Raw genomic sequence first — 72089 nt, forward strand, 5'->3', positions numbered from 1 at the left:
GCAGCTCTTACATCTCTAGAAAACTTAGTTTTACATCTAGAATACTGATTCTAGAAGAAACCACTGGAGTTGGATTTGAGCTGGACATAGTAGATTAGTTTCTACAGTTATACTGTAAATGTGACTGTAAAGCTTGCTGAAATGAGTAAGACATGCATAATGTCTACCCTTCCAGTGGAGTAGCTGCAGGTCTGTGAGCAGCTGTAGTCGTCTCCAGAGTTTGAGAGTAAATGATCTGTTTATCTGTAGAAGTTGGAGAATTTTAGTTCAGATGCATATTGTTGAAAAAATTAAATAAACATTCATCTCAAAGAGTCTGGTTAGCAAAAAGAGCCCATATGTATCCCCTCAGATGCTGGAGACAGCAGACTATACCATGATGCATTTCTATCAGAGCCCTGCACTGAAGTGAGAGACTGCTGGTGTGTGAGTGAGTGATCATGAACCTTTTGTAGGAGCTGCTGCTGTAGTTCGGCTTGATGTCGTCTCAGAGTTTGAGCTGCTGACTGGAATCAGTGTTGAACCTATGGAGCTGCAGAGAGATGAACATTCCAGATGGATCTTAAGACTGTAGAACATTTCCATACTTGGTCATTATACTTGACTATGCAATATTGAGATTTTCAAAGTTTTGTATTCCATCATCAGGTGAAGAAAAGAATAAAGAGTGGTGTACATTTCTATCAAGGCTAATTCTATCTATAAGCTTACATTTTAGTTGTCCAAAGCAGTGCTGAAGTTCAACTAAAGTTGTATTTAATATAATTGTTTGTGCTGAAGTGGAACTATGCCAAGTATACACTTTAAATATCCACACTTGTATTTAAGTTTTGAAATGCAGAATTCACTCAGCATACACTTCAAATGTATTTTGGTGACATTACAATTTAGTTACACTGTAAGAGAGTTGAACATACATTAATATTATACTAACAAACTTTGTGTTAAGAGAGCACCATTCTGAAAATCACTTTAGAATTAAGAACCTAGCCAGTGTACTTTCTTAAAGATGAATATATATATATATATATATATATAAAACATCCCCAATTGCATTTGTAAAAAGTACTATTTTACAAATTTGTACATTTTTAAAGTTAGTGCTTGATGAAACGTGAAATAACTACATTTACATTGTATTTTCAGTTAGTACATAGACATGTTAGTCTATTTTTAGTATACTTATTAAATAAATATATTTTTAAATACAATTTAGTATATTTATTTTTTTCAATAGGTTACAAGTAAAAGCTCAGGCAGAGGGGTCCTTGTGGCACCATTAAAGCAGTTATAGGGTCCTTTTTGTGGCCGAGAGACAGAAGGGAGAATGATATACTGAAACCCATAAACCTATAGTTTGTCCTGAATGGATGACATTATGATTCCTCGTGCCATGTCTCTGTACCAGAGAGTCTTCTGAAATTTAGTTAAGAAAGTTTCTCACCTGAACTCTTGACAGTGTATGTGACTGAGGTCTTGACTTGATCTCTCTGAGTAACTTCACATCTCACCACTCTCTGTTGTGATCATCATTGCGGAGCAGTGTTGTTATTCAAGAGATGACACACAGTGGGGTCCTGATGAGGGGGATAATGCATAGACTTCTGGATTCTAATCATCGTGTCTAATTTAACCCAAGTCTCAAAATTCACTAACACCGCCAGAACAGCTGAATATCAGCGGCTCACAACCGAGCCGAATCACCCACATAGAGACGCCAGCAATGAAGGTAACACGGCTGACATAAGAGATAGTCACAGAGATCACCTTGCATCTATCCTCTTAGGTCTGTGTAGACTGAAACATGCACACATAAAAGGCCACATGGCAACAGTATTTCTATTGCATGCATCACGATCTATTCATCTCATCGATGATTAAGTTTAAATGGAAGAATTTTGCTCTGGTTTAGAAATTACTGTTAATATAAATTCGACAAACAACATAATCAGCTAGAAAACATAAGACGCACTCGAGTAGAGACCATAGCAGATATACGACATGATGCGTCATGTCTATTGCGATAATAGCGGTCGCATCAGTGAGTCTCACCAGGTCGTCGCATTGTAAATGGCAGATAACATAAGTATGCGCGGATAATCTTCTGTTGAGATATTGTGTGATTGTTCAGAGTAGGTCAGTCGCAGAACCCCATGACTACAAGAGTCCATCATCATAGTGTTCTCTCGATGTTGTCTCATCATAATTATCGTCTCGTCGCATTTGTCGCGATCAGCTTAGGCCTTCAACTGTCTAGCTGGATGACTAGTTATACGCGCTTTGTCCATGTAGACTATGATATGAATGGGCAGTCATGAAAACGAGTTGACCTTATTTATGCATGGGGACACCATGCAGATCGGGAGGACGAATTTTTCGAGCCATGCGCAGAACTGATGATACAACATGAGTTCTCATTTCTCTCTCCAACTGGTAAGACCATCTGAATATACAAGAATATGCTGAGTGATTATTGTTGATGTTGATATATTAAAGTTAACACTGAAGCTTCATAGATACATTAACGATACCCTGTGCAGCACTCTCCAGGTCAAACGGTGTCTACAGGGTGCAGTTATATGCAAGACTGTACATTACATCGCAATCACACAAAAGCAAATGTACTTAGGGAAATGTCAGATCAGAACAAGGATGTCAGGAAGAGTCTATACATGCAATACGCATAGTCTCAAACCAACCTTACAATCCCGCAGACTCGCTAAGCCAGACACGCAGTCTCTAGTAAAACTACTTAGCATTCATATATTTAATATAAGTAATGTGTTTACATGTTGGAAGTGAATGACGAGAAATAGCGGCGTCCAGTCCAGGCTAGGAAACAAGATAGACGAGCAATATTCAGGGCTATTATTCAATCTCTCCCTCTCAGGTCTTTCCAGTACATGCCTGCGAGCTAGCTTCTTGCAGAGTTGAGATGAGAAAGACTAGAGGCAAAAGACAAAAAAAAAAAATTTGGTCAATCGTCATTTGCTAAATGAAAGAATGTAAGAGTAAAAGAGTTCACTCTCGAAAAGAAGATTCATAAGTCCCATCCAGTCTATATCTTAGGTCGGGAACCACCATGGTATCAGCAGTAACAGCGTTTCGCAGATCCTTCAACAGTGAGATCACTAACAAAAAACAGCGCTCTGTCAAAACTATCTCCGAAATCATGTAATGTCTATCACCTATATGGGAATGTCAAGGTCTATACTACCACTCACGAAGTCAGCAACCGCCTGAGTTTTTAATGGCATAGAGTACTGACCTCGGGCAATAGCAGAACGTAATACAATCTCTATGCCGATTGACAAGAAACGTCATTTTAGGAAAAATATCACAATATTCTCTAATTATAAAAATTAGATCTTAAAACATGATTTTAGATATGGGTAGAAGCAGTACAGAACTTTTGTTTTGCTCGCTTCTGAAATCAGCTGACAATTTGATTCGTTAACACAACAAACAACAAAAACAAAAAATGCTGATGTCGCATGGCAACTGACATGACCTTAATGGCGATAGGTGTAACGTCACCCAAACAGGGCCATGGTCGAGATCGATGAGTAAAACATTATTCAAATCATGTCAGTTGAAAACTGAACTTGTATTGATAGTGGAATTCTCCTCCTCCCACTCCTCTAACCGCTCCTGACTCATATTAATGCAGTGATGTGATCAGCAGTGCTTAAATCGTATGTGTGCAGTCTCTTCTGAATTCATTGCATGTTCGAAGGCGAATGTGTGCGTTCTGCATCGTTCTGAGAGTTGAGCGGATAGGTAGCTGCACTCTGACAGTGCACGGCAGAGCACCACTTATACATGGGTATTAGTTCAGTACTACATTAGGAGCTTGTGCCACGATGAGTACTCGGGATAGACTGCGCTGCCCTATCGACCCTTCAGACGGGTCCTGATGAGGATACGAGGAGAGTGAGAGACTAGACGCCATTTAGAGGGCCCCCAGTTACTATATATTCAAATATAAATAGTTATTGAAGACTTAGCTGAATTTTTGAGCAGTCACATCATCGTTAGCATGGACTTAGGCTGAGCCCATTCAAGCCATCAATTATAGCTGATACTATCTGGAGTTCGATGCATAATCTACAGCTAGTCTTTCAGAAGTTGCACGGGTCATCACGCACTATTAGTTCAACTGACCTGGTCAAATACGACTGTTGAACAATTGTAAGGGTCTAGAAACAAAAAATGTTATAATAACAATATTAGGATTTTCCTAGAAAGAGCGTCACGTAGACTTTTCATAGCCAGGTTCGCTCTAAGTTTTCATTAAAATGCAAGTGCAGAGATTCAGATCTCTGGCTTCAGTATGCTTGAACAACATGGAGATCAAGTTAAATAGTGCAAACAAAATCAACATCTGTTGCTATAGAAGAGGGCTTCTACGCACATGAAGAGAGCAAACTGCCCGTTTGTCAAATGTTCATGATATCGTTCGTAAGTTAGGCTTTCATATTGCAAAATCAGGTTAGCAGTGCTCGGATTATCATAAAGTCAAGGGGTTGGTAACCCTGATGCCATGCGCCATGGTTAATGGTCCAGGGGGTGTCGTTAAAAACTTGCTTTGTGTCCTGCATCATTTGGTGAAGCACTGGATTGGGCAACTCCCTGTCAAGCGTGGAATGGTGGAGGATTGAGTGGATACGGTGAACAAGGACTCATATAGATTGTTCATGAAGAAATGGGTCTTGGTAATTTTGTGCAGAAAAATAGCAACAAAATCAAATCAAACGAAAAACAAAACATTTAGAATACCCGACCCCGTAGGGTAGAAAAAGACGGACCACGGAAACACCACAAACACGAAAATCTAAACGTGACACAAGACTGCTAGAAAGGCATCAAGGAGAAATAAATAGGGAGAGGGCAAAATGAGGAGGGTGAACAATGGGAAACACGGTGGGGCTAAATTAACGACAATAATCAGTTTAACAATAGGGGGTATAGACAATTGACATGAGAGCACAGGCACACAGGAAACCAAGACTAAAAGGTCTCATGTGGCTCTAGCACTAACAACAAAAACAGCACAACACACATGGCCATAAAACACAATCAACAAGGGGCCAATGTGCTTGAGGGTTCAGAAACAAAGACATGAACACACACGCAGCGCTAAATAATGAAACTAGGGACTCATATCGACCGTGTGTGTCACACACAAGACATATACAAACATTAAATGGGCAGCGCAGACTTAAATGAAAAAGCACAAGGCTGCGGTGCTTCATCCAAAGGCACAAGACCCAGTAAAGCATGACATGAAGCACGCGCTGTAAAACACGGATCTCACGGGGACCAGATAGTAGCACCAGACTGGCCTCGGGCAACCCAAACCTTTCGAGACTAGAACGCGTGACCCACAGCAAACACAGAATCACTGGAGGCGTGATGCCGTCCTTTCCAATGACTCGACCAACCAAGAAAACTGAATGCTACTGACCCAAAACCAAGAAACACACATGAGTGCCAGGAGTCTTAGAACACCTATGGGCCATGCTGCCTAAACATGGGCGAAACAAAGCACAACAGAACAATCATATGAAGAACCTAAGACGAGACAGGAGTGTCAGAAAAGGCATCATAATATTTGTTATCATAATTTAATAATAATTTTAGCAACGTTTGTTTGCCTGTCTTTTTTTTTTTTTAATAGGGGGCTGAGTAGTTTGATCACTGTTTATGTACTTTGGGTAAGGAAAATTTGAAAGCTCATTACTGTCACTGTTTTACGCGGCAGAAGGGGCTTGTTGTGTGTTACATAGACTTACCGAGACACTTATCCCTACTTGATACAACAGACTGGCAGCAAGCAATTGGAGAAGTTAATATTATTAAGTTACTAGCATTTTTTATACTCATATAATTGTTCTTAGGCAATGAGATAGCTAGCTGTCGAGGATCGCCAGTCTATGTTTCCCTGTCTTTGGTTTGTGTGCAACTCTTATAATTGAATATCGTTCTCTGTGTCCACCATTGTTTCGCTGTGTTTTCCCAATTGTCCATCTATGTTTAGTTTCTATAGTAGAAGTGATTAGCTCTCCTCCTGCTCTCTTGATTAAGCCAAATGCATGATCCTGTCCAGTATAATAACATCATTCTCACACCACCATTCACTTGCTGAGTTAGTCTGTTTAGCGGCCATGTTGTACTCTTTTCATCGTCTGCCTCGTCTTGTGCCTTGCATTGGTTTTTGTTTCATTTGATGTTTACCCTGTTTTTTTATTCATTACATTTTGTATTTTTGGACATACCCGCTGTCTAGGATATTGTTCGGCTCAAAAAAAATCGATAGACTGCCTCACATGGCGGTTCATCGGCTATGCCCTTGGATTATTCTTGTGTCTTTCTCTGGCATATTATACCTGTTTGCCCTTGTTACTAGGCCTATGGCTGTCTGTATGACGCAGCAGTTTCTTTGTGTCCCAAGTAAAAGGCGTGGGGGCAGCTATGGATCCTGGGCACGTACTCACGTCTCGTCAGGCTGGGCGCGTGATTCTTAGGGCTAGTATGTTAAGCATATATTCAAATCATGGATATTCACTCATGAGCAGGCCAAAGTTGTCTGTACCAAAAGCTGGATAAAATACTTGTGGGCCTACTCAAAGGTTTTTTTTCGTCGTTACGCAACAACGTACGCTTACCACTTCCCATTTTTAGTAGAGTGCTCTGTCCATTTTTTTGCAGCATGGCAAAAACAAGCTTTGTTGGACCGTTCGTCTTTATTGTTAGGCTTATAAGGGGCTCTATATTAAATAGTCTCTTTGAGGTTTATGAAATATATCTGGGGACGTCAGAAGCCTGAGAAAGGAGTCCTAGAATATTCCACATTCGCTGGACACATGATACACTTGATGGTAGTTGTGATTCATATAGTATAGGGATGGCTAATTGTGAATAGAGCATGCACATCGAAGCCCCTAAGTTACGAATTATTTGGAATTCTCATAACAATTCACTAAGTTGTAACATATCAAATTCTGATTGTTTATGAAATGTGCATTTGTCGTGAATTCGCGAGAGGAGAGTTTTTGTGGAAGGTCTGTTTTTGATTAACTGCGCGCTACAATACTACAGTGGTGGATTTTAGACTGGGTCGCAAGAATATTTACACCATGTTTGCATAATGATGCAGGCCCAATTGTGCAGGGCATATGATCTATAATAATAATAATAATAATAATAACTAATATACTAATAATATTATATATCAAAAGAATAGAGTACAGAACTATTATAAACATGTGTCAAACCACAGAATTCACTTGGACACAACAAACATATATATTGATAAGCCAACATAACCAACTTATTAGCGTATGCATCATAGACCCATAGCTTCCTGTGAGCATGTGTGTGTGCTGTGCGAACGTGTCATTGTATTCTAGTTGTGTGGGACAGGAATGCATAAAGAATAAACCAGGCTCGGAGATAAAGAATGTAAGGATTTTAATAAACAAGTTAAATAGGCATTGATCAACAATTAACTACAGCTAAACACAACAACAAGGCAACTAACAAACATGACTATTGAGTCTTAGACTTAGTCAATTGACTGATAAACAAAGATAAGTCAATTATGGTCAATAGTTTGGTCTATTATCTGTATTGAGCAGAATGCTAAATTTGTGTGTGTCATTGTGTCAGCCTAGCACTTACGCTATACCACAAAAGTGGGCTGGCTAACGTTGGTCCCTAGGACTGTGCTCATCTGTGCGCTAGCAGAAGTTTATCCTCTAGAAGCCCTAGTATCAATCACCACCTGCAAGGCAATGCATAATCAAGGTCTTTCTATGATGCAAGTCGCACAGCACAAGTGAGGTAGGTTTTTTCTCTGGGTTAAAGAGTCTAATAGCATCTGTCAGGACACATCAATGCACTCCAGGACGCGACATGGGGCATTGCCGACCCGCTGCCCTATACTGATTCCACAATATTCTATCAGGAGCATAGGGCGTCCATCCTAATTGGTCAAAGCTCGTGATAATCAACGGTACAATCATAATGCGTTTTCATGTTTGCAACCGTTTTGTGGCGCTAAAATGCATCTATCATATGTATTTAATTACGTCCATTGTTGTCTAGTTGGTGCTATAGCTCATTTCATTGTTTACCGCGAGTCTTGCATTTTTGCTTCTAATGCCGTTCTAGCTTGGGGGGGGGGGGGGGGGTAGGCACTATTTCATATTATTCAGTGGGTTATCATTATGTAAATTAAGCTTTGAGGCCAAGTTTCATGCTTAACTAGCACTTCTTCTGTTTATTGATGACAACGTCTCGGGGAAGAGTTTAGTGCATGGCTGGTGCGATATGGACAATGATTAACTGTGCAATTTGGCGTCTTGGTAAGAGGAATCTTACGCTTACTGGCGTTTATATTGATTGATTGTATGATGATTCATAGTCAAGTACGTGATGCTTCTGGCACTGAATGAGAGGCACAAACAAAATCAAGCGGGAAAACACAAAGGACCACATTGAATCACAACACACAGGCCACTACACATGCAGGGAGGGCTGTAAAACATGCTGGCTATGCTAGACATGGACCATCTGAGGGTGACTATTAATAGACAATAATGGACTTTTTGAAACTGTTAATTGGTTGTCAAAAGTTTTCACTTTCAGGCCGCGGGCCGAAAACACGTTGTTGTCATGACACCTAATGAATGAGTAATTCACACCGCATCCGTCGGGCTAAACTGAGGGTCATATATACAGGCGGTTGTGTTTGAGATTGAAAGGTGTGGCCAGGTTGGCCTGTTCTTTGTCTTTCTTTTGTTTTGTAATAGTGGTGTGTGTTTGTGTGTTGTGTGTGTGTGTGTGTGTGTGTGTGTGTGTGTTTTTTTTTTTTTGTTTTTTAAAGAACGCTGCGACTCGGGTCTTAATAGCAACACATTTTCCACCATGCCAGCATAGCGCATTTTCCAGTTCCAAAACTGCAACGAGTGAAGTTTATCACTACTATATGATAAATAGTACAGAAAAAGGCGATGTATAATGCAACATCTAAGGCGTCATAGTTCATTAGCAGGACCTAATGAATCAATCAAATCCTAGCTAGTCCAACAGTTCTATGGAAAACATGTATTAAAAAAAAAAATAAAACATCACACTAGAACGCGAAGGTCAAGCTAGAAGCCTAAATGAGTACATAAATACAACTTTTGAGTAGTATAAGGGGAAGGAAGAAAACACAAACAAACAAAAAAAATGATTTAGTTTAAGTCACAACCGAAGCACGGCTGATTCTTTAGACACAATGAAGAAAGTCATATGTGTATATGAGCCTCGATAGAGACATGATGCTCTCGGCGGATTCCCAGGGTGTGTAGCTTTTATTTAAAGGAGGGTGGTAAAACTAGGGACATGGCTGTACTGTCAGCGAAACAGATCAGTTCCGAAGATATTGGTGTAGATCGTGCCGAAGCTAGTCAGCACTTTTTTTGAAACAGCTGATCTCTGAGGAGCGTGATTGGCACAATGCAGAACAAGCAACTGCCGATGGGGATGCGTGATCATAACAGCTTAAATGAAGCTCATGGCCGGAAGTGGTCTCACATGCCAAGTGTTTCGGGCAGGTGGCATGGTCCGCTGAAATGCAGCTGTTTGATTCGACCCAGTCGTGTACGGACGCAGGTCACAATCGCGACGAATCCTGTATAAAAGTGAAGTCAACGGCATCTTGGACGTCTCGTGTGGGTTTTTGGTGAGAGGATTTTTTTTAAAAGTGCTGGAGATAATTATCTGGTTAAAAAAAAAAAAAAAAAAAATAGTAGGCTGACAGTCCTTCAACAAAGCAGAGGCAAAAAAACAAAATTATATTTGATAAAAAAAAAATCTCTTAAAAAAGTGAGACTAATTGTGGTCGAGTATTTCTTTTAAATTATCTATTTAATTTTTATGACGCTAATAATAACCTTTATGCGAGGCAGTGAGAAGCTTACATGCGTTACAATCTTGCACAATATAGAAAATACAATAATAATTAAAAAAAAAAAAAAAAAAAAAAACATTTTAATGGCTTGTTGTCCAGGTTTTTTCAGATCAACACCTGCAAGTGACCACTAGGTGTCACCGTTGAGACGGGTGTCGGATTTATTCAAAGCCTCGACACAATATGGCACATTTGCTTCAACTGTTTCATTGCTTCATTTGCCTCGATCTGCCCACCACTAGTCAAAAACAAATCTCTAATAAATCGTGAATCGGTTAGTCTCACACCCAGTCCAGCTGGTGGTGTTAAAAAACATATGTTTGCTTCGCTACCAACCACAATTAAACCTCAGAGGAAGAAGATTAATGTCATGATACTGGTTTAATACAAACTGTTAGAAACTGAAATGTACTTTTTTACTAAATAGAAAGATACAAAATTGAATCAGTTCAGTAAATACCTGTAAACATTCTCATCCTCATAGTCGTGTTAATTTTTCTAGTAAGCAGGAATATCTGGAGGAGCATCATCTTCACAGCAGATCTCAGTTCAGATTGTGTTTGTTAAAGGGTTAGTTCACCCAAAAATGAAAATTAGCCCATGAATTACTCACCTTCAAGGCATCCTAGGTTTACATGACTTTCTTCTATCAGATGAATCCAAATTTTTAAGTTATATTTAAAAAAAAAAAAAAAAAATTTTTTGTTTTTTTTCTTCCAAGCTCCTGGTGCTGGTTGTTTGTGTGTATGTTTGTTGGAAGATGCTTTATTGTGATTGTTTATTTTTTTTTATATGTAGTTTTTTTTATTAAAATGATTCGTTTCAGTTTAGGTGGAGTTGGCCTACCCTTCACCCCTGGAGCCATGTGAGGCACTTTTTTTTTTGGTTGGTTAAATTTTTTTTGATTTTTTTTGGAGGAAGACAGAGAGGGAAGGAAGATCACCAGGCCGGAGCAGACTGAGCAGAAGACCACCACAATGGAGCAGATGGGACAACAGCCCACCAGGGCAGAGCAGGCAGAGCAGAAGACCACCAGGAGCAGAGGCAGCGGCAGAAGCAGAAGCCCACCAGGCTGCAGAAGGGCCAGCAGCGCAAGTAGCCGAAACCACTGCCGACGGAGGTTTTGACGACCAAAGCATATTGGCAGACCACCACGGTGAACTGGAGTGATCAGGAACCCATGGCATGAACTGGGGCCTAGGGGTAAACAGAGACGCAGAGAGACAGACAGAGCATATACAGTTTCCCAAGGACCGAGGTAGAGAACACAGAAAGTTCGTCAATAGTCCCCTGGTGACCACTGAATGGCCAGACAGTTCACAAACAGGCTTCCTGATGGGGACCAGCAAGGCAGATGGTTCAGGCACATTTGGAAAATGGAACATGCAGACAGTTCATAAAAAGTTATCTATGGCAGTGACAGGGTTAACGGGACAGACACAGAATGCAGTTATAGTCTCTGGGCTCATGACAGGTGGGTTTAAGGGTTCAGTGGCGTTTTTTGGGGGGCTGTAACAGACAGGGCAGTAAACTCTGTGTTAGTTTCCTTGAAAGTGACTGGACAGACAGACAGTTCAATATTGGGTGTATTAACTGAAACTAGACTTTTCAGTGACCGGAACTGGGCAGACAGAAGGTTCAAAATCAGACATTACTTGACACTAGTGGATAGACATAATTTAGAATTAGACACACTAGGGGAAACAGAACAAGCAGACAGCTCCTGAATGGTCTCGATGGAAGTGACAGGGTTAATAGGAAAGACATGGGGTGCATTTATAGTTTCTGGGCTCGTGACAGGTAGGGTTAAGGGTTCAAAGGCAGATTTTTGGGCTGTGACAGACAATTCACCATCAACCCCTGTGGCTGGTTCAGAACAGGATGAAAGGTTCATGAGTGGCCTCACCAGCGGCCTTGATAAGAACAGGCAAGGAGTTCCACAGGCTGACCTCCTTGGCGGGAACAAGTTTCAGGCAAGAAGAGTTCCTGAAGCGGCCCCTGTCACTGTGACAGGATAGTCAGAAGGAGTTCACAGGCCCTTATCCCTTGGGGTTGGTAGACAAGACTGAGAGAGTTCAGGGATTTGCCTCCTCAGCGGGTTCAGAGCCAGACAAAAAGTTCAGAAGCTGACTTCCCGTGGCCGTGTGTCAGGACTGGGGCGAGAGTTCACAGACAGCCTCCATAGCCATGACAGGACAGAGCGATCATGATGATCAACTGTGACTTGATTCTTGATCAGCACAATGAGCTTGCGAGCGATTCATGATCAACTGTAAGTTGACTTGGCTCATGGCGATCAGCACAATGACTTGACTTAGCCAGAACGATCATGAAGATCAACTGTGACTTTACTTAATTCATGATCAACTGTGGCCGCCATCTTGCAATCGTGCTTTTTTTTTGTTTTTTTTTTTTGCTTGTTTATTTAGTTTGGTTGTTATTATGATTGGTTGGTGTTGTTGTTCTTTCTCCGCGACACCCACAGTGAATGAATAGCCAACACACAACAAAAGCCATAAACTAGCAGGCAAGTGATGAACACAGAACCTGCGCCTCTGAGCTTAGACCTCAGCGGACTGATTAATCACCATCGCAAAAAAAAACTATCAACAAACAGTCCGGTAAAATCAGAGTAACAGGCAGTAGCTAGATACACTTGAATATAGTTCTCCAGCAAAAGCGCAACGCGGGCCTTGTTTAAGAGCTAATAATTTATGTGTCCATACCTGGCCAATGTTCCTCTGAAAAAGGTGCTGGATCCTTGTTTGGCTGAGCATTCTGTAGCAGACCGGCGAGATGTGAGGCATCTTGGGATCCAATGATGCAAGCTTTATTTAAGGACATGGTCAAAAACAGGTGAGAAGGATCAGACGATGGCAAACAGGCATATTGAGGGGCAAGATGTAGAGTAGTCCAGTGATTGGGCATGGTTGATCTCGAACAATATCAAAACAAGTAATCAAAGAGGTAAATCGAAGCACAAGGCTATGTGTCAGAGGCTGAGGGGAGTAGAGCATTATCCGAACAGGAAGGCGAGAGGGGTAATCAAAGACAGGCTATAATCTTCTGGGCAGGCAGAGAACACAAAGAAATGAGATGATACACAGGCTAGGGATCAAGACATAGATGACTTCAGGCAATAAACAAGGTTAACCCTATGAAAACAGCGGAATAAGTTCCGTAAAGTGCTATCACTGACTGCAAAACGGAATAACTGCGAAACAATACCACAGGCAGTGAATGGTGGTGTGGGGAACTGATTATATACACTACTATTTATGTGGTAGCTGTGCCGCATTGAACCAGGTGGAACTTGTGACGAGTGCAATGGGCATAGGGAAATGCAGTCCGGTAGATGTGTAATAGTCTTGAAGTTCATTGACAGGATTAAGTGACACATAGGCTACTTTTGTAATAGCATATTTATAAAGAATCTTTAAAGTGAACTAACACATAACCTAGAAACTTAAGATTCTTTAGGTTGATAATTTATAACTTTAAACATGATTTATGTAGTATATTAATTTGTTTTTATGGTCATGGTATATGATGTGTTTATAGGAGTTTTTTTTTTCATGTGATGTCATGGTGGACGCCCAATTCCACTAAAATTTTATAAATGATACTGTTTTTGTGTCACGGATGTAGTTTTAAGTGTATTTTTTAAGCGAGAATGTACTGGTTTAGACTTCAAATATGCGATTTGTTAATAAATATATTGTCTATATGAAAATTTGCTTGGCGTTTCGAGGAGATGTGAGCTCCAGAGCGTCAGCGGCTGTTCAGTGCTCATGAACCCGGTGAGAGCAGCCTCACCTCAGCCAGAAGTTCTGGAATTTGCTGCTGGCTCTGATGTATCTATCAGAGATGGGAAGTAACTAAGTACAAATACTTCGTTACTGTTGTGAAACGCTCTATAGCAATTATCAATCGGGGGCCTGGAGAAGTTTTGACATGCCCTGACTTTTGTGCTTTTTTTATTTGCTTATAAACATATACATGGCTAAAGTCTGAAAACACTGTATTCAGTACAAACTGGGCTACAATAATATATAAAGAGCATGTATGTACCATAATTGTGTTTTGAGGGGGAGGGGAAGGGAAAACACTTATTATGCGTGGTTAGTGAAAAATACAATTTGAAATCACTGGAAATAAGGTCATTAAAACACCTAGAGAACATTGTTCACAAGTCTGTCAACCTGGAGCTGGTAGCCTAGGAATTTTTGCTGTCAAACTGCATGTATGAAAATCATCTTGTTTACGGTGCTCACAGAAAACAATAGATTGATTTAAATTTTCTAGACACTGTTTTGTTTCAAAATGGGAATATGGCGAGTAGGGTCAAACTATCATGAATAGTAGTGTGATTAACACCCTGAGAAGACCAAACTTAGCACGCATAATGAGCCTTTCAACCAGGTGTGTCACTGAGAGGGATGAGTTAACAAGAAAGAATTCGTGAGGACAAAAAAATAATGTCTCTATTTTTATGTTGTAGTTTATTTAGGAGAGATATTAATTAACCCACAAAATAACTTGAGATACACTTCAAAGTAGGTTAAAAAGTTTATTAGGAACGATTCAAAGCGACTTTCAAAGCTGAATTTTTAGCATCATTACCCAGTCACTACGATCCTTCAGAATCATCCTAATATTCTGATTTTTACTCACAAAAAAAACAAAAAAAAAAAAAAAAAAACATTTCTCGTTATTGTTATTGTTATTATTATTATTATTACATTGAATGTCGAAAAAGAGCTTAAGACTATTGTTTTTTTTCCAGGATTTTTTTTTTTTTTTTTTATTAAATTGAAGAGCAACAAGAAAGAACCGCCGTCATTGGAAATTTTTTCTTATTAATCGTTTATTTTTTCATCAGTGTGTGCTTAAAAGGTATTTCTTATTATGACTCCCAGCTTTGGAATGGTAGTGTATATTGTTTACATTGGGTAAGACTGGAGTGATGATGCTGAAATTTTAGATGTAGATAACAGAAATAAATTAAATTTTAAAATATTCAAATAGAAAACAGTATTTTAAATAGGCTCTCTAAAAAATATTTCACAATATTACTGCTTGCAGAACTGGTATTGATGGTATTTTTGTAATGTTGAAATATATAAATAAACATCACCATAACTACATTTTCCAAGTGGATTATGTTTATAGCTCTCAAATAAAACTAATAAAATAAATTATTAAACATATGGGATGGTCACTGGATACTAGTAGTAAGTTAGAACATTTAGATGATGTGAAGAAACTCATAAGTTATAAAAAGTAGTATATATATATATATACTATATATAGATATCATATTATATATGAAAAAAAAGGAAGGACTTAATTATTGTTAATGATCTCTGATGGGTCGAGCGCTTCATTATTGTTTCTGAGGAAATCCAAAAACTCAAATCTGAGGTAATTAGAGGCATCTTCATGGGGTGAATTATGTTCTGATCCTCTCAGTCGAGCAAAACATAAAAAAAAAAAAAAAAAAAAAAAAAAAAACAACCCTTGTAGACCTAGGTTCGCCTTTGTTTTCTGTATGGGTGTTTACAAGCTGCGAGCTTCAAGTGAAACATTATAATCTAAATAGTGCGTTCAGCGTGTGGGTGTGGTCACATTAGATATAATGAAGGGAGACGTGAAAGACGGGACATTGCGTTGTTTTCATATGGATTACTTTATCACAGAATATTTGTTTTCGGTAGCACTTGCTTACTTTAAAAGTATCTTTTTATAGATCTATCTCTCATGTCTCTGTGTTGAGTATTTGCTGAGTTAGTTAATTTTAATGACGCATTTCTAAATGAAGATCACCGCAGACCAAGGCTGCAGACAAGGCAACTTGTTTTTTTTTTTTATTTTTTTTATGAAATGCACAAAGTTTTGTTATTATGTGTGTATGCAAATAAAAGTAGTTACTTTTTCGATTAATGTATTGCTCTTATCTGTACGATCAAAACTGAAAGTGTAATTTAAGTTCTGCCGCGTTCCAGGCAACCCGTAACCCGTGTTTTTCCAACCTTCTACCCGTGAAAGTGCACTGGAACAGCAGTCAAACCCGTGACTTCCCACCCGTGAACTTGTACTAGATCGATGTCCTCCCAGTTCTGAGCTCTGACGTCACATAGCCCGTGAAACAACAATGGCAGCCCCTACGGATAATATTGCCTCACGGATGCAGTGTTTGTAAAGTAGTACTTTCGTTGAAAAATAGATTTTAGGACCAATGTACTAATTTATGGAAAGTTTTCAGGGATGTGTAAAATTCATTTATAAAAAAGCATCAAAATGACTGTAATATTTTATAACAGGTATCTACTTAAGGCTATTTCATCAGGGCTCACTTCTATGTCCTTTTACTTTATGTTACTATTTTTGAATTATTTATTGAATATTTACTGAAAATTAATGTAAACATTTTTTTTTTCATTTCAGAGCTGATGGAAGAAAGCGAGGAGAGTGAAGAACTGAGTGAAGTGGAGGAGAAACATCACGAGAACCCTGGAGAAAAACCTTTGAGTCGCTCAAAGACTAAAAAGACATTTTTAAAGAAAAGAAGAGTCAAGAAATCTTTGACCTGCTCTCAGTGTGGAAAGAGTTTCACAACCAAACAAAGTCTTGATGTTCACATGAGGATCCACACTGGAGAGAAACCGTTCACATGTGATCTGTGCGGGACAAGCTTCACACAAAAAATACATCTTACAAAACACATCAAGATCCACACCGGAGAGAAGCCGTTCATGTGTGATCAGTGTGAGAAGAGATTCACAAACAAGAATAGTCTTGAGCTTCACGTGAGAGTTCATGCTCGCCAGAAACCGCTGACGTGTGATGAGTGTGGAAAGAGATTCAAGTGCCAGAAGAATCTTGAGGTTCACATGAGAATCCACGCTGGAGAAAAGCCGTTCACCTGCTCTCAGTGTGGAAAGAGTTTCACAAACAAACGTAATTTTGATGGTCACATGAGAGTTCACACCGGAGAGAAACCGTTCACATGTAATCAGTGCGGGAAGAGCTTCACACAGGAACCACATCTTACTGGTCACATGAGGATCCACACCGGAGAGAAGCCTCACGCATGCGATCAGTGCGGGAAGAGCTTCACACATTCAGCACAACTCAAGAGACACATGAGAGTTCACACCGGAGAGAAGCCGTTCACATGTGATCAGTGCGGGAAGAGCTTCCCATATAAACAATGTCTGGATCTTCACATGAGCATCCACACCGGAGAGAAACCATTCATGTGTGATCAGTGTGAAAAGAGCTTCTCAAACAAACAATGTCTTGAACTTCACATGAGAGTTCACACAACCGAGAGAAGCCGTTCACATGTAATCAGTGCGGGAAGAGCTTCACACAGAGACCCACATCTTAAGGGACACATGAGGATCCACACGGGAGAAAGACCGTATGCATGTGATCAGTGTGGAAAGGGTTTCACACAATCACCACACCTTAAAGAACACATGAAAATCCACACCGGAGCGAAACCATACGTGTGTGATCAGTGTGAAAAGATATTCACATACAAATCTGGTCTTACTGTTCACATGAGGATCCACACCGGAGAGAAGCCGTATGCATGTGATCACTGCGGCAGAAGATTTCTTGCGGCATCACACCTGAAGAGTCACCTGACAGTTCATACGAAGGAGAAGCCGCATTCATGTTCTGATTGTGGAAAGAGTTTTTCACTGCTGCAAAGTTTGAAAGGACATCAGAAAATACACACCGGTGAAAAATCTTACATGTGCTTTGAGTGTGGGAAGACTTTTATTTCAGCAAACTCTTTAAAACTGCACCAGAGGACTCACACTGGAGAGAAACCTTACAAGTGTTCACACTGTGACAAGAGATTCAGTCAGACTGCAAGTCTGAGAATGCATGAGAGGATCCACAGCAGAGAGAAACCACACACGTGTGATCAGTGCGAGAAGAGTTTCGCTTTTAAACATCACCTGAAGATACACATGAAGATCCATGCAGCGGAGAAACCAGATCAGCGCAGTCTGAGATCACGGTAAGTTCATCTTTATGTGCTGAGAAACAGATTCTCTTCTGTGTAATTTAGGATATTTTCACACCCAACATGAATGTTCGGCACAAAAATCCTGTCACATTTACACAGGTGAGTAAAAAGCGATCCATGGAGAAACGTTGGGGTTTTCATTTCACGTTTATCTCTCATTTGAAATCTCACTTGATTTAATGTTTCTTTCAGACCTGATGACGTGAACAAGAAAGATAAAACAAACAGGATCAAAAAAAATCTGTCACTTTCCCTTAGTGTAAAAAAAGATTGAGATGTAAATGAAGGCTGAAGATTCATGAGTTCACACTGGGAAGAAGCGGCTCAGGCTTTCATCTGAAATCACATCTGAACTCTCATTCTGAAGAAAGACCATTAAACTCTGATCACCTGGTGAGTCACACAAAGGAGAAGATTCATTCTTAATATTACAGCAGAAAAGATACGGCGGTATGTGTTTAAGTGCAGGAAGTCTTTTACTAAAGATGATGAACTGAAAGAGCACCAAAAAAAATCACACTGGAAAAAAAACTTTTAAGGAGATCTGAAGAAGAGGTCATGACACGTTTAAGAGAAACATGAATCGTATATTATTTGTTAACTCATTCTTTACTGTTTTTCATTCAAAGATCTAGTTTCTCTTTCACTTCTACTCTTCCATGCAAACACAAGATATATTTTCATGTAGCTTTGAAACTGGACACTTTGCTTCTCTTCTTCTTGTAAAACCCGAAATGATCTCGCCTTGAAACCAAACCTCAGGCGCTCTCACCAAACAGATGCCATGCAACAAAACAATAAACTATCTAATCTGATGTTTGATGAGACTGATGTTACCTTTACTTTATGAGCAGGACAGATCAAACTGAAGGCGCCTGGATGAATGGAGCAGTAGGAACTTCATCGTGATCTTTTGATTTCTGTCTATCACTGATTTAGCGAGCTGTATGAGAAAGTAAACCACACTTTTAATCAGAAGCAAGCAGTAGTCAGCAGATTTAAGGGTATTAGTTAACCTACATCCTCTGAATAAAAACAGACTGTCGAGTTTGTGATCGTGAGATCTTATGGAATTATATTCCAAAAAAATGAATGTAAATTTATAAAACTGAACGTAACTTTTTCAGAAACTATCAAAAATATGCCATTACAAAAGAAGAAAACACAATGAAAATGAAACTCAGTTGCACAAATTTAACAGCCTCTTCAAATATGCTTCATTCTTTGTTAATGTTTTTCAAAGATTCGTTTTCGCTAATCGTGGATTCTGAATGCATTGCCACAGATTTCGCTTACGCTTCGCAGTTTTTCGTTTGGTATTTTGACACAAATCTCTCGTGGGGGCAGGTTGTGGGTTTGATTCCCAGGGAACACGTTAGGTAAAAAAATAATGTGTTCTTGTGGCTCAGTGGTAGAGCATTGTGTTTACAGCGCAAAGGTTGTGGGTTCGATTCCCAGGGAACACATGTTAGGTAAAAAATGTTAGCCTGAATGCACTGTAAGTCGCTTTGGATAAAAGCGTCTGCTAAATGCATAAATGTAATGTAATGTAAATGTAAAAATTCATGTTCCAATGTGTCGAAAGCTTTGTAATAATCTAAAAAGAAAATGAAACCATCACTGTCTATTAAATCTGAAAAATCTAACACATCTAGAACTAATCGTATATTATTAGTAATGTGCCTTTTCTGCATAAATCCTGATTGTGTTTTCACCTCGAGAGCTTTCCAATATGTGCCCACTGAGTGACGTCTGTACTTCCAGGTCAGAGAGCACCTGTCCATCAAAAGCTCACTATCCAATCAGAGTAGATCATTGTTAAGCCCGCCCCCACGAGAGGTTTGTGTCAAAATACCAAACGAAAAACTGCGAAGCGTAAGCGAAATCTGTGGCAATGTATTCAGAATCCACGATTAGCAAAAACAAATCTTTGAAAAACATTAACAAAGAATGAAGCATATTTGAAGAGCCTGTTAAATTTGTGCGACTGAGTTAATTTTTTTTCATTTTCATTGTGTTTTCTTCTTTTGTAATGGCATATTTTTGATAGTTTCTGAAAAAGTTACGTTCAGTTTTATAAATTTACGTTAATTTTTTTTTAAAGCAAATATAATTCCATAAGATCTGCGCTGGCCACGCGAGACTCAAATGCGGCATCGGGTCTGTTATGTCCTATTAGTTTCCCTCCATCTCTCTCTTTCAAGGTCTCTTTCAAGGTTTTTTTTTTTCTCCATTCTCTCACTGATGGAGTTTTGGTTCCTTGCCGCTGTCGCCTCTGGCTTGCTTAGTTGGGGACACTTCATTTACAGCGATATCGTTGACTTGATTGCAAATTATTGCACAGATACCATTTACAATGAACTGAGATGATGACATCACTGAATTCAATGATGAACTGCCTTTAACTGTCATTTTGTATTATTGACACACTGTTTTCCTAATTAATGTTGTTCAGTTGCTTTGACGCAATCTTTTTTGTTTAAAGCGCTATATAAATAAAGATGACTTGACTTGACTTTCTCTCTCTCTTTCTCTGGTTCCCTGTCATTTTCTTAGGCTCAACTCCTCTGGACTGCTATTGGTTCAAGAGGCTGTCAGTCATTATTAACCTGAATGACGTCATCGCCGAGAACTCTCTTGCTCTTGTTTTTAGTTAATCTGCCCTTTTGTGCTTTGTGAGATCCATCCTTGTTATAGTTGATATTGTCATCTCATTTATTCTTCTGATAATTTTCTTTTATGGTTTATTATGGTTTGCTGATGTTAATCTTTGCTTTGCCCCGGGAGCTTTGGGAAAGGTAGAATGTCATGTGACATATACGCTCCAACACCTAGTGATTTTTATTGTATTAGATACATCAGTTTAGAAGTGAGCACTGTTTGTATCTTTTGTTTGGTTAAGTTCAGTATAGGTAAGTTAGGGTGTATAAACACCGAAGATTTGCTTTCATTGTTTGTCTATTCTTTAGTTAGGTTAGAGATCGAAACTGAGTTAGGTTGGTTTTGTTCTTTTCTTTTCTTTAGTGCCACTTGTGTCCCTTTTCTCCTGTGGGCTTGTTTATTTATTTTATTTTTTTGTTTCATATTGTATGTGCTTTTCCCTTTTATTATTATTGACATTAATAAAGTTATTTCACACTCTCCTTAACGTCTGTAAATAAGTCACTTTCTTTTGTCAGACCTGGACTGGTGTTTTGTCTTTTGCCACCCGCATGACTGCAAAACTCATTACAATCTTAATCAAGTCAAGTCTGCTTTATTGTCAATTCTTCCACATGTACAGTACATACATACAGAGAATCGAAATTGCGTTACTCTCAGACCCCCGGTGCATACAGATACAGTAGGTGGCCATCCAAAACGTTGCTTCTACCGCTGCTCGTACCACCGCCACGGCGTCTGCAAAGTGCATTTGCAGCTTTTGACCGCTGAGTGGCGCTTTAATCACAAGTTTTCAAACAAGCGCATCAAAGCACATTTTCGCAAATAGACGTCAGTTTTGCCTCGCTGATGTGTTACATTTGACGTCTGCAGTCAGGGAAAATGAAAGAAAAACACTGTAGTTTGGTAATTATGAAGTTATGTGCGTTTCTTAGAACGAATTCAAGCAGGATAAATGTCAAGCCTGTGCCTGAGCCTGTGCTTATATTTTCTCTAAGCTACACAGTATTACACCATATTTTAGATTTGACACATTTAATAGGTGTGCAGTATTATTTATATAATATGAATTATGTGTTATATTATTCAAAAGAAATTATGGTTTACTTTGCATCGTAGCATTAAAAGTGGTAGCCTATTTTAGTGAGCTAGGCTACATGGATTTATATGCAAAATGTCAATATTCTCATATATTAGGCCTATATTTTAATTTATAATTTAAAATTCCTTTAATAAAACAACATGCATTTTTGTTATTCGTTACCTGTCCTTTATTTTGACAGACAACTTCTTGGGAAAATATATTTGTCTGTACACTGATTAAGAAATTGTTGCGTGTTTTATAAATTATTTTTTTTCTTTTTCTTTATTTTAGTAAAACGTGAGGCACTGTATAATTTCGTTCCCATTATTTAGGCCTAATTAAAACAAGAAACGAACAAATTAAACCTGCACGATTTAGCTAAATCATTGAAATTCTAAAGAATGGACTGATTAATAAAACGTCCTCACGATTAAACTCAAGTTCTCTCATTATAATCACCAAAGTGCAAATGATGTAAAAAGAGCTTCATTAATAGACAACTTCAGTGATTTTAAAGGGAGCCGCCGTTACTTGCTTACATAGAATTTAAGTAAAAAATAAATAAAATTGCAGCCGCATTTAAATGCAGGTGTGTAAAATGTCTGCGTGCAAGATTTGCACGCCGCGAGTGATGCTGAGTGCATGCGCAGCATTTATTCTTATTTGTTTTATCTTCATTACAAATCTTGTTTAGTTTTATTTTGGATAATTGCATGTAAAAAATAATTTACGTTGTAATGCATATGCAAAATGTGAATAATTATTCATATTTAAGTGTTTGTGCGAAAATTATTAATGCGCATGCAGGACATTATTAGGCTACTTCTGCCTGTGCTTTGGGGCAAAATTAATGCATGTGCTTGAGCGCGGAATATATTAAGGCTCATTATGGATTATAGATGTAAATGTAATATAAACCTCTGATTAGTTGAATAATGACAAATGAACGACTAGTAACTAGAAAAATCTTACGTCAAGTCAAGTCAAGTCATCTTTATTTATATAGCGCTTTAAACAAAAAAGATTGCGTCAAAGCAACTGAACAACATTAATTAGGAAAACAGTGTGTCAATAATGCAAAATGACAGTTAAAGGCAGTTCATCATTGAATTTATTTATGTAGTGATTCAGCTCAGTTCAGTTTAAATGGTATCTGTGCAATAATTTACAATCAAGTCAACAATATCGCTGTAAATGAAGTGTCCCCAACTAAGCAAGCCAGAGGCGACAGCGGCAAGGAACCAAAACTCCATCGGTGACAGAATGGAGAAAAAAACCTTGGGAGAAACCAGGCTCAGTTGGGGGGCCAGTTCTCCTCTGACCAGGCGAAACCAGCAGTTCAATTCCAGGCTGCAGCAAAGTCAGGTTGTGCAGAAGAATCATCTGTTTCCAGTGGTCTTGTCGCGGTGGTCGTCTCAGACAAGGTATTTACTGGGGATCTGTATCTGGGGCTCTAGTTGTCCTGGTCTCCGCTGTCTTTCAGGGCTGTAGAGGTCCTTTCTAGGTGCTAATCCACCATCTGGGCTGGATACATACTGGATCCGGGTGACTGCAGTGACCATCTGACTTGGATGCGGACTGGATCTGGTGGCCACGGTGACCTCGGAATAAGAGAGAAACAGACTAATATGAGCGTAGATGCCATTCTTCTAACGATGTAGCAAGTACATTGGGTGTTATGGGAAGTGTTTCCCGGTTCCGGTTTACCTAATTAATGCAGCCTAAAAATCCTTTAACGGATTTGGATATTAGAAGTGTATTAGTATGTTATGTGTAAGCCACAAAGATGGGTTAAAGAGATGGGTCTTTAATCTAGATTTAAACTGCAAGAGTGTGTCTGCCTCCTGAACAATGTTAGGTAGGTTATTCCAGAGTTTGGGCGCTAAATAGGAGAAGGATCTGCCGCCCGCAGTTGACTTTGATATTCTAGGTATTATCAAATTGCCAGAGTTTTGAGAACGGAGCGGACGTGGAGGACTATAATGTAACAAGAGCTCGTTCAAATACTGAGGTGCTAAACCATTCAGGGCTTTATAAGTAATAAGCAAGATTTTAAAATCTATACGATGTTTGATAGGGAGCCAGTGCAGTGTTGACAGAACCGGGCTAATATGATCATACTTCCTGGTTCTAGTAAGAACTCTAGCTGCTGCATTTTGGACTAACTGGAGTTTGTTTACTAAGCGTGCAGAACAACCACCCAATAGAGCATTACAGTAGTCTAACCTTGAGGTCATAAACACATGAATTAACATTTCTGCATTTGACATTGAGAGCATCGGCCGTAATTTAGATATATTTTTGAGATGGAAAAATGCAGGTTTTACAAATGCTAGAAACGTGGCTTTCTAAGGAAAGGTTGCTATCAAATTAGCACACCTAGGTTCCTAACTGATGACGAAGAATTGACAGAGCAGCCATCAAGGCTTAGACAGCGTTCTAGGTCATTACATGCAGAGCTTTTAGGCCCTATAATTAACACCTCTGTTTTTTCAGAATTTAGCAGTAAGAAATTACTCGTCATCCAGTTTTTTATATTGACTATGCATTCCGTTAGTTTTTCAAATTGGTATGTTTCGCCGGGCCGCGATGAAATATAGAGCTGAGTATCATCAGCATAACAGTGAAAGCTAACCACCGTGTTTCCTGATGATATCTCCCAAGGGTAACATGTAAAGCGTGAAGAGTAACGGCCCTAGTACTGAGCCTTGCTGTACTCCATACTGCACTTGTGAACGATATGATACCTCTTCATTCACTGCTACGAAATTGATGGCGGTCATATAAGTACGATTTAAACCATGCTAATGCACTTCCATTAATGCCAACAAAGTGTTCTAGTCTATGCAAAAGAATGGTGTGGTCAATAGTGTCGAACGCAGCACTAAGATCTAATAGCACTAATAGAGAGATACAACCACGATCAGATGATAAGAGCAGGTCATTTGTAACTCTAAGGAGAGCAGTCTCAGTACTATGATACGGTCTAAATCCTGACTGGAAATCCTCACAGATGCAATTTTTCTCTAAGAAGGAATATAATTGTGAGGATACTACCTTTTCTAGTATCTTTGAAAGAAAAGGGAGATTCGAGATCGGTCTATAATTAACTAGTTCTTTGGGGTCAAGTTACGTGGGAGGCAGACCTATTAAATAGCCTCTAGACATCTCTGTTAAAGTTTTTAAAGCATTTTATATGCGTTTGCATAAATTCTTCTTTCAGAACGGTCTGTATGGAGAGATGCCTTAACACTGATTTTTCCTCTGAAACAAAAACAAAAATTGAAATAAAATTGATATTTTTTTTTTGAGAATGGCCAACCCTTCTCTGCAGATATTGTTGCTTCTGGTTTGTGCATTGTAAATAGTATATTTGTAAATAATTAAATTAATATTTAAAATTTATATTAATGATTTTTATGTATTTAAAAACTCCAAAAATGTTTTTTTGTCATGTCTGTAACGCATGTGTATTCCCAAATCTAAAAAAGCCTATAAAACATCATAGACGGATCATACTGATGTCTGGACTCTGTTTGGGATTTAGAAAAACATGAGATGGTTCAATATATTGGATATGAAAAGGCTACATTCTGTGAGAATTTATATTTCATAGTCTAAAAAAAATATTGTTTAGACGAAACAAAATAAAATTAACGCAACAGTTTGCGAATTTATTTATTTATTTTTTTTTTGAGTTAAGGCAACTTCCTCTGAAGTTATAATAACTAATAAACTATATTGCGCTATACATTAGTCAAAATGACGAGGCAATCGTCCTATCTAAACCTGTTCTGCAAGTTTGATACCCTCATAAGACACTGTCCATATGAAAGACCAAGAGATTCACACATTTATATCAACCCCCACAATCTATACAGAACTATCCCCAGGCCCCTCCAGCTGAACTGAATTCGGTCTGTTTTTTGGCCGTGAGGAGCGGTGTTTTGTCATGTTACTAGGGTGAAACATGCCTGCACTCACAGCAGCCCTACTCTTTTTATTCATTATTTTCCCGCAGCCCATATTATTGTTTTCACAAGACCATAATAATAACAAATTATCAATTGATAATTAATCATTATTTTATGAAAATCATTGTTATTTGTGAACGTAGCGTTTGCGGAAGGCTTTAAGACCAAGCGGAGTCCTCCATCAGCTGCTCCCGCTTCACAGCGAGCGGGACTCGCGCTAACTGCACCCAGCTTCAAAGTCCGCAAGTTTTGATTTAACTAAATCAGTTTGAGCGAATACAACTTACTGATCATGAGCCCAACATTTAGCAAGACAGAAAAACATTCAGTCTACCTGAAGGAAGATGTATGTCATTGTAAGTTAATGCTGTTAAACAGAGAGTTAAATAGAGAGAGAGAGAGAGAGAGAGAGAGAGAGAGAGAGAGAGAGAGAGAGAGAGAGATAAAAAAATCTGTGTTGGCTATTCCTAAACTTGGAGCTCATTATATTGAAGTACAAATCCAAACACCAGAAGCAAACTCTCAGTGTTCTTTCATTGAAAAGTATGTTTTTGTTTATTCACAGGCTATATGGTTGAAATAATATTTTAGTTCAAAACTTTAAGTGCCATTGTTTTAAAAAAATGCTTTATTTGCTAACGTTTCATAGACCTTCAGTTGTTATGCTTTAAAGGAGCCATGTGTAATGTCTGGCAAAAAAAATCAAGTCATACTCCACATTCCATACCAGATGGGGGCAGTATGCCTCAATAAAGTGAATTGGTCTACTCTAGAGTAACAAACGAGAAACGGCATAGTCTCTATGCTCCGCCCCTACCTTCACAACAACCCTAGAGCCATAGCCGAAGCCTAAAGGACGTTTTGCCTCCAGAGGAACGTTGGGTGATGTCAAGTGATTTTGAAACATGACATCCTCAAGCTACTCCCCTTCACCTTTACCAGTGAATATGTTCATATTTGTTTTGTTCATATTACATTTTGAGTTGTATATACACATTATTTGAATTAAATTAATTTGACAGACAGCATTCTGTCAACATCATTGGTCAACATCAGACAGCTGATGTTGACCAAGCTAGCGCCAACCAACGTAACCAGAGCTGCCAACTCTCAAGCATTCACCGTGAGACACACCGTGAGACTCTTTTCACATGCTTTCAAAAACTTGACCGCTCTGAATATAGTGAGTGAGTGCGCGCGCGGCCGGGGCGCTCTCTCTCTCTCGGGTTCATTATCATCGAAGACATTTCAAGCTTCTTAGGTAATGTTACATTTTAGCATTAGCTTGGTAGAGACGGGCTTTGGTAGATAACAGGTGAAAACCCGGATCGGATCTGTGGGTAAGTTATAGCTGGTTAATTATCAAACGCAGCTATGGTTAGCCATCGCTAACATTAGCACGTTTATCAAACAGCCTTCGATACATTTCTATGTTTATAACTTCCCGAAAAAAAATACGCAGACATATAAAACAAACTTCTAGCGAAATACTAACAGCATCTTACTTACCAATCCAAAAGAAATGTTGCAAGTTCGGCGTCGAACCTCATTTCTTTCAAGTCCATCAGTTGTCTCCAGCGATGGAAAGCAGTGCCGATGTTTACTCTGTTTCGGCTCCTTTTCTTATCGGATTTGATTTGTGATTCCGAACATCATGTTCCAGTACGCCCACAAGCCGTGCGAGTTATTCGTGTATTGCAGGTTGGCTGGTGGTTATGTTGCCCGCATACCGCCTCCCATGGCCGAAACTGGTATTACGACATCTGTCGGGCCGTGGCTAGTAATGCTAATGCTAATTAAGGTTGATATCTCTGCAGCACTATAACTTGACATTTTTTTAATGACATCATCGCCCTTATTTCTTCTCATTCTTTTGATGCGTGTAGGTCATTTTTTGGATATTTTTACCTCAATTTTTACACATGCCACCTTTAAAATCCCATAACATTTGTAATTTCACAGTATTTTCACCTCCTAAATCACTAACCTTTAAAGTCACAATTCTATAATGGTAAAATTTACTCAGGCCAATGGCACTTTTAAATACATTATTTTTTTTTTTTTTTTTTTAAGAATAATTGTAGCTTATGTAAATAGGTGAAGCAAAACAAATATGAATAATATTTGGATTGTCCCTTATTTTTTCCCTTATTTTCTTAAAGAATAAACACTTATTTTCTACAATAATAAACATGATAACATATTATTAATTCATAGAAATAATTTAAGCAATTAAAATCTGGTAACATATTATTAATTCATAGAAATAATTTAAGCATTTAAAACCTTTTTTTAAGAACTTGAACTTCAATACTATTAAACTGACTTTAAAATCTCAAGGAGTTTATAAGTTAAAAAGGGTAAAATGTCGCAGTGCATGTTAAATAGCCTAAATAAACTTGTGTTAACAATATAATTAGAACTAACAATATAATTCGATTTTTTTTTTTTTAAATGAACAATTCCTGTATAAAATGGGACAGCAACCTTTATATCAAACATTTTTAAATCGTCTACAATTGAGCAACGCGCGAGGCAGGTTGAGCGTGCGAAGTGAATGTGCTGCACAAAGTCATTTTTAGATGCAATGAAAATAAAAAAAATAAAAAACCCTGGATAGCCTAGATTAGGCCCAGACTCTGTTCCTAAGTATATAATAATTATAATTACCCCACAGTAACAAATTTTAACCGATTAATCGCCTATTTTCGTTTGCTGCATGTTATTTTATTTTATTTATTTATTTATTTATTTTTTTAAACAGGCTAAAAAATAAATTAAGTTTGTGAGAGGAAAAAAATATATAAGTCATGTATAAGTTGCATTTTATTACATTCAGAAATAATAACGGCTGGCCTAATAATGTTATAATGTGCCAAGAGGATATTTTTAGTTCTCTTCACTTTACAACAAATCCTTTAAATTTAACTAATTTATCAGAATAGAACAAGAATTACAAATATATAATTCTAATGGATAAATAAAATTGCTGTATATACTAATATAGGCTTAGCTATAAACAAACAAAAAAAATTAATGAATAATAATTTAAAGTGAACCATAAGGTAAGGTTGGGCTCTCATTCGGGAGAAATCCAAACGTTTCCATATTCGTGATGTTGCCTATTTCAAGCTTAACTATTATTCATTAGGGAAAAATAGGCTTTGTAGTTCACGCGTGTTTCAGTATCGACGAAAAAAAAAAAAAAAAAATCATAATTAACAAAAATATGCCAAAGTGGACCGCTGCTCGCGCCGAATGGCACGGTGAACGGCTACTACTGTTCCAATGAATGTGCGCGAGGCACCAGCACGATCAAACAGCTGAAACAGAAAATACAAAATTTTTGGTCACACAATAAAGGCATAATTCAAAAATGCAAAGTGTTAGCAGTTTGAAAGAATCAAGAATAATAACAGAATTAATAGTAATTATTGCTAAATGCTGGACCGTTCTCATTTCGATCTGCAAATGGAACCTGAAGGATTTTTTTTAAACCAAGAATGAACCGAAATGAAAACATTTAGCTTTTTATCCGTATATATAGGCCTTATTTAATGACTGTTTAATAACAATAGTAAGCATAAGATCCTTTGTGTAAAGTGCTTCTTTTAATTTTTGATGAGTAGACTGTAGCCTAAGACTATCCTACATTTTGAAATTAACTCATTGTACATTTTTTAATGGTTTTTAAAGATGGTGCAATGTTATATCATAATGTTATTGTTATTTTACCTCCTCCTTTTATCTCATTTTACAATTATATTCAGTTCGCAATCCGTCTCTTTGCGCCACCTGGTGGTAGTTTCGCGAATGAATTTAACACGCTCTCTCCCCTCCCTCCAGGACATTTACGCGGCGTTAACTGCAAGTCAGGTAGTACCTGCGGCGGCGGTAGTACCCATTTTGGTTGTCTACCATCTGTAACACTAACAGTAGAGCCTAAAAATATAGATCAAATATAAAATATAAGATATAACTATACAATAAGGGAATGTAAAAAAGACATATAATACAAAAAAAATACAATAAATAAATAAAAATAAAGTTAAATAAAAGCAGCGCAAGGCACATGGCAGATAGAGTGCAAACCAGTGAACAAACAGTGCAGATAAAAAGATTTTTAGTGCATAAAAAAAGCTTATTCAGTCTGATTAAAGTGACAAAAGGGCTCAAGAGCTGTTATTTTATTTAAACTGATTGATGAGGTGGTAGAATGACGTTAGTTCCATAGTGAATGAGGTAGTGAGCAGACCAATGCTGCTTAAAGTGACTGGTGCATGTCATCGTATGTTAGTGGAAGGGGGGGGTGGAAGGACCTGGAGATGTGGGATCTGGGGGGGGGGGTTCATAGTTCAGTGGTGCCTGGGGCAGAAGACGGACGGAGGGGCAAGTTCGGGAGCGAGTTCAGCTTCCTGACAGCCTGATGGATGAAGCTGTCCTTCAGTCTGCTGGTCCTGGCCTGAAGACTCCGCAGTCTCCTCCCTGATGGCAGCAGACTGAAGAAGCTGTGTGACGGGTGTGTGGGATCACCTGCAATGCAGAGGGCTTTGCGAGTGAGACAGGTTCCGTAAATGTCCTGGAGGGAGGGGAGAGAGACACCAATGATCTTCTCAGCTGCTCACACTATGCGTTGCAGAGTCTTCCGGCAGGACGCGTTGCAGGCAACATACCACACAGTGATGCAGCTCATTAGAATGCTCTCGATAGTGCCTTTGTAGAAGGTGTACATGATGGGGGGTGGGGCTCTGGCTCTCCTCAGTTTGCGGAGGAAGTAGAGACGCTGTTGCGATTTCTTGGCCAGTGCTGCAGTGTTGTCGGTCCAGGAGAGGTCCTCTGTGATGTGCACACCCAGGAACTTGGTGCGGCTCACTCTCTCCACAGACGCACCGTTGATGGTCAGAGGAACATGCCGAGAGTGTGCTCTCCTGAAGTCAACAACAATCTCCTTTGTCTTCTCCAAGTTCAGAGAGAGATTGTTGTCACTGCACCACCCAGCCAGGCGGCTCACCTCGCTCCTGTAGTTTGTCTCATCTCTGTTGCTAATGAGACCCACCACAGTCGTGTCATCCGCAAACTTAATGAAGAGGTTGGAGTTGTGAGACGGTGTGCAGACGTGGGTCAGCAGAGTGAAGAGGAGGGGGCTCAGCACACATCCTTGGGGGGCCCCAGTGTTCAGTGTGATGGTGCTGGATGTGTTGCTGCCGACACGTACTGCCTGAGGTCTTCCAGTCAGAAAGTCCAACAGCCAGTTGCACAGCGAAGTGTTGAGCCCCAGCTCGACCAGTTTGTGAATGAGCTGTTGAGGGATGATTGTGTTGAATGCTGAACTGAAGTCTATGAACAGCATTCTGACGTATGAGTCTTTTTTCTCTAGATGTGTGAGTGCTGAGTGGAGGGTAGTTGAGATGGCATCATCGGTCGACCGGTTGGACTGATATGCAAACTGGAATAGGTCCAGGAAGGGGGGGAGGGCAGACGTGATGTGGTGCATGACTAGCCGTTCAAAGCACTTCATGAGGATGGGAGTAAGTGCAACAGGATGGAAGTCATTGAAGCAGGATGGAGATGGCTTCTTCGGGACTGGAATGATGGTGGTAGCTTTGAAGCATGTGGGAACAACAGCCTCACTAAGTGAGATGTTGAAAATGTCTGTGAAGACATCAGTGAGTTCTGCTGCACAGTCTCTCAGTACACGCCCAGGAATGTTGTCAGGACCCGGAGCTTTGTGTGCATTGATCCTGCTGAAGGATCTCCTCATGCTGTCCGGGGGTCAGTGTCATCACCTGGTCACTGGGAGGAGGTGGAGTCTTCTGTGCAGTGGAGCTGTTTTGTGCCTCAAAGCGAGCGAAGAAAGTGTTCAGCTCGTTCAGCAGAGAGATGTTGCTATCATAAGTCCGTGGTGGGGGCTTGTAGTCCGTAATGGTCTGTATCCCCTGCCACAGGCTCTGAGTGTCTCTGCTGTCACTGAATTGATGGGCTATCCTCCTGGAGTACTGTCTCTTTGCCTCTCTGATGCCGCGGGATAGGTTGGCCCTGGCTGTCCTCGGGCCCACCTCATCTCCAGCTCTGAAGGCAGCGTTCCGCGTCTCCAGGAGTGAGCAGTGTTTGCAGATCACAACAGCATCGCGGCACCATGCGTCATTGATGTAAACACAAAGCCCGAGCTCTGTCCGCTCGATAGCACGTCAGCTGGTCGAGCTGAATAGCGCAGTCCGGAACGCTGTTGCTAAGCCATGTTTCCGTGAACGCAAAAACACAACAGTCTCTTATAGTCCTTTGAGTTGAACGTAGTAATCGGATGAAGTCCAGTTTATTGTCCAAAGAGCGTACGTTAGCCAGTACGATGGTGGGGATAGATGGCTTGTGTGGGTTAGCCGTTAGCCTAGCCCGGATACCTCCGCGCTTACCCCTCTTCTGCTTCCTCTCACGCCGCTTGTGGCACCTCCGCTGTGGGCGAGATGCAGCAGTGGGGGTCGGTGATGATGTAGGCCCCCGGTGCAGTCCGAGATCTCACAGCTGTTCCGCGTGCGCAGAGTTTAACCCTAAAAATGTGGTTCTGCCGACATCCAGCAGAAAGTCACGACTGTACGCGCACTTAAAGACAGGTAGACGCGATGATGACGTACAAAAACACTGCAACTCACAAGACAAAAAACACGAAAACACCGTTCTGTCGGGACAGAGAGAAGCCGCTGCGTGTGGACGCGCCGCCATCTTGGAACACCATGTTAATGTTACTACTTTCAACCTAGAATTATGAAGTCTAAAAATAATGAAGGTGTTACATTTAATGGGGGCTCGTCCGGGATCAGCTCCAAATAGTTTTATAATTGTGATGGTTTTGTGTGTATATTGGTGTCAACTGACAATACCCTTGTTGGTGTCTCGTGACGACGTCCTAATGCAGAATCGTATAGTAGCACTCATCTGCTGGTTGTGCATTGTGGTAACGTTTAACTTGCAGAATTTAATTACTAGTCCATCGTTAGAGCAGATTAATTTGTGTAGGAAGCAGGATTTGTTTTTGACAGAGGTGCTAAGTAACGAATTACATTTACTCACGTTACTGTAATTAAGTAGCATTTTTTGTGTACTTCTACTTTTTAAAGTAATTTTAAAAATCTATAATGTTACTTTTACTTAAGTTTATTTTGTTTGAAGTATTGTAATTCACTATATTTTAAAATGCATTAATTACGGAGTTAAAAAAAAAAATCGCTCCCTGGAAACTACTGCAATAAATAATGGGCAGGAGAGCAAACTGGTGCTAAAATCACAAGAAAATCACAAAAAAAAACTGGTGCTAAAATCACCCTCAACTTCACACTGAAGTTGAACTCGAAGGAAATGAAGTAAACCCTTGGCCATATTTATGCTCTATTATGCAGTGTAAGCTGTGCTTGTCCAGGGAGACCAAACTAGCAGCTTATAAAATCAAGACATCAACCCTTCACAAGCATGTAGCTAAAGCTATATAAGTTAAATAATTGCATCGTTGCATTGGTGGTTAAAATGAAGCTTTGACATTTTAGCAAGAGGTTTTGCACAAATTAGCCAAAAAGACAGTGATGCGGCGTGTGCGATAATATCATAATTGTTGTATTAATGATGTGCATGCATTTAGAGTGTGTTCTTTCACTGTGTGATTCAGTCTGCTAAAATGCATTTTGAATGATCACAAAATTGAAGATATAGGGGCAGAAAATGTATATATTTATATAATTTCATATAGTAAATCAATATCACACAAAGAATTCAGTTTTTTCCTCCAAAAATCAACATGATTACATATAGATTTTTTACAACAGGTCAGTAAACAAGTTAATGAAGAGACTTGAGGTTTAGACACCATTTTGCCTGTTTTTGCTCTATTTCTACAACAAAAAATAATTTCAAACACCAAAAGCACAGTTTTGCGTCTCTGAGCAACATGACAGTGTTTTGTTCCTGAATGAATCAACTTTTTAAATGATTTGATTCAATCGCAATGACTCACTTATTAACAGTGACTTGCTGACACATACTGGCCATTTTAATTTCACATTTAAAGTAAGCCTTTGATTTTTAATTTAATTTAATTTAATTGATTTTAATAATTAATTTCTTATAACTTCACATGAGTATTCAACATTTTATATCTTGTATATCAAAACATTATTCATGCATTTGTAACTGGAGGTTAAATGCATTCATGTCCTGCATTAAACAGTGTGTAAATACATCTAAATGCCACTTCCGATGAAGCTTCTGCATTTCCTCTGCATTGAAAAGATGAGTTTGTTGATATTGATATGCCTGGTAACAGCCCAAATGTCTTATTATTCTAAATCCTGGTAACAGCCCATTAAAAACAACTAGTTTGAGATTAATAGGCCTATTCCAGGGGTGTCAAGCTCAGTTCCTGGAGGACCGCAGCCCTGCAGAGTTTAGTTCTAACCCTGCTCCAGTACACACATCATGTAGTTTTCAAATAAGCCTAAATGTTTAAATTAGCTGGATCAGGTGTGTTTAATTAGGGTTATATCTAAACTGTGCAGGACTGTGGCCCTCCAGGAACTGAGTTTGACACCCTTGGCCTGTCCCATTTCTGCCTCCCTCCCACTGTTAAAATGTAACTAAGTAATTTTTACTCTGAGTAAATTTTAAATGAGCTACTTTTTTACTTTTACTTGAGTAGATTTTTAGACTGATACTTTTACTGGTACTTAAGTAAAGTTTCATTAATGTAATGGTACTTTTACTTGAGTAGAATATTTCTGTACTCTTTCCACCTCTGGTTTTTGATAGCTAATCACTACCAGATTGTTGTGGGTAAACTGTTCCACTGACTCTAGAAAGGGTGCGCGACTGATAGTCTGCTTGACCCGTTTACAATATGAGGCACAAGAGAAACTATTCTGCATCTGGAAATATGCAGGCTCAGGCAGGTGCAGAGCTCAGATCTATAGTTAGCTTACCTCTTATAATTAGCCTGTGTAGTTAGTTAACGGTTGTCGTGACGGTCTTTTTCCAAAGACACTAAACCATTTCTGTAAAGTAAACATTGAACAGAACCGTGTTACAAATAAGAAAGTGTCAGGAACAGTTGTGTGTATTATTTCTGTGATTTTAGTGACTAGACTTACCTGAAAACAGTGAAAACAGCACAGAGACGGAGTTTGCTACGTGTCAGCTGAGTTGACGTCCAGTTTCCATGGTAACTCCCTCCGCTCTAGTTTAAATGTTACCAGCGTTTACATAAATACAGTACCGCCGCTCCCTACACGCAGAGTACGCCGTTTGTGTAGGGCACCAACTCCCAGGGTGCACCATCCCAGTTGCTCCAAAAAATAAAAAAGGAAAATGATCATAACTGATGGATGGACATCTATGCCCATGAAAAACATCAACAATTCAGCGCAGAGAACAGAAAACGAAAGACGGTAAAAAACTGGCATAAAGTTGCCTTGACGTTGGATGTACAATCAGCGCCACTGCTGGCCAAATGGGTGCCCTAAGCAGAACTGTATTGTTGTGCCCCCTCCCCAAATTATTATGGAAGTAAAAAAAAAAAAAAAACTTATATAAGGGGGTCAAAATAGGACTTTAATAAAATATAAAAGTAAATAACTAAATTGTAATTAAATTTTATTATTTACAAATTACAATTGTAGCTAGACAGATTTTACTAGTACAGTTGTCTGATTGATTTTATAGTCTCAAACACTCAGAAATGACACAAAATCATTTTTATTTCAATAAAAAAAAGGATTAGTTTTGGTAAGGGTTGTGATGTCCACATGTTTTTGTTGAAGAAATTATAGAGGCTAGCATTTCTATCACAAAAAGGTGGCCAAAAATGAAAGATTAAGTGGATATTTGAATTAAATGTTTGGTCAATATTAAACAAGGATTTGATCATCCTGTTACAGGCCTTTGGGGCCCTTTGCAAGCATTTGCAATAATAGCCTATGTAATGTACATAAATTGTTTATTGTATTACATTATGTATTTTAACAGTGTTATTCAATGAAACATACGATTATTATTAATTAACCAATCATTATTGACTCATTGTTTTTATATAATGCATTTTATGGCATTTTAAAGGTTGTTGTTCGCTTAGGTCTGTTTTTATTACCACAAAAATATTATCTGAATACTTTGTAAATTATTATTTGAAGTGTCAAAGCCATGGTTAATTTGTAGTTACCATTGCTACAAGAACCATGTTTTTTTTTTCGTAATAAAATTATGGTTAATTTTTGGAAGGGAGCATGGAAACTCTAAGAGAATATTAAGGCAGATGTGGCGGAATCACCGAAATTAAAACACGTTATTAACTCAATGTTATAATATCTCGTGCCGGACTACTGTTGTCTTTTCCCGGCTATAGCTGTCCATCAGTTCTGATCATTTGCAGACAGCCACAAACATGAGCTGAGAGCGCGGGCGTGGACGCAGGAATGGCGTCACGTGTGCTTCGCCTGTCTACTGTCTTCACCGTAAAACACCGTAAAACGAAGCCCGTGCATCACTTTCAGGCACATTCATAATCCTGTGAAATTTTTTTGGCAGTTGAGGTTAATAATGTGTTTTAATGTCAGAAATAATTTCACCACCACCAACGCATCTGATATTCTCTCTGACTTTACATGTTCCCTCACAAAAATTGGCCATGGGTTTAACAAGAATAACACCAAAAATCATGGTTCGTGTAGCCATGGTAACTGCAAATTAACCATGGTTTTATCTCTTCAATTAATAATTTACAAAAAAAATATTAAGATCCTTTTTTTTTTTTGGTTGTAAAAACAGACCTAAGCCATCAATAGCCTTTAAAATGACTTAAAATGCATTATACAAAAAACAATGAGGCAATAATGATTGGTTAATAACACTGTTAAAATACATAATAATGTAGGCTAATACAAAGTAAACCATTTATGTACATTAAATGTTATTACGGATACCTGTAAAGGGAGTCAAAGTGTAACTGCTGCTACACATACAGGACGACCAAATCCTTGTTCAGGCTATTGGCCCACCACTTTTAAATCAAATATTCACTTAATCTTTCATTTTTGGCCAGCTTTTGCTATACATGACACAGCCTCTATAATTTCTTTGACAAAAAAAACATGTGGACATCACAACCCTTACAAAAATAAACCATGGTTTTATCATAGTAAAACTGCTTAATTTTCTTTTGCATGATTTCTGAATGCTTGAGACTATAAAATCAATAGACAACTGTATTAATAAAGTCATATCCATAGGTAACTGTCGAGAGCTACAATTGTAATTTGTAAACAATATTTTTTTATTTTTTTATTTACTTTATTAATTACTTTATTAATTAAAGTTCTGTTTTAACCCATATAGTAGTTTTTTTTTTTTTCATAATATTTGAGGGAGGGGGGCACAACAATACAGTCCTGCTTAGGGGACCCATTTGGCCAGCAACGGTCCTGCATAAATAGTACATAAAACTAAAAAAGATAAAATGTCCTGGAACTTGATCATGTATTGTTTAAGTAGAGAGTAGCCCTACATCAAACTGTACATGCAATGATAATATGAAATCAGTATTGCGAAATATTGATTGATAGATAGATAGATAGATAGATAGATAGATAGATAGATAGATAATATAATATAATATAATATAATATAATATAATATATTTTATTGTTTTATAATTTTATTTTATATATTAGATTTGGATGCATTGCAAAAAAGCAATGATTAAAAATACATCGTATAACGAATTAGGGATAACGATTACATCTTTTAATTATCAATAAAACCGTATTAGATTACCGCGATTTGAACAACTCACAATAAATAAATACTGTCCAGCACAAAGCACAGTTTTCAGTAACAGTGTCACGTGCTCACAGCACACAGAGTAGTTTAGTTTTGAGTGAAAACAGGGCAGAAAAGCTGGGAGGTTTTAAAAGAGTGCTGAGGGAATTATACACATGAATATATGAATGAATGAATTATATCAATGTACCTCTGAAGGTTCTGACTGTCTTCAGAAGCGATTCAATGGTATTTTGTTTCCATCTTCGCTTCATGTAATACCTAAAGAAGTGTTCTTAATCGCAATACTTCACAGAGTTTACGGGAAACCATAAGAGTGGATATTACATTAGGTATTTGAACACGCTTTTAAATTGTTGTCAGTCGTCATTTAAAATCCAAACATCATTGGTAATGCTATTGTTTTAGTGATTATGCAAACAATAATTCATTTTATTTGTTGTTTGTTGATTTTGTTAGTGAAGTTATTAATGTGTCTGTACTTTTTAACATCTCCAGCACATTTTAACAATACAGTGATAATACTGATAACCGTGATCATTTGTCACTATAATCATAAGAAATTTTCATACCGTTACATCCCTGTAAGGAATGAATATCATGTCACATTAACACATAATTAAACATGCAACATAAGCTTTATGTTCTATGCATTTTTAAAATATATTTTCAAAATATATTTCAATATATTTAACAGTGTTTCACATAAATGTGAATATGTTACCTTTCTGTAGGGGACATATCCTTAAGAACAAGGAGCACTCTCTTACAGGACAGTTTCTGTCATTCCAATCTCTCTCAATACTGTCTATACTATTTAATACAATATGCAGAATGTCAGTGTGCAACATTATCACCAGGTCACTTCATTTATCAGGACTTTAACAAATGCACTAAATGTGTTGTCAATGTGCAAGACTATATCTGGTCACTAACCACTACTTCCACTTATTCCATTTCAGTTTATGGCTGTGTGAAGTTGCTGGATATTGGCAGGAACTGGAGCACGCTGTCATAGATGTCGTAGATGCACCTGCTGGCAGAGAATAAATTAACATTTTCAGTAAGCCTGTTGTTTTGTTCAGAGTTCAGACCAACGTGAAAATCCACCCATGTTTTTACCTTTAGATTTAAATGTGAACTGGTGGATCGATAAGAAGACAATGCATTATAAAAATCTAAACATAGGGGTGTGCGATATGTATGGTCTGCGATTAATATTGTAATTGTAGTTTTAATGAAGTGCGATTTGATATTATGAGAATATCGCTAAAAGCAAACACAAAACAGACTTAAAGAGTGCACGCATACATTAGGTGATGAAGTCTACTAAGACTAGTGCATGTGCGCATTTAGAGTGCGTTCTTTCACTGCATGCATTAATCAATCTATTAAAATACATTTAGAATTATCACATAATTTAAGATATGATACAGAAAATGTATATATTTATATCATTACATGGAGTCAGTATCACACGAAGAGTGTTTTTTTTTCTCCAAAAGTAAGCATGATTACAAATGTGATATTGATTTTATACAACGGTGAACAATTAACAAGTAGTTAATATTAAGAGACTTATGTTTTAGACACCATATTTCCTGTTTTTGTTCTATTTCTCCAAAATAAAAATCATTTCAAACACAGCCACAGGGCTATTCTGCATCTCTGAGCAACAGGACGCTGTTCCTGAGTGAATCACGTTTAAATGATTCGGTTCAGTCGCAATGACTCAGTTATTAACAGTGACTTGCTGCCACCTACTGGCGGTTTTAATTTCACATTTAAGGTACCTTTTAATTTTTTTAATAAATTTCAAACATCAGTTTTCAATGTTTTATGTTTAAAATAGCAAACATTTTTTATTAATGTGTAATTGCAGGTTGAAGTATTTAGTGTCCCTAAGAGCTGCATTAAATGTGTAAATGCATCAAAATCACACTTCTAATGCAGCTTCTGTGTTTGCAAAGATAAATTAAGATGATACTGATTTAATTTGCTTGATAACTGCTCAAATGCAAGAATTTGACTCGGAAGATCATGCACACTTTAAGAAAAAATGGCTTCAAGGTAAAAATGCCCATAACACTTATTGGAAATTATTAATTTCTATTACTGCTGTGAACTGACCGCACAGAATATGAAGAATATCAAAAAATTCAGGAGTCAGCTGTCCACGGTAGTCCTTAAGATACCAGCACAATAACACACTCAACAAAATATGTCTAATTATTGTTAATCCAAGAATATTATCGAGATATTATTTTTTGTCAATATCACACACCCCAAATTTGTTATTTAATTGATATAATAATTTATTGATAATAATTGTTTAAATTAAAATAATAATGACTCATCCATTTTCTTAAAAGTGGTTTAAAGGATGAAATGTAAAGTTTATACTTTTATAAAACTTTGTGAAAACTTATCTGAACTGTAAATTATGCTTTTTACATTAATTTTATGGCCTAATATGGAACTATAGACATTGCCCTAACCTGCTCATATGGTATTAAATTTATTTGTGCAGGTCTTAAAAAGTCTTAAATTTATTCTTAATACAGATCCTTGTAACATGAGGCCGTGCATTATCATGCTGCAACACGAGGTGATGGTGGTGGATGAATGGCACAACAATGGGCCTCAGGATCTCATCACGGTATCTCTGTGCATTCAAAATGCCATCAATAAAATGCACCTGTGTTCGATGTCCATAACATACGCCTGATCATATCATAACCCCACCGCCACCCTGAGCCACTCGATCCACAACACTGACATCAGCAAATCAACATCTTGTCCCTGAATGTGGACAAAACAAAAGAGATGGTTGTTGACTTTAGGAGGGCACAGAAAAACCACTCCCTGCTGAAGACTGATGGCTCCCCCATTGAGATCGTCAAGAGCACCAAATTTCTTGGTGTTCACCCAATGGAGGACCTTACCTGGTCTCTCAACACCAACACAGTAGCAAAGTAAGCACAGCAGCGTCTGTACTTCCTACGAAAGCTGAGGAAAGCATGTCTTCCACCCCTCATCCTCACCACTTTCTACAGAGAGACTATTGAGAGCATCCTGAGCAGCTGTATCACTGTCTGGTTTGGTAACTGCACCACTGCAGATCGCAAGACCCTGCAGCAGATAGTGAGGACAGCTGAGAAGATCATCGGGGTCCCTCTTCCCTCTATCTCAGACATTCACACCACACACTGTACTCATAAAGCCATCAGCATTGTGGGTGACCCCACACACCCCTTTCATCTGGCAGGAGGTGCAGAAGCATTTGGGCCCTCATAGTCAGATTGCGTGACAGCTTCTTCCCCCAAGCCATCGAACTCCTCAACTCCAGATGACTGAGGGGATAAGAGCTCATTCACACACTGGACTGATCTGAACTACTCTCACACTCATCCCAATCTATTATCTACCCCTGCATAATTTTGCACATTTCTGCTGTCTGCACTGTTCTCTCAGTATGCACACATGCACTTTATGTAGTCCAGTGTAGTCTGTGTTAAACGTTTACAGTTCTGTTTGACAGTTTTAAAGTTTTAACTTCTTAGTTCCTATTTAACCTTTACTTAGGCTATTTAATATAATTTAATTATGTCCAGTTTAGTTCTTTGCAGTCCTTTGTTCTGTTTTTTGTCTATGTAGCACCTTGGTCCCTGTTGTGTTTATTAGAATATCATTATATCCTGGAGAGCTCTCAATTACAATAACACACTGAGAACGAGTACGCTTAGAACTAACTTCTTTTACTGTTCAATGTTAAAGGAACACATGGCTACACAGCGCCATCTACAGCAAGAAAACAACTGCACGATAACCCAGTTACCAACACTAAATACATAACAGTCCCGGAGAAACGCTGTCTCGTTTCACTGTATACTAACTGTATAGAGCTGGAATGGCAATAAATATATATATAAAAATATACACTTCAAAAAAGTGAAGTAATTATTTACAGTTTTAAGGCCTTGTTTTTTAATGTTCAGTCAGCAGTCCTTTATGAGAGACATGCTCTCTGTATCCGCTTGTTAAGTCTTACGTCACGTGTCACCGCTTCCGTGTACTGACTTTTTATCTTGTTAAGTCTGACGTCACGAAAAGGTGCTATTATACACTCGCAATGTGATATTAAGATTATAATTTTTTTGGTAGTATTTATAATACTACCAAAAAAATTATAATCTTGGCCAGACAATGAAAATATAAATAAATAAATGTAAAAATGAGCACGGAGGCTGTAGTGTACACCGTAAGTTTGAAAACGTTTAGCTTAAATGATTTATAAGAATAAACAGTACTCATAAACAGTGCTGAGGTAGTATTCTCAAGTGAAGCCAGTTGAGGCTTGGACCCAGAAACAGCGCTTCTTACGTCACCACTTAACAACCGAATAACATGAAGTTAAAACAGTGGTTCTTAATCCCACTGCTCTGCACATTTTGAATTTCTCTCTTATCTGACACACTTATGCTGGGTACACACCACAAGATGATCGGGCTGATTTTGGGCTGATTTCTCTCCTTATGACAATCTTAGGTAATGCCCAAATTATCTTGGTGGTTCTAAAGATTGTCTTATCAGATTTTCCTGTGGTATGAGGTGTGTTAAGAGGAACTGAATCTGCTCAGAAGAACATCAGAGGCGCCCTGATCGTGAATCTGTGATGCCGCGATATTCCTTCCACACATCAGAATTTCTGATCGTAAATATTCAACATGTTGAAGATTTTTATGATCAGAAATCCTAAAGTGTGGAGGGAACACTGCGGCACACACTATAGGAGCAAAATGGTTAAATCTAAGATTTTTTTTGTCCTCATGTTTGTGGTCTCTCACATTTTGAAGATCTTATAAGATGTTAAAAATCTTTTAGTGTGTACCCAGCATTAGTTCAGTTAATGGAGCTCTCTCCCAACGAGCTGATTATCTGAATCAGGTGTGTCAAATAAAGGAGACAAGCAAAATGTGCAGAGCAGGGGTTCCCAGGACCAGGATTAAGAACCACTGAGTTAAAATCTAAAAAAAAGAAGATTAACAAAGTAAAAACTAAACTTATCTGTTCTATAATCTCCAAACTGAATATCATTTTTCAGTATTAAAAGCAAACTTTCAGATGTACTGGTCAGTTTCTGCTCTGTTTTCCACACTTTATCTTTCTCACTCGTTTGCATGCAAAAAAACAGAAGTAACTGCAGCTTTTTTGACACTTTTGGCTCCTGAGTGCATCAGTTTCGAGAAGGACTGCTTATCAGCATTTATTTTAGCAGAAGCACATTAAACCGCAGCCATTTATGGGTAAAGTGTCTCTACAGTGGCTAAGGTGTTTTTTTTTATTTTTTTTCTCTCATCTGGTCTCAACTGATAACTCATTTCTGATTGCACAAAATATCTGTGTTGTTTATATAAAAACTGGAATCCTCAGAAAAAGCTTCAGATTTTTGTATTGAACTGGTACTGTGGTAAGTCTGTTGACCGATGTAATTGATACATGTTATTTAGGGTACATTTACACAAAAACTAAAAACTGAGAAGTTTTTCCTTTGCATTTTTTTAAGCTTCAAATAGCTATAGAGCAGTGATCCTCAAATCTGGCTCGTGAAATCCACTTTCCTGAAGAGTTTAGCTCCAACCCTAATCAAACAAACCTACCTGTGATTTTCTAATGTTCCTGAAGACATTGATTAGCAAGCTCAGGTGTGTTTGATTAGGGTTAGAGCTAAACTCTGCAGGAAAGTGGATCTCGCAAGCCAGATTTGAAGATCACTGTTATAGAGTATCTTCGAAAATGACTAAAAATGCAGAGCGTGGTCGGACGCAATCAGAAAGTGAAAGTTTGGCTGGCATGATTCACACAGCAAAGAGTTATATGGTTAAAACTTCTAAGTTAAAAAATCATGGAAATTCAACCAATGATCTTGGAAGGAAAGCATGTATATCAACTGTTGGTCGGAAAAGTGGGGGTGGCAGAATGAAGGAAATAGGACAATTTAAAGTAATAAATACAAGTCGTGGGGAAAGGGAAAATAAGTGGAGTATAGGAGGGATTTGGGGAGTTCTGGTAGGAGTCTCAATGGAGGAAATTAAATCAAACCTAAAAGGAGGAATACTGAAAGGTGCTCAGCTGATACAGATAACTTGAGAGGGAGTGAGGAAAGACAGTGAATATGTTGTACTTGATTTTGAAGAGGAATTATTACCCAAAAAGTGACGTTAGGATTTTTGAGTTATAACGTTAGAGAATATATTCCAAAGCCAATGAGATGTTACAACTGCCAAAGATTTGGGCATACAGCCAAGGTATGTAAAGGCAGAAGAAGATGTGCCAGGTGTGGAGAAGATCATGATTATGGCCAATGTAAGCATGAACAGCCAAAATGTTGTGACTGTGGGGGGAATCACAGTGTGGCTTATGGGGGGTGTGAAGTGATGAAAAAGGAAAGGGAGACCCGAATACAAGAGGTAAGAATTAGGTATAATATGAAGTATGTGTGATGTTTGATGGTGGATAAGGATAAGGAAAAAATGAAAGAAACAGAGTGGAGAATCAAATCTCAAAAGAAGTAGAACGGGTAATAAAGAAAAAGTATTGGTTGACTTAAAGAAACTAGTTATCTTCATTGCAGGGGTAGTTAATGCCACAGTGGAGATTAAAGAGCTATCTAGAAAACCCAGTGTTATTTGTGTTCAGTAGACATGGTTGAGACCAAATTTAGATTTAATTCTTATAATCCTGATCTGAATGGGTTAATGCAAATTGAAGGAATGGAAGGAAATAAGAGAATGATATGTGGGGATTTTAATGCACATAGTACACTATGTGGAGGAACAAAAACAGATGTAAGTGGAGGGGTGATTGAACAATTGTTAGAGAAAAAGGTTTGTCTAAATCAGGGGTTCTCAACCTTTTGCAAGCTGGGCCCCCCCAAAGCTGGTTCATTGCAGTTGGGGCCCCGGGGCCCCAGTGCCCCATCACACCAGATAGATAGATAGATAGATAGATAGATAGATCTAGGCTATTATTTTTAGGCCCACATTATTATTATTATTATTATTATTATTGTTATTATTATCATCATCATCATCATCATCAGTAGCTGTAGGTAGGCCTATTATCATTACTAGGCTATTGTTATAATTGGCCATAGCACCAGACTTCTAATGTGAGCTTGCAGGCATTATTATTATTATTATTATTATTATTATTATTATTATTAATATTATTATGAGTAGTAGTAGGCCTATCATCACTAGGCTATTGCTATATAATTATATGAGGTTACATGCTTTATTGTTGTTGTTATCATTACTAGGCTATTGCTATAATTGGGAATTGGCACCAGACCTCTGATATTAATTTATGCTTTATTATTATTATTATTACTAGGCCTAATAGTAGGCATCATCTGCAACTTTTTACAGAAGCTTGCAGGTAGGTGAGAGAGTTTGTTTTCTTAATACGGAACTTTTTTTTCTCCAGGCGGAACTGAAGTGTGGGAAATATTTCCGCCCGGACTAATTTAAGTGAAACACGAGTTCGGTTCCGGTTGGCCCAAGGCAGGGAATTATCCAAGATACACGTCAGGTGTGGGAAGAGGACGTGTCGGATATCGATTGGAGGATCGGGAAGGAAGCAGAGATATAAAAGGGGTTGGTTTATGAACAGACAGCAGAGGAGTTTGTTTCGCGGTGTTCCACATGATACGGAAGTGGCTGGTGTGGCGTGGATGTTGTGATTTACGGGCTGCAACGGAGAACCCAAGGAAGAGGGAGATTGGAAGTGCAGAGGAAGTTAAGTGATCAACCTTTTGTATGTTGTGTTTACATCTTATTGTGGATTGAGTTGAAGGAGCGATCCTAATTTTGGAAGGCCCCTGAGTGAAGGAGATCATTGAACTCGTATTGGGAGAGGATAACACTGTGTACTGGTGGGTGAAGACTTTATGAACATTCCTTGTATATTGTGGATAGTGGATGACGGATGTGGAGGGAGATTAACTGCCTTTAAGAAAGGGTTCCGACTGCATATTTCTCCGTAGCAGTGGGTAATTCACCCCCCCCCCCCTCTCTTGTGCTGATCTAATAATCCTCAGTGCTTGTGTGTTTACTCAGTGTTGATAGTAGTGCCTTGTGTTGGAGATCGCTGGGAAGGTCGGAGAGGCTCCGGTGTACGATATATACGCCTGCTGTGGTTTGCCCCCTGCCTTTGTCCATCTGACACGCCCCGCCAGGACTCAGAGCCCGAAACGGGACTACCCCACGGATCTTCTTTCACTGAGTGTGTGGAGTGCGGTGAGTGCTGCTGTATTGAAGTGTACACACGAGAAGAATTGTAGTGCCTTTGTGGTGTGTGGTGTTTGTCTATGGTTGTGTCCCCGGTCGTAGGAAGAGGCCTGACAGAGAGGAGCAGTGTATTGGTGGCAACCACAGCCTTTACTTTAAGTAAGCTGGAGCTTGGACGTGTTGGAGGCGCCCCTGGAGGAGGTTGGATGACGTCGCCCACACAGCGATCTCTGTAAGCTTTTAAATCAAAGCCTTACCTTTTCATCCACGTGACGTTGTGTCATTGGCCTTGTCAGCAACCACCGGCCTTGTGCGTGTCGTCTGTGCTGTCTCTTCGACGACGAGGAAGCGAAGGACAGCAGCAGCCGATCCTCCCCCGTGTGTCCCCTTGCCAAGCTGGGTGGGGAAGCCCAGTGTTGTTCGCAGTTTCACCTGTAAGGCCCACCAGCCGTCAGTCATCGACCAAAACTTGTATCCGCTGGGAACACCGACCTCTGAATATCTTCAGTGGTGAGTAGCATGTTAACAGCCCAGCCCTGTGAATACTCACCTGTGTATTGAACTTTGTGCTTACCTGAGAGCTAGAACCCCTGCACGCTAACAGCCCAGCCCTGTGAATACTCACCTGTGTATGGAACACTGTACTTACATTGAGAGCTAGAACCCCTGCACGCTAACAGCTCAGCCCTGTGAATACTTACCTGTGTATGGAACACTGTACTTACATTGAGAGCTAGAACCCCTGCACGCTAACAGCCCAGCCCTGTGAATACTCACCTGTGTATTGAACTCTGTATTTACCTGAGAGCTAGAACCCCTGCACGCTAACAGCCCAGCCCTGTGAATACTCACCTGTGTATTGAACTTTGTGCTTATCTGAGAGCTAGAACCCCTGCACGCTAACAGCCCAGCCCTGTGAATACTCACCTGTGTATTGAACTTTGTGCTTACCTGAGAGCTGGAACCCCTGCACGCTAACAGCCCAGCCCTGTGAATACTCACCTGTGTATTGAACTTTGTACTTACCTGAGAGCTAGAACCCCAGCACACTAATAGCCCAGCCCTGTGAATACCCACTTGTGTATTGAATTCTGTACTTATCTGAGAGCTAGAACCCCTGCGTGCTAACAGCTCAGCCTTGGGTTTTGAAGTCCATCCCCCCTCCCCTAGAGCCAGAAAATCCCTGTATGTCAACTGCCTGGCTCTTGCCTTAAACTTTACCTGGAGTGGAGTCGGCTGGAAATTGAGGGCTGAAGTGGAGTGTGTCGAGCAAGGGCTGAAGAGGAGTGTTATTGAGGACTGGAATCCGTATCTGTGGACAGAAGAATAGTACGAGTCCTTAGTAGTTTTAAAGTTTCCCCCTCCCCTTTCCCCAAACTTTTTAACTAATTAAAATTGTTAAATTTTAATCTTGGTTGTCTGTCCGTTCATTGGGGTGTGTGGGACCTCCTCGAGGTGGAAGTTAGAGGGAGGAGCGAGACCCGTTAAATGGGTGGTCCGCTCTGACCGGTGACATAGGTGATGTTAATGTGAGACCGTGATGTGTTTTGCCTTGCAAAGATCCTCAGTTCTTGGCTCAATGTTTGATAAACATAGCCTCAAATCATCCTCGATTTGTGCACGATTGTGGTATTTCGTTTTGGGTGCAGTCATTTTTGAGAATCCTGCCTCACACAAATATGTTGACGTGAACGGAAGGAGAATCTCCTCAATCGCCTTGTCCCGCAGATACCTGACATAGGTGAGGAGCTGTGCCTGCCCAGCAATATCAGTGGATTCATCTAGCTGCAGCGTGTAGTAAGGACTCTTTTTTACGAACTCTATCAGTTGCTCTCTGATATCATTGGACATGTCTACAATTCTCCTAGCGACTGTGTCATTGGACAGGGGTATTGAACTGAGTTTGGCTGCTGCACTATCGCCTATCATTATTCTGCACATCTTGCGCTGCCGGCAAAATGAGAGTGTCGACGATTGTATGCGGTTTACCCAGTTTACCGATTCTTTTGGCCACTACATACGATGCCTCTTAACACTGTTTAGACACAGTGCTGTACGCTGAAATGGTTGCCTGTTGCTGATGGAGCTTTCTTTTAAAATATTCAGCTGGTTTATTTTTAATGCCAGCATGCTTTGTTTCGAGGTGCCTTTTTAATTTGCAGGGCTTCATACTGTCGTTTGCCAGCACCTCGGCACACACGACACACTGAGCTCTCAGATCAGCCGTGACTGTAAGCCCAAACTGCAGGTATGCTTCATCGTACCTTCAAAGCTTTTTTGCAACTGGTGGTGCATCGGTTGGTTTATTGGTCCTCACAAGAAATTTCTCCATTTTTGTTATGTGTTTTCAATAAAGTTCTGGCAATATGTAACTGTGTGTGTGGCTATGTTGAGAGACGTATCAGGGGCTCATCAGTCAGGACATAGGCACAATCTTTAATTAAACACAAAATAAATATTTTGCAGACAATTCAGATTTTATTTTAATACTTAACGATTGTAGTCTTCATCAGTTTGTGTGTGTGTGTGTCTTAGTCACGTGGGTAGTTGTAGCTGCTGCCTAGCAGTTAAAAAAAATTACTGGCTAGGACTGAGATTTGATCTGATCTAATCTTTAAAAAGAATGTTTGTGGGTTTAGTCTTTAAAAAGACGGTTGGGGTTTTGTAGTAAAGGACTATGTAAATCGAGACTGATAACAGACTAGCGAGAGCTGGCACAAGCGAACTTGGCAAGAGACTAATAGTGAATGGAGAGCTATGTCGTGAGTCAATTTAAATGCAGGGATTTATTTTTGTGTGAGAGTGAGTGAACATTTACATTTACACCCTGCTCTGTAAGCCAGGGTGGGAACGGCGGCAGCCATGCGCATGCGCGATTCATTGGCAGACTGGACGTGGAGGGGTGTGTGTCTCCTCTCTGCTCTGACTGCTGCGTGAGGCTACTGAGAGACTGACCCCCTGTGAGTGCTTTTGGATGGGAGAGGGACTCACGGCAGCACCCGCTGCTCGTTGAGCACAGTAGGCCTAACTGCAGAGTGATTCTTGCTTTCGAGTCTCCAAACACCACAAAAGTCTCCAAAGACACCAGTAAAAGTCGCTGGATTTGTCGCTTTTGACAAAAAAAAAAAAAAGTCGCCAGGAGGATGATTTGTTTGTGTTATAATCAGTGCTTGAAGTGGGGGGGAAAAATGGGTGGCAGTACTCTCTTTGAATTTATTGTTATTTATTTATTAACAACATAAATGTATTTAAACGTTTGTGTGTGCGTGGCTGCGTGCGTGTGAGCATTTCACAAAAACTGACTAGTCTATTCGTTTATATATATATAAACTAAATACGACCTCACGTTTTATACGTTCGCAGCCTCTGAAACTTCCGTCCGTCATAAAAATTAATTCAGATGGTTCGATTTTCTGCATTTTTTCGCATCCGTAGCAAATATTTTTAGGGGTGTTTCTGACAATTGAGAGTCACCAAATGACGAATATGAAAAAACAAATACGACAGTTTCGGACTTGAGGCTTGCGCAGCTTCTCGAGGAGAAATCAAACAAATGAGCGCCGTTTTCTAAAGTCTATGAGCGCAGCACACACAAATAAACTAAACTGACATACTGCAGTTAAATTTCAGTGTGGTGTTTTTATATTTATAACATTTGAATACAGTTCAGCAACATACATCACATGACCTGACGACCAAGAGAGCTGACAGCTGACCATCACTTAATTTACCATCACCTCGCGATTGACAATGTGACACTGATATGATAGACTAAATAATGACTGTTTTGGTCTATTTTAGCAGCGAAAATAGATCCGATGAATCCGAATAGCGCATCTCACAGAAACACTCAATCGAGTTTTGAATGATTCAGTGTTTTGAACAAAACGTTCGAGTCAAAGATTCAATGACCCATTCACAAACATCTGTCTCATTCTTGATGAATCGGCCGTTTGAATGAACGACTCAATGACTTGCTTAATAAAACCGCTTATCACCTTCATTTGCGCTCACTATCGACAAACCAATAAAATTTGTTCAAAACTTTTTTTTTAAACTATACAAAACTATAACTTTTTATGACAGTAGTTTAGTGATATATATATTTATATATATATATATATTTATTTATTTTATTTTTTTTCAGGTTTTTTTTTCCATCCCATCCTGTAGAATTAGTTTAGTGATATATATTTTTTTTTTTTCAGTTTTTTTTCCGTAGGTATGGGGCATGATTAAAAGCATGAGCGGAATCAGAAGAGAATGGAAATATCCTGTTATGAAGGTTGGGGAAAAGGTAGCAGTATCTGATGAAGAAAAGGCAGAAATGATAGCAAAGGCACTTATTGAAATTTATAGCTCAAATAATCTAACTGAGGAGGGAAAGAGTGGAAGGGAATAAACAAAATCAGTTTATTCTTGAAGTCCTGAAAGGTGGAAGGAAATTAAAAACAATGGATGCTCCGTTCTCTATGGAAGAAATGAAGAGGGCAAGAGCAGGAATAACATCTCCTGGGAAGGATGAAATCTGCTACATAATGTTAAAACATTTGGGTGTTCTGGCGTCTATAAAACTGTTAGGCTTTTATAATGAAGTTTGGGGAAAAGGAAAGTTACCTACTGGATGGAAAGTGTCAGTGATTATCCCTATTAGAAAGCCAGGAAAGGACGCATCAAATCCAAAGAATTATCGGCCAGCATTGACCTCACATATAGGAAAGATAATGGAAAGAATGATTACAGATAGAATAGCATTTTACTTGGAAAGTAGAGGAATTCTATCACCTCATCAGAGTTGTTTCAGGAGAGGGAGAGGAACTATCTTCACATCTATATGATGCCCGTGTGTGAAGACGTTGTGCAGTGCAAATCCATAAATTAATGTTCCAAAGTGAAGTAAACTTCAACAGATTTCCCCCCTTCAGGGAGTAGGGAACAATGAACACTGTGTAGGGACCATGTCAGTGGGAACACAGTTCATGCACGGAGCTCACTTCTAAAGAGCTGATTATTTAGATCAATTGTGTTAACAAAGAGAGACGTGAAAAATATGCAGAGCTGGGGGTGCGAGGACTGGAATTGAGAACCGCTGGTATTGTCATTACAATTAGGGAAGTCTAATGGTTATGAGTCAGACTCATAACCCAAAGGTTGCAGGTTCGAGTCTTGGGCCAGCAGGAATTGTAGGAGGGGGGAGTGAATGTACAGCGCTCTCTCCCACCTTCAGTACCATGACTGAAGTGCCCTTGAGCAAGGCACCGAAACCCCCAACTGCTCCCCGGACACCGCAGCCAAAAAATGGCTGCCCACTACTCTGGGAGTGTGTATGTTCACTTTGGATGGGATAAATGCAGAGCACTAATTCAGAGTATGGCCTATTATTCACTATAACACTATTAGTGAATAGTGTTATGTCCCCACTGGATGCAACAAATGCCTCGTTTATAATGGGTTTTAATGTTTTTGTCTCAGCGCTCCAGGACACACGGCATCACAGTATATTAGGGGCGTAACATTTCTGTCACATGCTTGAGGTCTTCGGCCAATCACAACGCACTGGGTAGCTGGCCAATCAGAGCACACCTCACTTTTCAGACTGATGAGCTTTGTAAAAATCATTGTGTTTCAGAAAGGCGGGGCATAGAGGAGAAACAATAATGTACAGTATGTGGAAAATAATGTTTTTTTTTTTAAAACTTAAACTGCATAAACACATTTCATTACACCAAATACACCAAATAATGTTCTTTTTAGCAACATCATATGACCCCTTTAATTACTAAACTTTGACACAATCGAAACAGCAATTAGCAACAACAATATAAATACTTATATACTGGATCTACATTCGGAGAAGAAACGAACACAGATAATAGTTTCCTGACACATGATAAGAAAAACTGATAAATCATGTACAAAGTAATTACTCATGATACAATTACCTACTAAATGCCAAATGTCAAACTCACGAACGGATAATCTACCCGTTCTATCTTTCGGAATGATGGTGATCTATTAGTGCTCTGTTTGACAGATTGATACAACGATGTATCGTCACAGAGATTTGACGATACGAGTATCGATACAGCTGGCCCTGTATCGATATTGTGGCACGTGTGCAGCAGTGGACCGTGCTTAACTTGAATACAAGAACACTGTTTAAAATGGAGCATAAAAGGTGCGAGGTTTCTAAAAAATAATGAATTTAGTATAATATATAGGCAAGGTTTAATCTGCCCGCAGAGGAACACAACCAGGGTTGCCTGATGTAAAGAGATGTAATCCCCGAAATAGAGCTTCACACTTGCGCAATACAGAAATATCTGCTAAGTGTGTTACTTATTTTTGTCAACCTTGCAAGCATGTGCACGTGCTCTCTCTCCACTGTGGATAAACAAGCTTGCTTTCTGAAAACACCGGTAAGCTTGCAGTCTAGCGATCTCCACTTCAATATTCTATTCTCAGAAAAGTGTAATTACACGAGAGAGATTTACACATTTTGCTATGTTTCTCTATTAACAGTGAAGCTGTGGCTTTAATTTCTTTATAAACAATGATGCTACCACTATCTATACAAAAAATCAAATTATTTATTAATGACTACATTTCGGTCGCATGACCTTCATCAGGAATTTTTATTTTAATAAATGTGTAAAGTGTGTTAATTTGTGCAGTGATAACCTACCAGCAATGTAAAGATGATTTTTTAATATATTAGTATGAGTACATTACAATATACATTTATTAGAATGAGTACATTATTATTATGGGCTTAAAAACAAGATGCAAACAATCAGAATATTGTACCTGGTGGGGAGTGCCCTATGTAAACATATGCCATTACCTATATTGTACTGTGGTACAGTTATGGAGGCCCTTCATAATGCAGAGGTCAACTGCCTGCTCTGCCAGTAGTTAGAAATGGCACTATAGTATGCAGTGTTACAGTTTTTTTCAATTGCTAACATCCTTCTGTCCAATCTGTAGTCACATTTTCAAAACACTATACACAATTAGCACAACATCAGTCTGTTGTGACCATACCTTTAACACAATTCATGTTGTTTTCACACAATATTCAGTAAATTAACATGTTTCTAAAATGCTTAAATTTCCTTTTCACATAAGCTTACCCCAAACCAAAAGCATAGATCTTTCTTATCTTTTTTTACAAATGCTTAAACACAGCATGTCAGAAATGAAGACCTAATGTTCCAAACTTTAAATATAGTGTAAAGCCTCTACTTCTGCAACAACAGCAACTCAAAAGTATTGAAAAATATCTCTATATAAAATATTGTAACAACTGATAAGCATTTTTAAGTAACAGATCACTAAAATATTTAGAAATAGCTGATTCCAGTCTCAGTTGGAGGAATAGTCAGGTGTTGATGCTCTTTCCATTACAAGAACACAGAGTAAAAAAGACCTCTTTGAATTGGTTTTGTGGAAGCAGAACATCACAAAGAATCAGAGAGAGAGAAAATAATGCCTGGGAGAGGGAGAGGAATAGTTGGAGGAGGGAGAGGAGTAGTTGGATCAGAAGAAGATGGGTAAGGGAGAAGAAGAGGTAAGGGAGGGGGTAAGAATGTGTGCTGGACTGTGCATTTTTATGTTTGTTTGTTTTTGTAGAACATATGAAAGCTTATTTCTGGCATGGAATATAAAGGGTAAAGGGTAATTGTGACTTTTTTTCATCTCACAGTTCTGACTTGTATTTTTTAAAGTGAAAGTGAAAGTCGTGACATTTGCCAAGTATGGTAACCCATACTCGGAATTGGTGCTCTGCATTTAACCCATCCACGTGAACACACACCCGGAGCAGTGGGCAGCTATATATCCAGCGCCCGGGGAGAAACTGGGGGTTCAGTGCCTTGCTCAAGGGCACTTCAGCCATGGGTTTTTAGGGTGGAAGAGAGTGCTGTTCATTCACTCCCTCCCACCTACAATTCCTGCCAGCACCGAGACTCAAACCTGCGACCTTCAGGTTACAAGTCCAAATCTCTAACCATTAGCCCACAGCTGCCCCTATTTATTGCAATTGTGAATTTATCTCACAATTCTGACAAAGTCTGCATTGCAAGATGTAAACGCACAATTCCAAGTTTTTGTAGAACCTATGAAAGCTTATTTCTGTTACTTTTTTTTTTCTTTTTTATCCTGTGACGGAAACAAGCTTGCACAGTAACCAAAGGCCATGTATGTTGTAATTTTTGTTGATCACTGGCATCAGCTACAATCCACATCCAACCCCCAGCCACTGTAGAGCAATTTCAGTCAAGGTTTCAATTGAATTTCTAGATGCATAGATGATGCTATTTTTTCTATTGTACATTCTATAAAGTAATGACTTATTCAGTTTTAGACAGTATGTTGCCAAGAATGAACACATTCAATACTTAAAAATGTAAAATGGGTTTCAGTTGAAGGTAACTAAAATACAAAAAACAATGGATTTTTGTAGTGTTTATGCAGGGTTTAATTTGAAGGTTAATTACTTAAAAATGTAAAATGGGTTTCAGTTTTTGTAAAGCCATCAACTGTTAGTATTTTGACAGTCACTGTGCTGTGATTGACTATGTGTTCCTATTGGATAGAAAAGTAGTGCTAATGTTTTGTCCGAATGACTCGATTTTGAATTGGGTTTGCTGTGTTTTGATAGAGTTAGTACATGTAAAAAAAAAAAGGTATTCAGCATTTGAAATGTAGAGTTTTTATTTATTTAACAAAATGTGGTTTTGGCCAGAAAATTTACTATTTGGCTAATTGTATGATGTAGGTGTGCTGCTGTGTTAAGAGTTTAGAAAAAGTACTTTAAGTATGGGTAAACGCTTGTTAGGAATTGAAGAAAAAAAAAACCTGTAATAAACAGCTGTTTTTTTAAATTCTGCTGAGGTGAAATTCAGTGTAGTCCTGTATCTTTGCTGGTGATACACAGCCCTATGATCTATCTGTGGTCAGCACATCGACTATATTCATTGCAATAAAAATAATAAAATATTATTAAAAATGAAGTGTCTGTATAATATGCATCTTTAAAATAATAATTATTCATTTGCAAGGGCTTGTTTTGTTTGTTTTATGGAGAGCTTGTATAAAGTAGAGACTATTAACTACTATTCATCCTTTTAATTACACAAATGTCCCATTAAAAATGTCTTCAAATTGATCAAATTGATCCGAGATCGTATAACCATAGACAATGATGCAGTGGTTCGCCACTGAGGGGCGATCTCAGTGAACTCGCATTATTCACGGTTTCACAGAGATCGCCCCTCTAAGGTGAACTAGTGACATTTTGAAACATTTCGAAACAGATATGATGTAACGAAGCCTTGTTTACTGAAATCACGTGACTTTGGCATTTTGATATGCACTCTGGCCCACTGTTTCGAAACAATTGATTAGCGAAGGTTTCAAAGCTTCATGTAGCAGTGTTTCAAAATCAGCCATCACTAGGAGGAGGGTGCACTCATAGACATAATAAATACCTAGACGCCTCATTGGGCGCTTGACCACACGTCAATGTCACCGCCATATTGCTCCGGGCAACTCTCCATAACTCTCATATTGGGACAGAAGAAAACATACCTGACTTGTCAGCACCTTGGGGATCTACAGACCATCCCACAGTAATAAAAACAGATCTCAGGGTATTATCTTTCACAGGTATGACTGAACGGTTGTTTCTGGATGTTTTTTGGTCATTCTTAAAGGGATCATATGATGTGATTTCAAATTTTCCTTTCTCTTTGGAGTGTTACAAGCTCTTGGTGAATAAAGAAGATCTGTGAAGTTGCAAAGACTAAAGTCTCAAATCCAAAGAGATATTCTTTATAAAAGTTAATACTTGTCCAAGGTCCCCTGAAACGACTCGTTCTAACACGCCCCCACATCTCTACATCACAATGTGGGAAGATTTGCATAACGCCGCCCAGATTTTTACGCAAAGAAAGAATGCGTACCTTTTATTCTCGTTGTAGTATTGTTGTTGCTGCCGCTGACATGTCATATAGATGCTGTGAGTTTCACTGTGAAACCAAAACTACTTTGTTTGGCCTTCCAAAAGAGGAAGCCTCATGCCTGGAGCTGATCTGTGCTGGTCGCTGAGGAAATACATCAACTTTGCACTGTGGCTCCTTCGTAGAATCCGCCTGCCTCAGTGTTCTCAAGCCGCCCGCCTCTGCTCACTCAAGCCAGCCGTGGCTCACGCTAGACTGCGGCTCACTCAAGACCACCGGCTGTGGCTAACTCAAAGCGACCGCGGCTCACTCTAGGCCTCCGGCCTCTGCTCACTCAAGGCCGTGTGTGATGGTGTTCCGTTGAGAAAGCGAAACTACTTTGTTTTTGCATTCAAAAAAAAAACACGACTAGAAATCATGTTTATATCATGTTCATAATGGGTTTTATGTTTATGTCTCATCGCTCCGGCCGGACAAGGCTTCACAATATGTTAAGAGGCGTAACATTTCCGTCTCACGCTTGAAGCATTCGGCCAATCACAATGCGCTGGATAGCCGGCCAATCACAGCACACCTTGCATTTCAGAGAGATGAGCCTTGTGAAAATCGATGCGTTTCAGAAGGCGGGCATAGAGGGGAAACAATAATGTACAGTATGTGGAAAATAATGTGTTTTTTACCTTAAACCGCATAAACACATTTCATTACACCAAATACACAAAATAATGTTCTTTTTAGCAGTATCTTATGACCCCTTTAACATTATGTTGGCAGCTTAATTAGCCACAAGAGTCAGACTATTATTCGCAACTGCGCTTAATTTGAATACAAGAACACAGTTTAAAATGGAGTATAGAAGTGTGAGGTATCTAAAAAATAATGAATAGAGCATAATATATAGTCTACAACAAGGTTTAATCTGGCCACAGAGGAACACAACCAGGGTCGCCTGATATAATCCCCGAAATAGAGCTTCACACTTGTGCAATACAGAAATATCTAAGAAATATATAAGTGTGTTACTTATTTTTGTCAACCTTGGATAAACAAGCTTGCTTTCTGAAAACAACGGTAAGCTTGCAGTCTAGCGATCTCCACTTCAATATTCTATTCTCAGAAAAGTGTAATTTATCAAGTGTTTATTTATACGAGATAGATTTACATGTTTTGCCATGTTGTTTCTGGATGTTTTTTGGTAATTCTTAACATTATGTTGGCAGCTTAATTAGCCACAAGAGTCAGACTATTAATAGCTAGCGATATCGCTAGTTAGCTTTGAAAGCTGAGACTTTATAAGAAATCAAGGTTTAAATTAATTCTTATTAAGTTTTAACATATTGTAGTTTATATCATAAAGTAAATTGTGCAATGAGCACAATATGTACAGTGAGCTCTTTGACAAGCACTTTGACAAGGCCTTAGACTGTCCGGATTAGCAATGGAGCTAAAACATCTCTCTTTAATTTCCCTACTAATTTACAAAGAGTAAGTTTATCATCACTAGATTATAAGGATTTAATAGCGTATCATAAAACTGTGGAATGATATATATATATTATTTTTTTTTCATTTTTAGCCAATTAATCAAATCTTGCTAAATCCAAGATGGTGCCTGTGTGTTTGGCTGGCCATCTGCTGCTCTCTTGTTTATTTGTATGGATGTTTGCCTGGCTTCCTAATTGCTGCACACTCCTGGTTTATGACTGACAGTCTCTACTGGACATCCGTACCTCATTAATGGACATTTGTATGCCAGACGTGCAATGCATTTTTAGCTAAGCGCACAGGAGTTTTCCTTCCGACATCCCAGAGTGTATTCGCCGGTGGGCTCTCAACATAAAATGGAGGAAACGCAGGAGAAAATGCAGGAGCCGAGGAGGGTTCCTTATCAACCTGAAAGCACATCTTCAGGCAGATTTTCTCACTGAACCCTTCCCCTGTGTCGTTTTATGGCAGACTTTATGCCTGGAGACTGCACGACTTGGCTTACCGGTGGCTTCGACCTGTTCTTCCCCTGTGCCCGTCTCCTGTCTCCCGGGATGGCTTCCCTCGGATTGGCCTTTGTCGTCGACGAAATGGCGCGATTCCTGGTAACCTGCGCTCACTGAAAAGGGCTTTGTTTTCTCTGGATGTTATCCCTCTACCCAAAATGGCTCTGATCAATACGCGATCTTTGGTGAACAAGACCTTCTTGTTAAATGACTTCCTCTCCTCTCATAGTCTGGATTTTATGTTTATCACTGAATCCTGGACAAAGGTTGGTGATCTAACCCCATTCTCTGAATTAGTTCCAGCTGTTAGCGATATTGTTGTATCTGACTATATAATTTCAGACCAAAAGCCTGTTTTATTGTCTTTGTCTCTCTCTAATCTCTCTCATTCTACTTCAAAAGCTATAACATTGTCTTGGTCCTATTCTCCTCAGTTTGGTTCAAATTTTAATCAGCACTTTATGGAATCCTGTCCTCATTTGCTCTTGGATTCACCGTTACCTGACTTGGATGTTGACCAACATCTTTGTCTGTTAAATTCTGCCTGGCTGGATACTCTAAATGTTACTGTTCCACTCAAGCCTTATAAGCCTAAACCTGAACCATGGCTCAATTCTGAGATTCGACTTTTAAGACAAGCTTGTAGAAAGGCCGAGCGTAAATGGAAAAAGGACAATTTACATATTTCATTTCAGTTGTTTAAGGAAAGTTTATTGGCTTATCAGAATGCCGTGAAGTCTGCTAAAAATACATATTTTTCTAATCTAATCATGGAAAATCACTGTAGACCTAAGGTTTTATTTTCAGTTATTAATTCTGTTGTGAATCCCCTGGTTAATACAATGCCTGCTGCTTCTGAGGCTCTATGTGAAAGCTTCTTGAGATATTTTTATTGATAAAATCTTCAATTTGAGACATAGCATATGCTCTTGTCATACTGAACCCTCTATCCTGATCTGAAGGAGCATCTCAATTATCACCAGTAAAGTATGGAGTGCCACAAGGATCTGTTCTAGGTCCTCTGCTATTTTCAGTATACATGTTGCCCCTTGGTAATATTGTTAGAAAATACGGGAATAGTTTCCACTGTTATGCTGATGATACTCAACTATATATCTCAACGAGACCAGATTAAACTTCTAAATTATCTAAGCTAACAGAGTGTGTTAAAATATAAAAGATTGGATGAATAATAATTTTCTCCTATTAAATTCGGATAAGACAGATATTACTTATTGGATCAAAAAACAGTACACAGAATCTTGTAGATTACAATTTGCAACTAGTTGGTGTACTGTTACTTCCTCTATAGTCAAAAATCTGGGTGTTATATTACACATCAACTTGTCTTTTGAAAATCATATTTCCCATGTTAAAAAAACAGCATTCTTCCATCTTAGAAACATTGACAAGCTACGAAACATGTTACCTGTTCCTGATGCAGAAAAGCTAGTTCATGCATTCATGACCTCTAGACTGGACTATTGTAATGCACTGCTAGGTGGTTGTCCTGCATCCTCAATAAACAAGCTACAGGTAGTCCAAAATGCAGCGTCTAGAGTACTTACCAGGTCAAGAAAATATGATCATATTACCCCAATACTACAGTCTTTGCACTGGCTACATATTAAGTTCCGTATCAGTTACAAAATATTATTACTTACTTATAAGGCCCTTAATGGTTTAGCTCCTGTGTACCTAACTAGTCTTCTACCACGCTACAATCCATCACGCTCCCTAAGGTCACAAAACTCTGGACTTTTGGTAATACCTAGGATAGCAAAGTTCACTAAAGGAGGTAGAGATTTTTCGCATTTGGCTCCCAAACTCTGGAATAGCCTTCCTGATAATGTTCGGGGTTCAGACACACTCTCTCTGTTTAAATCTAGATTAAAGACACATCTCTCATCCAAGTATTCAAATAATACATTTCATGACTTTATACTGTATTATTCCTTATCTTGGGTTGAACAAATCAATTTTGCTTGGTTGGAACAGGAGATACGCTAATTATGTCTCTATTTGGTTCTCTGTTTCTGCTGGGATTTATATCCTGTGGTAACTAGGATTTACACAAGCTCCAGTCTGGATCCAGAACACCTGAGAAGAGATGATGCCAGCCCCTCAGAGGACCTCAGATGATGCTAACCCAGAAACAACATACAGAACTACCACATTTTGCTATTAGTGTGATTGCACATACAGAACTACCAAATATATAGTGTTCATCGTCTGTTTGATTACTTGTTGAATAGATTGTTCCGTATATTTCTGCCATATGTATATCAACTGACAGCCACCACTGATAAGCTACTACTAAATATTGTAGTCGCTATTCATGGGTTTCATGTGATGTCACACAGTGGTGCGGCCGCCATTTGTAGGACCGAATTGCAGTTCCATCAGTCTGCTGAGCTGTGCTCTGGGCTTTGATAACAACAAATCACAATGGATTATTTACCAAGAGATGTGGATGTATGGGATTTTTATGATTAAATATTTCTCATAATCATAGATGCGTTTTTACATTTTAGTTAGCAAGTTCATAATGAAACTTGCAAGAGGTTAAATTTATGTGCGAAACTGCTGATTTGCCAGAAAACTTTTGTTATGCTACAACTACAGCTAATAAATCAACAAGATATTTTTGATCTTTGATCTAAGAAGGAAGAGGAGGATGATGGCGGTCCAGTGCATACAAGAAGAAAGGTTTGTAGTTTTAGTTTCCACATTCTTATTTTTATGAATGTAACTGAATGTAATTACTTCAATGATGTTTGAGTGATTAGTGTTTTTTTTTTATTTTTTTGTTGTAATTATAGTTTAATGTTCTTTTCAAATAATCTCAGTTAACTAAATATAAGCTAGTTGCAGTGATTTCAGTAATTCAACTCAAATTGTGAAACTCGTGTATTAAATAAATTCAATGCACACAGACTGAAGTAGTTTAAGTCTTTGGTTCTTTTAATTGTGATGATTTTGGCTCACATTTAACAAAAACCCACCAATTCAATCTCAACAAATTAGTAATTCGTAAGACCAATAAAAAAAAAAATGAATTTTTGGCCTTCTGGAAAGTATGTTCATTTACTGTACATGTACTCAATACTTGGTAGGGGCTCCTTTTGCTTTAATTACTTTAATTAAAGAACTCACTGGACTAAGATGCAGAAAGACATGCTACACAAAGAGCAACAACCAAGAACAGTATTCACTGATAAAATTATTCATAGTAACAGTTATGTAATAATTATTTAAAATATTTTACCAAATACAATTGTTTCATTCCAAACACTCTGCCATTTACCAATGTGCTTTTCAAAACACCTTTTACAATTTTAATGTTTTAACCTTTATTTATTAAATGTTATGGTTCAAGTGTACACATAAATGCCTCATTCATTCAAGTAATGCATGGGTAATTTTCCAAAATGTTAAATATTTTATCTAGATTTATTGTATAACTGCTGTTTTTTGCTGTAATCACATGGTTTTGTAAATAGATTTTCCTAATGCCAGCTTAATCAAGCGAGTTCTTTAATGGATTTTAAAATTGCTTTTATAATAATGAGATGTTTATAGATTCATGTTACTTATGTATTATAATCTATATAATTAAAATGAAAGTAAAGGTTTTGTCTAGGTGACGTTATCAATTTTAAATGAACTATTAATGAACAGTACAGTAGATACTGAAATGAAACTGGGCTAAGTCTGGTGAGTCCGGCTTGGATGAGGCAGTGTCTGTAAGTTACGGATGTCACATCTGGTCCGGTTGATTCAGCCCAGAATCTGAAAGTACACAGGCATCCAGGCCAGGTGCTGCAGATGGATCTAGATCAAGTGTCTAGCTGGTGAAAATTTACCTGAAAATGGCCCGAGTGTACGGAGAGGGATTGTGTATGAGGTAGATGTAAATAAATAGATCAGGAAATGTCAAATTTGTAAGTTTTAAATAGACTTTAGTGGAGCCAGCAGTTTGCTTGACAGAAAATAAGGGTCTAATCCTAAAGTATCTAATTTGTTTTTAAATACCATTGTTTTATGTTATTGGTGAAGTGATATTTTGGTTTACAATCACTGAGGAGAGGCTACGTATTTTCGTTTTTTGTTGGGGCGCAACTATAATTTACGTTACTGAAACCCATGAAGACAAATAAACTAGAATTGAATTGAATTGAATCTGATGGCTCAGAGTTTCATTCAGCTTTAGCTGCTTTACAGCAATTTCAACTTAATCCAGTCTATTACATTCAATCAAGTCTCTTTTTACAATTTATTGTTATTAATTCTTGAGTGATTTCTCTCTGATTTTAATGTTTAAATATTTAACAACAAAAAAAATAATCGTAATTTTTAAAGTGCACTTCAAAAATAATAATCTAATTATTACAGTATCTCTCAGTTTGATTCATCTTTAACTGTTTTTTTTTTTGTTTTTTTTTACAAACATCTCAACAATTAAGTTGAGGGTTTATACAAAGGGTTTATAAAGAACAAATTCACAATATCTTAACTATTTACAGTTTTTTTCTATTGTTAACAAGCATTGTTCAATACTGAAGATTTTTCAGAACATTTTCAGAACAGTTCACACATTCAGTGGTACAGAAGTCTATGCTAAACAAGCTGTGAATAATTTTTCATTGCTTTCAGACAAAACGCATTCAGTGACCGCATTTCTGTTGGTAATGCAGGCTGTATGAACAGTTTTGAAAATGTGGCTTCAGTAATGAACAATGCTTGTTAGCAATTACAAAAAAAACAAAAAAAAAACAACAACTGTAAAAGCAATTTGTTGTAAGAGCCAGTAATTTTCATAATACTCGATTACAAATTTCAAGCATAAGCTCAATTAGTGCACAAGCTAAGATGTTTATAATTTCATATGCTGCCATTTCTGATTAATTTCATATCCAAAACAGTTTTACAGTTATCTAAGCAAATGCCTCATATAGTGATTTTCTGATTTTCTTGTCAGTTATTAACCCAATATCATGTAAATACAACTGTGACATAGACTCAAATAAGTGTTTATCACATACTTAAAGAGACAAAAAAAAAGTGGTTTGTAAATCGTGACTTTATATTTCCACATATTTGACATCAGAACATGTTGAAGCATGATCTGTGGGGAAAATCCTTCATTTATTCATCTATAAGTAAGGATTTTGCATTGAAATGATCAGTGAAAAAATATTTAAAAAACTTCAAAATATATCTGTGAATATGTCGTATATGATATTTAACAGACATTTGTAGCATCATCAGCTAAAATGGACTATTACAACATTTAGAAAGCCTTCTGTAAAAAGTTTATTGTAATGATTAGATGAATCAAGATTAGAAAATAACCATGTGCTTATATTATGATTTCTGTAATAATCACTCATGTTCATTAGAGGTACCTTTTTGCTCTGTTGATCACTGTATTTAATATTATATTTAAAGGATTCAGTACAGTATGGAAAATATTCCTGAAAGCTGCATGCAAACATCCATAATAGCATTGACATGAAGATAAATCTGCAGTATTCTGTTATTTGTAGAGTATTTTACTCTAATATTGTATTAATCTCTATTTCCTCTGGATGCTGCGAGTCCTTCCTCCCTGCAAAATAATTCAACACAAAAGCATTGACTGAGCTCTCATGAGTGCAGATCGTTCCAGATCAATGTGAATCATCTCAGAAACTCACCAGCTCTTCTTGCACAGATGATCTGAAGAAGAATCACAGTAGGAGCAGCAAACACTGCAAACTCTACAATAATCACCATCACTGCAGGACAGATGAGAGGAAGAGAAACTGTAAATGACTGAAGTCAAGGCTATTAAACTATTGTTTTTGTTTGTTTAGTTTATTTATATAGCACAATACAACAACAGCCATTGACCATTGTGCTGTACAAAAATTGTAAAATCAAAATAATAAAACTACACAAAATGACAAAGTTCATACAGAGGGGAAACAAGCTCAGGACAACTCAAATATTATAAGCCTTGTCTAAAAGGTGGGTTTTAAGTTTTACTTTAAACAGAGATTCTGTAGTGATTATCCTGATAGATAAATAAAGGCTGCTCCATGATTTGGGGCCAGCTATGGAAAAATCCCAGTCTCCCTTTCTTTTTAACTGTGACCTGGGAACCTTTAACAGTTTCTGATTTGATGACCTTAAACATCTAGCAGTCATAAGTTTAGCCCATTTAAAACCTTAAAAACAAAGAGTAAAATCTTAAACTCTCTCCTAAAACATATCGGCAGTCACTGCAGAGAGAATAAGATGGGGGCGATGTGCTCAAATTTATGTGTGACATCAAGAAGTCTGCCAGCTGCATTTCAGACTATGAATGATTATGGCATGACAAAGCATTTACAGATTTACTGATCGTTTCAGTGGTGTTAAATTATCGGCATGAATGAACTGCATTCAAAGACATTTCATTTCAGTTTTTTATTTTATTTATTTATTTTTGCTTCAGAGATTCAAAGCTCATGATCAGCAGCTCTAACATCTCTAGAGAAAACTTAGTTTACATCTAGATACTGATTCTAGAAGAAACCACTGGAGGATGGATTTGAGCTGGACATGTAGATTAGTTTCTACAGTTATACTGTAAATGTGACTGTAAAGCACTGAAATGAGTAAGACATGCATAAATACCCTTCTGTGGAGTAACTGCAGGTCTGTGAGCAGCTGTAGTCATCTCAGAGTTTGAGGTAATGATCTGTTTATCTGTAGAAGTTGGAGAATTTTAGTTCAGATGCAGATTGTGGAAAACATAAAATAAACATTCATCTTAACCGCAGTCAACAGTCTGGTTGGCAAAAAGAGGAAATGCAATAATAATATTTGCATGCATGAAAACATCACCTTATACACATTCTTTCTGCAAACTATAAGTTTATTTCAAATGCAGTTGTCCAAAACAAGGTTTGTGAAAGGATTTGCATGTAGATTAGTTTCTGCAGTTATACTGTAAATGTCACTTTACAGCACTGAAATGAGTAAGACATGCATAAATACCCTTCAGTGGAGTAACTGCAGGTCTGTGAGCAGCTGTAGTCGTCTCAGAGTTTGAGGTAATGATCTGTTTATCTGTAGAAGTTGGAGAATTTTAGTTCAGATTCATATTGTCGAAAACATTCAATAAACATTCATCTCAAAGAGTCTGGGCCCGGTTCCCCGATAACGCTCACTCTTAGCGCGGTAAGAAGACTCGAAAGATATATCTTACCAAAGTTGTTTATGTTCCTAAGTGTGTTCCCCGAAGTGTCCCTTAGGAAGCTTCTTATCACGCTGCCTCTTACGTTCGACGTTACAAAGGCGCTGTCCCAAGTGAAGGTGCTGAATTAGTTGGCATCGATTGCTCAGTAACAGATTTTCAACTTCACACGAAGGTGCATTACGGTGTTAAGAAAGACAACACGTTCTATGCAAATGAAACATTCCTCAAATTATTCCAGTAACATTTATTTTAACATAGTTTAAGTTATCCATAAAATATAGACTATTAATTAAATTATCAAATTTTCAGTAAAATGTTCACACGATATGTTGTGACAGGTAGACGAACCGGGTATCCCTCGCTAATCATCCACCCTCCTTATCCTGTTGTGCCACTTGTGCCGCTTCTTGACATGGGTTTAACGACTTCTAAAAATTATATAATACACTTTTATATTAATGGTAAGGTACGTTACAATCAGAAATCCCCTGCATGGCGCAGAAGGGCGTTGGTGACAGTGTGGACGCACCTCCACACCGAGGTCTTGCTTAGGCCGTAGCCCTCTCCCACGACCTCGATGAAGCTCCCTGTAGCAAAAAACCTTAGCGCTGTAAGCAGCTGGACTTCAGGGCTTAAAGCAAATTTCTGCCGCATTAGCATGGCAAGCGCAGGTCTGAGAAGGTCCAGCAGCTCCATAATGAGTTGTCTTGGGAGGCAATTTTTTTTTAATATAGCACGTCAGGCAAAATGTCAAAAGGGCTTAAGTTTTGCTGAATAAAAAAATTGACATGGACTAAACGGCTCCGCGGCCGGCGCTGTCTTTTGATTCAAAACAAGGACACGTTGGATCGCTGCCATAGTTGGTCGCTTGCTGGATACCACCATGCTTACCCATTTATAGATCTTAGCCATTTAGAGCCAAATTGTTTGCAAAAGTGATTGCCAATTTAAACGCTTTAATGACATTACGAAATAGCCTAGGCTAATTACCACCATATTAGTTCTGATACCAAATAAAGTCAACTTCATAAATAGGCCTGTACAGAGGCGTGTCTACCTGAAATTTGGCTGGCCACCCCAGGTGCCCCCCATCCAATTTCTAACTGCATCTGGCAGTGGCGGATCCTGGCATGTGTAGCTGCCTACGGCCGCTTTCTTCTCCTCTTTACTTAATTTTAGGCGGTTTCTATAGCGTGATAATTGACATATCGAGAGCGCATAATGTTACGTGATCCATGTAACGCGCGAGCACGAATCTCCACTCTCATGTGGATTTCCTTCACTCACACAAAACTGGATGTGTGCTTTTAAATATACATTGTTCTTTTATGAATTGGCTCTGCTTTTGCTCTGAGATTACATGTATGCTCAAACGTTCTTGCATCACTGAAGACTAGAAGTGTTTTTTTTTCTAATTCAGATGAGGAGTAGGCTTATCTTATTAAATGGAAGCAAGCTGATTATAGTCAGCCTTAGTTATTTATTTTATTAATAGCCTTCTTTTTTTTAGTTAAGTGCTTAACTTATAAATATGCATTTATTCAATTGTTTTATTAAGTGCATTTGTATTTTGTTGTTTTTTTGTATATAGTTTTGCAATAAAAGTGTATTAACCAGGTTCCAGAAATAATTACTGATGTTGCTTCTAAAATTAGTGAGGGTGCTCTAGTCTTAATGCCCATTTTCACATATTTTCTCCCGTCTATTGCTTTGGTCATCATTGTGTCAATCACTGCTACTTCGAGAGTGAATCCCACATAAATATGCAGATGCCCCCCCCGCCAACCTCTTTTGAGCCAGTGCCCCAGACTGGCCACCCCATTTAAAATGCTCTAGACACGCCCCTGGGCCTGTATCCATTGTGAACATATTTTATTATTAGTCTTAAAATGTCCATAACATAAAATCAATTTTGAGCCACAACATTGTCAACATACCATAGTTGGACTTGTACTGCGCTGCGCTGATTTCTAAAGACTGCTACAGTGGCGGCGACTAGCGTCTTGAGCTCAAACAATGCTAAGAGAGAGCTTACGAATGGTCCAGACCAACCTTACGAAAGTGTGACTTACAGAAGATATACTTAGCATACGAACGTGTCTGGAATTGTGCCATAACATTAAGAGAGAGGTTAAGGAATAGGTTAAGAACTACTTAGCGATAAGAACGTTTTGGGGAACTGTGCCCTGGTTAGCAAAAAGAGCCCTGTATCCCCTCAGATGCTACAGACAGCAGACTATACCATGATGCATTTCTATCAGAGCCCTGCACTGAAGTGAGAGACTGCTGGTGTGTGAGAGTGATCATGAACCTTTTGTAGGAGCTGCTGCTGTAGTTCGGCTTGATGTCGTCTCAGAGTTTGAGCTGCTGACTGGAATCAGTGTTGAACCTGGAGCTGCAGAAGATGAACGTTTAGATGCATCTTAAGACTGCAAGATCACATTTTCATACTTAATCACTGCATGACATGCAATGTTAATTAGCTTTTTCAAAGTTTGTGTTCCATCATCAGGTGAAGAAAAGAATAAAGATTGGTGTTTCCATCAAGGCTCATTCTATTCTATCTATCTACCTGAGCATCCAGCTTTTTACCAAAACCTGCCCTAATGAAATAATATTATAATTAAGCACAATTTATTCATATTTGCTTTTTAGTATAACTAAATGTATTTGTGGTACACTATAAGTTAGTATACTTAAAGTCTGCTAAACTGGAAGAACTAATTTTGTACTAAATATATTTTAGTTGTCCAAAAGCAGTGTTGAAGTTCAACTAAAGCTGTATTAAATATACTTGTTTGTGCTGAAGTGGAACTGTTCAAAGTATACTTAAGTACACTTTAAATATCCACACTTGTATTTAAGTTTTGAAATGCAGAATTCACTCAGCATACACTGAAACAACTATTTTTGTACTAAGTGTATTTTAGTTGTAATTAAATTATACTAAAGTATAACTTTAAGTGTATTTAGTGTACTTTTTGTGCTAAATCGGAACAACTTCAAGTATACTTAGTACACTTTAAGTATATACCTATTTACATGCTTGATTCGTGATATTAAAGTGTACTTTTTTGTTTTATGAGTACATTACAAATTAATTATGAATGTCTTTGAAACACACAAGCAATATACTATAAATGTATTATTTTTGAGTAAAATTATGGTAATATTCCCCCACTGCTGAATCCACTTTTCAAGGTCATTACTATAAATGCATAACTTCAATGACAGACAGAGACAAATTATTAACAGTTCAAACTGTGTTTAATTAAACCTCAAATGGTTTTAGCATCGCAAAACATAAAATGCACCAAACATGTTCTTAAATAAAAAGAATGCTGAAAGAAACAAACATAAAAAAAAACATTTTGTAACAGCAGCAAAACACAAACTTTATTTTTTTTGTAATAATAAATATATTCATAAATAATAAATAATAATAAAACAAAAACAATACAACACAATACAAAACAATTTTAAATTATACATGTCCAAAAAAATAGTGCAATTCTGTAAAGAACTGGCCGCTCACACATCAGATGTACTTGTGTGTGGAAACTAGGGTTATAACGATATATAATTTAATAATAATTTAATTAATTTATGCATTTAGCAGAAAAGTGTCTTACAGTGCATTCAGGCTATAATTATTTTACCAGTATGTGTGTTTCCAGGGAATTGAACCCATAACTTTTTGCAGTACTCACACAATGCTCTACCACTGAGCCACAGGAACACTATACTGGTGTGACGGTTCATCACGGTTTGAACATGCACGGTTATCATCCTGCAGACATTTGCATATCTACGGTTAAAAAAAAAATGAATGAAAAATAAAATCTCACCCCCGCATATGCACCTTATTTCCGCTCAGCTGCTTACACACACGTGCAGCGGAGAAAGAGACTTAGATTAGATTATATCTCATCTCCATCCCCGCTGGAAAAACAGTTAATATCTGCAGTACGGGAATACTTTGGATATAAAACAAAAAAAAAAGGAACGTACTTAAAGTTCTAACAAGCTCTAAGCTTTATGATGTAATGACATGTTGATATAATCTTGTGAATCAGAGACGGTCAAATGGCAACCAAATATTAAGGGGAAAGGCACTTAAAAGAGAATATATTTAATTTACAATGAACCTTTCAGCTATTGTTTTCTGTATCAGGCTGACCTAACTTCATTCATTGCAGTGTTGTTTTATTAACCTGATTTCACGTTACATGTCTTATATATGAGTATTGGGTCATAAGAGCTTCAGTAGCTGTTTGGCCAGCCCAGGACGCCATGTCTTGGACACGCTCCATACGGCTTTAGATGCTTGCACTTTACGGAATGGCGCTGCTAGCAAAGCACTTCGATACTCAATGCGGAATTCTTAACGGTAATGTACTATTTTTAAACTAGCGCAACAAACGTTTGACATGTACATAGCCTAATTCAATGTGTAGAAATAACCTCTAAATATCTGCCGGTTTGATCATGTGATTGAATGGAATGCAGCCACTGAAGCCATGTCTTGCCACAACATTACATTTACATTTGACGATTTGCTTAACGACGAGAAAACAGTCGCATTGTAACAGTTGTTCAGCTTGTCACTGATAAACTATCGAGTAAAAATGGGCTCGACTTCAGCCTACATCGCACTCCAATATGTTTTCTGCTGTAAAGAAAAAAGGAACGTGGGCTTGTCCTTGAGGACGGATCCAACTTGCAAAAAAAAATGTGGATGCAAAGTGGCTGCAAAAGCAGGCAATACATCCACCATCTTCACTCATATTCACAGACACCATCCCTCCGTGCAGATGAAGGTGTGTCACATTAATAACGAGTTAAAGCCGTATGATTTCTGTGAAGCAGAGGGAGTCCCAGTGCAGTCGTGAACATGGGATTTACAGTATAATGAGGATGTCACATAAAACACACAATCTGATGGATGGATAAGTCAAAGCTAGATATGATATGTGTCTGTGAATATTTATGCACAAAGAGACAGCTATATAAATAATCTGCTTGTTTCTGCATGTCTCTGAGTGGTGCTGTTTTATCTGCCACAGACTGAGGTAGGATTTGTTCACTCAAATAACTTGTTCTTCTTCTTTTAGGACTCATTGTTACTGATAAGAATTATTGTTTAATATATACCGTGATATTTTCTGAGACGATTATCATACCGTTACAACCCTAGTGGAAACTCCACGAAAACTGCATTTGTTAAAGTAAAAGAGGTAAGGTCAGAGGGCAACTTTTCTTTTTACTACTTCAGACTGTAAATCTCCTGAATTAAACCTATAATATCTTAACAGAATGAACATCATGATTAGTAGTGAGGAACTGTATCAGTACGTCACGTCAATATTGCTTCCGGTGTATCAGTCAAACATACAGTATACAACAGAAGTGAGTACACACATAGCATCACTATAAATCACATGATACATCACTATTCAAGTTGAAAAGTGTAGTATTTATAGTACAGATCAGGCTAAATTGTAATGTAGACATGCATTTTCTGTAAAGCTGCTTTGAGAAGGTAGAGTACTCTAAATAAGGGCATAAAGTGAAAAAACAGCAGTAGTGCACTGACCCTAGACTTGGTTGACATCACCTCTTCATCTTCAAAGACAATCAACACATCCAGTGGGTTCCCTCGTGACATTTCCTCTTCCTCCTCAACAGCAATGATGGGGACTGATGTCTTCTGCACCCGCTCAGGATCCTTTTCCTAAATGCATTAAAAAAGTCTTAGTATGTGTCACAACAAATCATGAAACTAACCCTTGTGTGGAAAGACATTTAAAATGTCATAAGGATCAGAGTCATGTTTATTCAGTAGGGCGTGTGCATTACGGGTCTCTTTCGGGTTCGAAATTTTTGGACCCGTGAAACATCATGATTAGCAGTGAGGAACTGTATCAGTACGTCACGTCAATATTGCTTCCAGTGTATAAGTAGTGTTTGTCTGAACTGTGTGTGTATGAGTTGATCAATGTTCAGATTTACATTTCATTGTAAAATATTGTGCTGCTACATTTGCAAAACTAGCAATTCATCCAAAAGTGAAGAAATATATTTAAAAACCTTTCAGAAAGTGATGGTTTACATCTCGCAGAACACTAAACCCATCAATTAAATCAGTGTGAATTCTACTTAACTTGCTTCACTTGAGGCTCGTGGTTTTGCAGCCATCTTGTTGTCTTTGACATCCAGCACTCCACGCTGCCTTTACTCTGAAACATGATTTAAAAACATATGCAAGGATGAGTTTCGAAGTAAAAAACACCAGGTGCAAATATCAGTCTGAAATGGTAAATAACGTTATTAAAACAGCCATAAATTCTCCTGGAGCCGCTTTGTTTACCGGGGCTTCGCCTGCATTAGTAAACTTAATTAACATCACATGGATATGCTGGATGAAACTGATGAAGCGGATCATAAATAACGATTAAATTAACATAATTTAAACGATTAAAAAGAGTTATAAGTAAGTTATTTTAATATAGTGAATGGATGGGTTTGTCTCACCTGTTGCTTTAGTTTCTTCACGGCGCGAGTGTCGGTTATCTGTCAGACATCTTTCTGGTTTAAAAGACAAAAAAAGTTTGTCTGTGTCCGACTGAGAAAAGCACATAAAATATTTATTATTTTCTCACTCACAAATTGTGGTGTAAAACACTGCATATTTAACACTTGCACTGATAACTTTGATGTCATGTTAGTTCCTCTTTGCTAGCTAATACATTAGCTGAGCTGGTTAATCTTCAAATAATATTATATGACAATAAATCATAAACGTTCAAAAGCTCTAAATAGTAATAAAGAAGCTTGAAATGCTTACCTGTTGTTTTTCGTGACTCTGAGTGAAGCTCAGCTGTGATTGGACGCGCTGACGTCACGAGACTGACTAGAAAACCGGCGCGGTTTTTCAATCTTTTTAGAAAATACACTAAAAATATATATTTTGCCATAAGTAAAAGTTATTACATTCAAAAAATAGCTACATTTAAATAAAACAAAATGTTGAAAGTTAGTCAACTAAATTTGTTTAAATGTAGCTAAAATAAATTGAT

At 38.2% G+C, this 72089-nt stretch overlaps 2 protein-coding genes across 4 annotated transcripts in view; one reads left to right on the plus strand and one right to left on the minus strand.

Moving 5' to 3' along the window:
• The first annotated feature begins 16365 nt into the window (after window positions 1-16365).
• Window positions 16366-19082, plus strand: LOC109064088 (gastrula zinc finger protein XlCGF57.1-like). Its single transcript, XM_042755367.1, has 3 exons — window positions 16366-17274; window positions 17362-17999; window positions 18201-19082. The coding sequence occupies exons 1-3, from the start codon at window positions 16414-16416 to the stop codon at window positions 18280-18282; spliced, it is 1581 nt and encodes a 526-aa protein (XP_042611301.1). The 5' UTR covers window positions 16366-16413; the 3' UTR covers window positions 18283-19082.
• Window positions 19083-63000: 43918 nt separating this feature from the next.
• Window positions 63001-72089, minus strand: part of LOC109078316 — an 11040-nt gene continuing 1951 nt past the window's right edge. The window contains exons 4-7 of one of the 3 annotated variants that reach the window (XM_042755365.1): window positions 67322-67405; window positions 64446-64517; window positions 63482-63562; window positions 63001-63393 (exon numbers count right to left, since the gene is read on the minus strand). In XM_042755365.1, coding sequence (XP_042611299.1) covers window positions 63338-63393; window positions 63482-63562; window positions 64446-64517; window positions 67322-67405 — 293 coding nt within the window. In that variant the 3' untranslated portion in view covers window positions 63001-63337. Of the gene's footprint in view, window positions 63394-63481; window positions 63563-64445; window positions 64518-64808; window positions 64881-67321; window positions 67406-70981; window positions 71250-71857; window positions 71966-72089 lie in introns of those variants that run through there. The other 2 variants (XM_042755364.1, XM_042755366.1) reach the window with 2 other exon arrangements.

Source organism: Cyprinus carpio, unplaced genomic scaffold (genome assembly GCF_018340385.1).
Source record: "Cyprinus carpio isolate SPL01 unplaced genomic scaffold, ASM1834038v1 S000006678, whole genome shotgun sequence".
Lineage (NCBI taxonomy): Eukaryota > Metazoa > Chordata > Actinopteri > Cypriniformes > Cyprinidae > Cyprinus > Cyprinus carpio.

Excerpts from the sequence above, each read along its gene's own strand:
- LOC109064088 (XM_042755367.1), top strand. The coding sequence starts at position 16,414 with ATGGAAGAAAGCGAGGAGAGTGAAGAACTGAGTGAAGTGGAGGAGAAA. Across the intron at positions 17,275-17,361 it reads AACAATGTCTTGAACTTCAC|ATGAGGATCCACACGGGAGA; the intron begins ATGAGAGTTCAC and ends CTTAAGGGACAC. Across the intron at positions 18,000-18,200 it reads CAGCGCAGTCTGAGATCACG|ACCTGATGACGTGAACAAGA; the intron begins GTAAGTTCATCT and ends TGTTTCTTTCAG.